The sequence below is a fragment of the Opisthocomus hoazin genome, chromosome Z (genome assembly GCF_030867145.1).
Source record: "Opisthocomus hoazin isolate bOpiHoa1 chromosome Z, bOpiHoa1.hap1, whole genome shotgun sequence".
Taxonomy (NCBI): domain Eukaryota; kingdom Metazoa; phylum Chordata; class Aves; order Opisthocomiformes; family Opisthocomidae; genus Opisthocomus; species Opisthocomus hoazin.
The window spans coordinates 8,014,723-8,075,670 of record NC_134454.1 but is presented as its reverse complement, the minus strand read 5'-3'; the positions used below and the strand labels follow the sequence as shown (position 1 = coordinate 8,075,670).

Sequence of the window (60,948 nt, the reverse complement as noted above, 5' to 3'; positions counted from 1 at the left end):
TTATCTAGTTGTAGTCATAATGTTGATGTGTTGACAATATTTGCACAGAAGAATGCAAAAATCACAGTTTATGAAGAAAACTCAGTCATGTTGTCCTATATTCAGAACAGTTGCCATACAGCTATTGCCATAGAAATACGTTTCATTTTGTCCATATTTCATTAAATACAGATTATCTTGGGGAGAATTCAGCTGTTCCAGTTAAGATTTTCTTATTTTAACTTGCAAGAACTATTCCTTTTTTGAGCTTAAACTGTTGTGTAAACCGTCATTAGTCTGTTTATTTAAGATGTATAAAAGCAATACATAATACAATTGTTTTTAAGAAAACCAACTTTGTATTTTCTCAGTTATTCCAGGATCAATTACCTGTGAATACTAAGGCACCCTTACACTGCTTAGAACAATTTAAAAATCCCACAAAGATATTGTGAATTACGTCCATTAAGTTTTTTCCAGCTATACCAGTACAGAATTACGGGTTGCCAGTTTCATGATTTGGGTCTTTCTTTCTGTGATGAAGTGATACAGCAGTGCAGCTGAAACAGAGCAGATTCTTCCATGAATTTTCTACACATTGGCAAGCCTATTGAAAAGGAAAACAAAATAATAAGTTGCTTTTGAGTGATATTTTTCATCACTGCCTACTATACCAGTATCTTTGGATACGTGTTACCAGGGAGAACTGGGTTCAGTGCATTTTGCAGCAATCATCTACAGAATCTGACGAGGCGCTTGCACAGTGGGAGTTGCCAGTGATGCATTTTTCAGTACTTGTTCCATTTGATTGAATTAATCTCAACCTTTCTTTACAGGAATCAATTAATTACTTGATTTAACTGACCTTTCTTAATAAATACACACAGAAAGACTACAGTGTGCTTTTGCTAGCTCCAGTTCAACCTTCTAAATTGTGTCAGAAATGCATTCAACTCCTGTAACACCATTTTTACAGATCAGAACACAGAGAAATTGAATGATAAACACCTGAATCGATGTTACCATTCTCTGCCAAGCTGTTCACAGGTAACCTGGCTTTAATAGTGAAAGATCTCCCAGCATGCTTTCCAATGACAGAAATCACATCCTATGCTGTTCAATGCTAGGTTGTCTCCACATCCACTACCTACATATTTGAGTTCAGTCATTTCACTGTGTTTTGATGAGGCACTATACTTATACCTGCCCTCAGGTGTAAACAGCAAAGCAACATCACCCAGTGTAAACAGAACACACATGAATTATTTCTATTCCTTCTTTAACTCAAGTTTTGAACCTAGGCCATTGTCAAGGTTCTGTTTTTCTCTCTCTAATGCTTTTGTTACTGTTAATGTGGCCAGCTTTTTTTAAAGGAGGATTATAGAAAAGGATGTCTTAACATATTTTATTGTTTGTCAAGAGTTTGCATATCAGATCTAGGTTTCTGTTTTGTGGGAAATCTCCTCCGGAATGCCTTAGAGAATCTCTGAGCAGAGACAGTAAAAGGCACCAGATATAAAAAACTAATGCCATCTTATTATCCCATATTTTTGGCACTGATTTGTATAATCCACTTTATGGCTATTTTAGAATAAGTGTAAAAAAGAAACTGAGTCTCCTCGTTATACTTTGCCTTCCTGAAGACAACTTAATAAGCCTACCCTTTCTGTTAATTTACAGGAACATAAGTGACATTCATTGTCTTGATACTTAACCTGCAACATTGTAAAATTTGGTGGTTGTATTAATTTCCTGAGAAGTAAGCATCCTTGTGTTGCCACAGAAATGATCTCATTAGTAAGCAAAGGCCTGGCCAAAGCGATAAGCTCCGTGCAAGTAATCACTGGCAACTCCAGCTTCCTGGCAACCCTGATTGCTTAGATCAGAAGACAGAACACACCCTTGTGCCAAAATCCAGCTTTAATATTCATGCTTCACTCCAGCACAAGCTATGTCTTAAGGCTAAAACATACCTGTGTGCAAAGACCCAGCACAAGGTTCACAAGACACTTACGTCTTCAAAGTGACTTGAGAAGAGCCTTGGCCTTATGGAGACTCATCACTGCAGAGTGGAGTACGGTAAGCACCAAACAGTGTAGCGAAATGACAGTCTGAAAGTTACTTTGATGATTTCCCTTCTCACTTCTATCTTTCAAAGAAATTCACTCCATTTTCCTTTAATATTTATCTCCCTCCAGCAAACTGTTTTGAGATTACTAAAAATAGTGTTGTCACAATAGGATGCATATTCTATTGAATGATTGTGTGTAAAAATCACATTTCTTTATCACAGCATCAGGATGTAGTGGGGAACTAACAGAATGCTTCTTGGCAGAACAGAACTTTCACTTAACTGCCCAGTAACAGATTTTGGCTCGTCTTCCTAGACTTGAAGAACTCCTGTTGTTTGACAGTACAAATGCATCAGCACATACATTCCTCTATTCTCAGCCATGCCAAACTCATTCACTCTTCCCAAACCACCTCCTCCCAACATTAGAATTCCCTTTTCTCTGAGCTTTCTAGCTTCTCCTAACTCACTCTCTTCCTTCCCATTCGATTTTCTGTCCCCCAAGCTAACCCCTGTAGACATTCTGCTTCTCACAATCTCCTCTCCTTTTCCCATCTCTCTTGCTTACATCTATTATTCTCCCTATACAAGCTCCAGTCCCACCACTAATCTCTTCTTCCATCAGCACATCAGCTTGTTTCACTCCCTTCATCTTCCTGATACTCCATCACGCCAGCATGTGGTCCCCAAACCAAGGATCCCACTCACCATTTACACCTGTCAGCTTCAGGTTTCCTTTGCACGTCTGTAACATGCTCTGAGGATGTGCATGCAGCACAAAAACAAAGTCACAATTCTTCTTGATACCAGTTCATAGCCACATCTTCCAGCTGCCAGGAGAGAGCGCTAACAGGTTTGATCTACTAGGGAGGGAGAAGATGCCCCCAACATTTCCTGTTGTAACTAACTATGCCACTTGGTGTGTTATGAAAAAAAGTTATGACACTGGGAAAAAACCCTAGAACAAATGCATTGGTCCCTGACTTGCTGTGCAGGCTGTTAGGCCACCCAGTAAAGCTGAGTCCAACAGAGATGGGTAGGATTTCAAATACGCATGCATACCATGTCCTATTTGTTGTCTCTGTGCAGCTCTAAGCTGAGTATGCATCACTACTCATCAATATCCTGCTCAGGGATAGGGAGCACAGGCACCTTGCTCCTGGTCCCAGACTGCAGGACCTCAGACCAGTGCCAAGGTCCCTGGGACCCCAGTAGCAGAGTTTAGATCTGGTTGCCTCAATGACACAGATGTTCAAATGGGGGATGAAATTTAGAGAGCAACAAAGGCAGAGCCTAGCTGACCTCCACTAAAAATAGAAAAGCCTTCATCTTTTGACTGCTTTAAGTATGAGGCAGGGGAAAAAAAACTAACAATAAAAAGAGCTCAGAGGAAACAATCCTGCATAATGCTGACTAATTTAACTGAAAGTGGTATTCATTTTTAATCCACTAGGTAGCATGTCATTCCAGACCTTTTATGTTTGAGTAGGGTTCCTTCATGGCAGGAGACATGCTCCTTTGGAACTAACTGAAAAATAGGATGTTTTTTGCTTTTGGAAAAGCCCACTTACATTCCTGTAAGCCTTCCTCGAGTACCTCAAGAGCCCTTGAGATCACTTCAACTGGAGGAACGAAAGGAACATTCAAGGTTTACAATAATCCTTTTTATCAAGAGTAGGACAAAAAAACATCAGATGTGGCTGCAACTTTCAATGCATTATTAATACAAACCACTTGGCAGCATTTGTTTCTGTGAGATAAATTTGATCAGCGAACATAAAAGAAGAAGGAAGACAGCTGGTCAGACTGGTCACAGGAATACCTGCTGATCCAAATCAAAAGCTAATATTTTTGCACAGGGACCCATGAAATGTGGACATAAAACAAAGCGTAAAGAGTAGTAAACACTTGAAGAAAACGTATTCTGTTGCCAATCTCAAAGAATAAACGTAACACAAACTACAGCAGCAGTTCAGCAATAATGCAGACTAATTAAAGGTATTAAACCATGTAAACAATCCTCTTCTCAAATAAAGCAGGCACTAAAGAAGATCCTGAGGCATTTACTGCACCACTGGGTCTTCTGCAGGGGTTTTCAATCTGTGGTTGCCTAAATGCTTCCCAGGGAAGCTGGACATGTTGCACAGCAAGTTAGATCCTCCTGCCAGCAGGGCCTCTTTACTTAATTAACTTATGTGGACCTTGTGGGTATAATTTCTAGACTTACAGGACTGGGATACACAAAAAAGGGTGGGAAACCTCTGGTTTGGTGGCTCATGTCACCAAAATAGAGAATAACCACTCACACAAAAAGGGTGCAATGGCAGGCCTGCAATCTGCCCAATGCCATATCTCCATTAATTTGCTAGGGGATGGACTCAAGAGACTGGGAAATCCGAGGCATGACACGTAACAGCAGCTAGGCAGAATAGTAAAATGAACCAGATGAGAAGGTCACATAAAGCTCTTGTATTCAAAATGTGTGTTTTCATGTCATAAAGGTCCCTGCGCCAGCTTAGGACTGAGTTACTCCCAATCTCCTGCAGAGTGATTCGATGGAGAGACAAGGACTAAACGTGAGAACTGAGACATAACCAAGTGCCTAGTGCAGACACCCAAATCAAGCAGGTGACACAGGGGTTCTTGTTTGCCTTTTAAAAATGCATCACTATCAAAAGTAATACTCAAAAAAATTAACCAGGCTTCTCTGCGGCATTTAATGTGGGTTTGCCACAGAAAGATTGTAGAAGAACATCCATTCAGAGTATAAATTAAGATCATTAATCCTTCACCCTGTGTGAGGACTCCCATTCACTCCTGTACTGCTGTTCCTTGATCGCAGTAAATTATCCTTCCAGTGACTAAGACAAAGCTGCTGCAATCTAATAATGTTACACCTGAATGGGAGCTTCCACAGCAGTATAACACGGTTTAATCCAACACTTCGTCTTCACACCCTCCGTTGATTTGCCTTAGCTTTCCTGAAAAGAAAATACTCTAGGGAGTGAATTGGTTAATGCAGTAGCCTGCTTTAGCAGATAAAATAGGTGATGCCTATATCTGTGAAGGAAGAAAGATGATGGCTAGGAAAAGAAGTGGAACACAGAGTCTGGGAGCAGGTGTGCAGCTTTCCTCCAGCCTCATGGAGAGGCCCCACGAAAAGATATGAAAGTCTCAGGCTCTGCTATCTCATGGCAGAGCACCCTGTCTGGCCCCATGCTGGCTCAGGGAGCAGCACTGCTGGTACAATGATAGGGGGTTCTGTCTGGCTCACTAGGTCAGGGTGAACTGCATGAGGGCAGCTAGAGTATCTTCAAAGACCGAGGAGATCTGTGGCACTTTTTAGCATGCTTGTTCAAAAAACAGCTCTGTGGTCTCACAGGGAAGTAGGAGGGGAAGAAATCACCCAAAAACTCAGTACACTAGGACTCAGTCTGTATTTTCCTTTCCCTTACAGCAGGGGGAAAATACAAGTCAGTCTACTCTATACTGAGCATATTTTTAGGTAGCTGCAACTAAACTTACGTCACTCAGCTTATATGCTTGATCATTCAACTGTTCTTCAAGAGTAGTGATTTATTTTATACAACTGACGTCTTCCTTCACTTTCCCCTTCCCCCACTCTAGATTTCTGGGAGAAAGCATCACTCTGATATACCATTCTACTCACACACAACTTCTGTAAGCAACAGTTACATAATGACCAAATGACCTCTTCCTCCCTGATAGACCTAAGTCTTTCTTTAATCAAGTCTATAGTTCTTCCATCATGTCTTTCTTGTTAAGCAGGCCAGACTTTTTTTGAAAAGTCAAGCGCCACTGTATCTAATTATTCTACCTCATCAGTCATTTAAGAATGACTTCAAAAATCAGTGAAGATTCCACTTTGAAACCATATTGTCAACCAAGAAAGAAAAAAATTAGCACACAAAAGAATTGAAATAAGAAAACTTCTTATTCACTGCAGAAAGTTCACTTTCTGAAGAAACGGTGTCCAGCTTCACATACTTTACAGGGTTTTGCTCCAAAGAATCTTGCTTTGTTATTTGTGGTTATTTGTGGTTTGCCTACCTTGCCAAGCACAAATATAAACTTACATAAACACTCTGAACAGAGAACAACCTCATGAAGAACAACTGGAAAAGTTTCTTTCCCTCTGGAAGGTGGCATATTTTTCTGTATCTTTCCAAATCGTTTCCAGCTCTGTGTGGGTTTTTTCCACCTCCCCCCTTCCAGTTCACAAAGCATGCCATGTTCTTTGATCACCAGTCCAAAAACCCTTTTATAATCTCAGTGTTATTATGAGCAATCAGACTCTGAATGGGATAAAAATAACCAATGCACTTGTACACTTCTTTCTTTCCAAACTAGTCTAATTCACTAACACATTGGCTACATGCAAAAGCTGCATTTGTTCTACCATACTAAAGAAAGACAACCCATTCCTTGAGTTGCAACGGTGAAAAGGCCTATCTATGCCTGCCTCTGTCTCGAGGATTGAGCAAATGCAAAGACTGTCATGAATTGGGGTTTTAGCTATGCTTACTAATGTTTATCCAAGATTTCCAACAAAGAGTATCTTACGAAAGAATCAGCTGAAGAAAACAAACTGTCCCTGAACAGATCTCCAAAGGAGTCCAGCCAGCCCATGTTGTGCGTTGACACAGGTGCCCTACTGAGCATACTCCCAGCCATTCAAGATGCTTAAAATAAATGCCATAGCCTTTAACAGATGTTAGAGTATTTGCATTAACTTTCCTATTTCTTCGTTATCCATACAAAAAGTTATTTTGTATCGATTATCTTTTGTTGACTGGAAGGAGCACTGCTGTGTTAGGTATTATGGAGAATTAAAAATAACGTCCTCTACAAAATAAAGGAAGTGGAATTAAATGAATAATGTAAAAAACACTAACAGTTTGTTTGTTTGTCATATGTACCCATCTGTCATTCCAATTGTTTTATGATGCAATTATTTTCTTTTTTATGGAATATTTCTTATGAGGCATGCATTATCATCTATGCAGAGATATCCCATACAGTTTTTTTGGAATTTAACTGGAAAGATACTACCTAAAGTATACATGTGCACCCGCATATAGCATCAAAGGGAAAACACTTTGTCTAATTTTGTCCTCTCCTCCTCCCATCACTTTTAAGGTGACAATTGACCCTTGTTATTTTTTCCATATTTGCAAAATGCAAACCCCTGTTTTAGAACTCCGAGAGATTATTCTGCTGGAAAAGCACACTGCATACTTACGAATTTTTTTCTGCCTGCTATAGGAAGCACCTGTATGCAGATGAAAACAATACCCCTTTTCCAAGCATACTGGAACTGCACAAATCAATACACTGTGTTAAAATCATCAGATTTGTTTCATACCTTTAGTTCACTGTTGCAGATAGAAGAAGACAAACAAATGCCATGCTCTCAGCAAGAAGAATAGACAGTATTTCTTCAAAATATGCTGATTGGTTTATTTTTGAGAAGTTTGAGAAAGAATTTGATGTATTTAATTGAAAAAGCATTTCCCTTACTATACCAGTTTTCTGCATGAGATTATGGGAATTTTTTTGTGCAAACCTTTAGCAAGCCAGTTTTGTTACAGAAATAGCTTAATTTCTATGATCAAGCCTGTGTGTACCACCCTTTTCTTTGTGCAGCTGCTAAGGCTGGCTAATAAAGCTGTTATTGCTCAGAAATGAGGTAAGCCACCTCTGGCTCTGTGCTCCCAAACCCTCTACGGGAAAAAGGGAAGCAGTACATGACAGAACCGCTGTTTTCATTCCCAGAGCTTTTGTTAAGGACAGAAAATGGTGTCTCTCGGAGCAGAGGAAATGGCTGTCCAGTAAATACATGCTGAAAAACAACATGCTGTGATAGAAGTTCATAGCAATGAACACAATACACATTGTAACTGTAGCAGCGTATCAGTGGTCTGGATATACACAGGACTCCCCATGGACCTCCACAGGCTGACCGAGGAGAGCAGCTACCAGAGGACCAAAAGATGAATGGTGAATGACAAGAACTTATGACCAAAACTGTTTAGAGGAGTTGGGAGAGACTCTGTTCAGCCTTGGTGGTGTAGAAAATTATCTTGCAGCCTGTAATACAGGATTTACTAGTGGTTTTCCACAAGCTGTGTCAGGGTAGGAACAGAGATGCTCAGCCCCTGGAGCAACTGCAACAGGAGTGAATCAGGCATGAATAGCCTTAGCTCTCCTCCTTTACTCGGGGGAACATCACTTTGCTGCTGGCTGTGACTGTCTTCTCAGCTTTGTGCAGATGACCAACAGCTTGCCTGGGAACTTAACCCAGATTTTGAGCAGTGTTAACTGTCATGTAGGCAGATACTGTCCTTGTGCACAAAGACCAAAAGACGGGTCCCAGTGGGAGCACAGCCAGCATTGCTTCAGGCCTTTCAATAATGGAGCTCAACACGACCCATGGCTACTGCCAGCAAATACTAAAAGTCTGCTCACCACCAGCGATGTCCCTCAGGGCATCACATGTCTTCGAGGCGGATCTCAAGAGGAGCCAGTATGGCTGAGTTAGTGCTGATTAGGGAGCAGAAATCCTTTGAAGAACTAAGCGAACAACTGGCCTTATCCTCCATACAACATCTCTCTAACTGCATCAAGTTAAGCCCTCAGGATATTTGTACTAAGCCTGGAAGAAGGCATTTTATCACCTCCAGCTGAGCAGGAGCCATCCCTTCTGCCCAGATAAGCAACGGTCACAATGACCCAGGCATGATCACTTCTGAGCTGGATTACCCTAATTCACTCTGTCGAAGGCTGGATGCAGACTGTGCCAAACTTCTCCATTTCCCAGGCTGTGACGAGCAAATGGAGGCCCTGCTCCGTTTTATCCACTGAACCCCAGTCATTTTCATCAGACAGCGTACAGCTTTTCTCCCTGTACTCCACACAGCTAATGTGTGGACCAAACAATTTATGAACAGCCAATATGCCTAAGACACCAGTTTTCAGCCCACCGCCTGCCTACAGACTTGGGGCAATGCAGCTCCATGCAGGCACACGACAGCCAAACCCAAGAGATTCTCAAACAAGAGAACCCAGGTCCAGCACAAAACACTACAAAAACACAGTTCAAAGCAGAGTCTCACCGTTTTTAGAAAAGTTTTAGAAATTTGGAAAAAAGTTGTCTGCTCTGGTGGTGCCGCAAACATTTTGTATAAAAGAACAGCACCTTATTCTCAGAGATTTCATAGCCTTTTCCAAAGTTTGAGTGGATTTTCCCAAACAATGGCAGGCACCTCTGGACGCGGAATTATTTTGCACTAGTGACACAACAAGGATTGTTTTAAGAAAGAAAACCTTGCATTTTGAAAATCCAGGGCACAGATTTGCAGGTAGGAATGTAGCAGTCTGAAGCAGGGCCACAGCTCTTCTCCCACATAATCCAATGCCAGCCAATGGGTGCTGTGATCTGCAAGGCAAGGGCACTCAGCATCTGCCAGGACCTGCCCATGACTAGTCCTGAGATGTTGGCCCCATGCAACAGATTTGCTGGTTTCTTTGGAAAGAGCTCCAGGATCTCCGTTCGTTGTGCAGTTTATAACAGAGTCAGTTTATCCATAAAAATGATCTCCCTTGGCTTCTGTGCCTGGAGGACATCTTCTTGTTTGCAAGTGTCAAACAATGCATTATGAGGGCATGAAGCAGAGTACTACATGAGCTGAGAACATCGTCTTTAAAGGTGCTGTGGATGGTTTCCAAGCAGACAACCAATCTCTCTCCAAGTTCAGAAGACCAGTTTGGTTTCAAACCTCACCTTCTGCTAGAGATGAAATCAAGAAGTTGCAAAAGCATCTCTTACTGTGCCAAGTCCTTGTGCCTGCAAGATGTATCATTTACACAGGAAGGACTTAGGGTAGCACTTCCAACAGTATAGTGCTTGCTACCTGAATATATACGTTCCATTATGTCTTTTATTTTTTAAATTTACCTGAGTACATTCTCCTGTTGCCTTTAAAACTACCATTTATGTAAGCAACCTATGGCCTTTTCAGGTTTTCCTCTTCTTTCTCTTTCAGCATGTCAACTGTTTTAAATGTCTGTCCTGTGAATGTTCATTGCACATTTCAGAAGCAAGGTAAAAACCCTGCAACAAGTCAACAGCAAATACTACTAAATGGAGATACTTATTCCACACCATAATGATACACCACAAGCAAGCAGCAAAGCTTTTTTCTGTAACCAGGCTCTTACTTGGTCTATGTGGGGGATTTCAGTGAAGGGGCTGGAACTAAGGGGTGCAATGCCCTGTGACTGTGAAGACTGGAGTTGTGCTGATTTTGGGGAAAAAGATCAGAGAAGATTGTGGTTATGAGATGTTTTAAGTCTTAGAAGGTGTTATAAAAAGGTAATTGTCTTGCTGTGCTGCAACAAAAAGCCAGTTTTTACTACTGTTGTCACTACTGTTAAGCAAAGAAAGATGCCTCACTAGCCAGCTGCACTTTAAATACTTGGACTGAAGAGCTCTTGAGTGGCTAGTGGTCTCAGTGGTATAAACTAGTGGAGTGAGGACCCCAGCTTCTTGCAGTGCTGGAAACACCTCTTCCCTTTGCAGCACTACAGGAAGAAAAATTAAATCTAAGGACTGAAGTATTCACTGAGTAGCCTCTCCTATAAATACAGGCCTTGAAGACTGTCTTACTCAGATCCAGCAAAACTGCTGTCTCCAGAATTCCTTGGATCCCTAAGGTCTGTAGCTAGAGCATTGAACACGAAATCCTTCAAAAAGCAAAGAACCGGTAAGGTTCATCAATCATTCTCGATGGCATTCTCAGCTGCTTTTTAAGTATTCATTGAAGATACCTAGCAGGAAAAGCTGTATAGTGTAGGCACTAAGCCATGCTCTGGTTAATTAGAAGTGCCAGTACACAAGGCAAATGCAGACACTATGACCTGATCAGCACTAATTTGAACCACGTATTTTGGGAATACTCATAGGTCCATTTGTTCCAGAGAGGTACTTAATTACTGAATTAATTTTTCCTATTAGTTAGAATTATATTACAAGCTTTCTATGTAAAGTAAAACTTAAAAATTTGAAACTGAATAACTACATTTTGGATCACCCTAGTACTAATCATTGTCTGTAACTCCTTTAACAGTCTGGCCATCACAAAACAGAATGTATATCATAGTAAAAAAGCCCAAATAACCATTTGAAGATGCAGGGTGTCTTTTCCAATTATTTGAATAAACTTATTCACTGTCTGATTCTACTCTCATGTACACTAATCTGTTGCTCTGTAATTCAGCTGTTGGTACATTTAAGCAGAAAAGCCCCAGATGCAGCTGTGGTTTCCCTGGCATGCCCATGAGGGAAGTGGAGAAGCAGGATAAATTCCTTCCCCTGTTTTATTCCTTCTCCATCCAGGCTGCTGGTGAAGTTGTCCTCAGTTCTTGGCAAAGGTGAGAGAAGCCCTAATGCTTTTGCAGTTTCAGTAGCATCATCTGCCAGCTCTGTACCATCCAGATACACTCTTGTTCAAAGGTCTCCTGCTCTGACAATGCTGTTCCTTTTGAAATAGCTGGATCAAAACAGAAACCACAAAAAAGAAGCCAAGTCTGAGAAATTGACCCAAAAGGGTCTGATTGATGAACAGTGGGATAAAAGACACCTAAGAAACCAAGCTCTGCACAGGTCTCACAGCTTCTGCTAGTGGCCCGTTTAAGATCTATCTTGGCATTATCCTCTTCCACCACATATTTTGAATAATTTTTCCACAAGTTAATAATTTATAGCTCCTAATGCAGAAGGCTTGCAGTGCATCATCTGAGAAGATGAAAACTTTATAGCAAAATAAGGAGGATAAAGGTATTTTCATAATTAGTTCCTGATCAATTCTCTACAACCACGGCTAATAATAAAACCAAGGCATCTGTGGTGGGTTTAATTAATTTAGTACAGTCCAGTAGAGGGACTATAGAGTTGTAACAAAGCCTAAGGTTTTTGTTTTACACTGGTTTTAGACTCTGTTGTTAGCCCTGTGCTGTTCTTTAAGGGCTGTTTGGACAGAGTCCTCACTTCCTGTCAGCAGCTGTTAAGCATGAAAGCAATGGTTACTGTCCTGATTGTGGAGTCTCCTCTCGTCTTAGGTCAAGAAAGCCCAGGATCTGGTCTGAGAAGGTAGGTCTGGAGTTGCATGATGACACTGTTATTTTATAACTTACCACACTCGGAAATGCACAGGCTATATCTTATATCACCTAATGCATAGGTCAGATTTTCCTACAGTTCAAAAACAGCATGTGTGCCATTAGCATAAGTGAGTTACAGGCTTAGATTTGACTACTGCTTGTCAGAGAGTCTCCAATGTCAGTCCAGGTTACCTCTTCTATAAAACACGGAGGTAAGCCTTTGATTCTTGTTCTGCTACCATTGGCACCCTTAATAAGCGGTCCTTGAAAAAAGAGCATTTGGCATAACAATTTGAAATAAATGAAGCCTGCAGCATACTGCACATAACATCTGTCTCAAAATCCTCAAGAAAATAGCCATAAATAGCACATCTATATGATGGAGTTTTGCTTACAGTGATGGTGACGATGGTAGCAGTAACAACAACAACAGGAGCAGTCAGCATGGATTCACCAAGGGGAAATCATGCCTGACCAGTCTGATAGCTTTCTACGATGGCATGACCGGCTGGGTAGATGAGGGGAGAGTCGTAGATGTTGTCTACCTCGACTTCAGCAAGGCTTTCAACACTGTCTCCCATAACTTCCTCCTAGGGAAGCTCAGGAAGTGTGGGCTGGATGAGTGGTCAGTGAAGTGGATTGAGAACTGGCTGAATGGCAGAACTCAGAGGGTTGTCATCAGCGGCGCTGAGTCTAGTTGGAGGCCAGTAACTAGTGGTGTTCCCCAGGGGTCAGTACTGGGCCCAGTCTTGTTTTCTTCATCAACGACCTGGATGAAGAGTTAGAATGTACCCTCAGCAAGTTTGCTGATGACACAAAACTGGGAGGAGTGGTGGATACACTAGCAGGCTGTGCTGCCATTCAGCGAGACCTGGACAGGCTGGAGAGTTGGGCAGAGAGGAACCTGATGAAATTCAACAAGGGCAAGTGCAGGGTCCTGCACCTGGGGAGGAACAACCCCATGCACCAGCACAGGCTTGGGGTGGACCTGCTGGAGAGCAGCTCTGTGGAGAGGGACCTGGGTGTGTCCTGGTGGATGACAAGCTGATCATGAGCCAGCGGTGTGCCCTGGCTGCCAAGAAGGCCAATGGGATCCTGGGGTGCATTAAGAGGAGTGTGGCCAGTAGGTCGAGGAAGGTTCTCCTTCCCCTCTACTCTGCCCTAGTGAGGCCTCATCTGGAGTACTGCGTCCAGTTCTGGGCTTCCCAGTTCAAGAAAGATGAGGAACTACTGGAGAGTGGCCAGCGGAGGGCTACAAGGATGGTGAGGGGACTGGAGCATCTGTCCTCTGAGGAGAGGCTGAGGGAGCTGGGCTTGTTCAGCCTGAAGAAGAGAAGGCTGCGAGGGGACCTAATAAATGCTTATAAATATCTGAAGGGTGGGTGTCAGGAGGATGGGGCCAAACTCTTTTCAGTGGTGCCCAGCGACAGGACAAGGGGCAATGGGCACAAACTGAAGCAGAGGAAGTTCTGTCTGAACATGAGGAAGAACTTCTTCACTCTGAGGGTGACGGAGCACTGGACCAGGCTGCCCAGGGAGGCTGTGGAGTCTCCTTCTCTGGAGATATTCAGGACCCGCCTGAAGGACCCGCTATGCAGCCTGCTCTGGATGACCCTGCTTCGGCAGGGGGGGTGGACTAGATGACCCACAGAGGTCCCTTCCAACCCCGAACATACTGTGATTCTGTGAACAGTTTCCATGTGACAGGTAAGGTTTGAGCCAAGAGAAAAAGACTTTCTGAAAGTTCTGCCCTGGAAAGAAAGGTTGTGAAGTCAACTTATCTTTTTCAGTTGAGACTGGCAACATTAGACACATCATTAGACATTTATTGTAATGATGAATGTCTTTGAGGTTATGGGTTAAATAACATTTTTAGAATCTTGGCTTCCGCTTCCCTTGGAGATATTAGAGGTTACTAAAGTACATTACAGTCGTTTGCCAAATTTTATAAACTGTCACGAACAGGTTTCTGGAATTGCATGAGACAATATCCATAGCAGGACAAAGAGTGTTTTCGTCAGTGTTCTCTGTTTCAGACAAGAGCTCACTCACAAAAAACCTGCAGAAAACTCCTTCAAGAAGTATGCATATAGCTGGCTAATTAGTCCAGTCTGGTGGTCCCAAGACACCCTGTTCTCTATGGGTTGTCTGTAAGGGAAACTAGGATTTGAACTACCTGAGATCAGAATTTGATCCCCAGAATCCTAAGGAAAAAGAAGAATGGAGGCAACCTGTAATTTGGACTGTTTCACTGAGAACAAAATAATTTAATAACATCTAATACTATATTTGGTAATTTTAGCCAAAAGTCACCTTTTTAATCTAAGGTATGTTCTCACACAAAAGATTGGGACTGTAGTTGTAAACTTTGTCAAAACACCTTGCAGGGAAGAGGATTCAGACTCTGCAATCACTCAGACTACAGTCCCAGAAGGGATCCGTGTGAAAGGTTGCCTCACCTAGGTGTGTTCCCAGCCAGCAAAAGACTCCTCCAGTTAAGGAGTACAGCCTTTTCCTCAGCAGAGTAGTCCGAAGTCCACCCCCCTGTCCCTGCCTTCAGGATCTTCAGTTCACTCACCCCAAAAAGGATGATCCTTGTGGCACTGCTTGATTCAGTCCTTGTGCCTAAGGACCCATCTTTTCCTGCTCTGTTGTTCCCTGAAGCTGCTCCTTAGCTCATGGGCTGGATTCAGCCTTTCTTGCTGAGCTGAGATTTTAACTCCAACACAGCCTTTGAATGCGCCAGGGGAGAGGGGTCCTTCTGGCCATGAGACATCTGGGGACAGGAACGCACCCTCACAGAAAGGAGCGATAGATCACCTTGAAACAGTAGTTTGAGCCAAAGAATGCCAAAATTGCTAACCATCTGGGATGAAGAACTCTGCAGCAGCACAGTTAAAAAACTGCCACATGTACACAAATTAACACTTTGCATGTAGTGAACCATTTGGTGTGCACCAGTGGGAGCGGTCTTTGATATCGCAGTCCATGGATATTTGATCTAGAACTTGCCCTGCTTGGCATCCCCTGGACATTTCTTCCTGTAAAAAAAAATTATTGCAGGTACTTCACAATTCATTCAAAACAGGACAGTGGGAATGTCTCTGAGGTTATGTAAAACCAGAACAAACAGGATTATTTTTAGAGTTATCATGTTTTCTAGCTCTCTATATAAGAAAGAGGAGCATAATAAACATAAAATTGACCCCAACATTAAAAAATATACCGATGTACCTAGAAACAACACCCAGAAGCTTATTGTTACAATCAGTTACTCCAAAGGATGCAGCCTTTCTTCTTTCTTTTTACTGCCACCATGCAGTCTAGTCATCCATCTGCAAAATGCAGTATGTCAAAGATTTTGAAGTTCGGTATTATACAGTCTTTAGCAGGGCATGCTGACTGATAAAAGCAAATGGTGGAATTTCTTCATCCCTGAAAGGGCTGCTGTGCAATCCTTTTTTATGTAGTAGAATCAGGTAGAAATGGAAGCTACAGACAGAGTAGGAGTCCGAGGAGCTCAATATCAAGAAAAAGAAGGAAGAAATAGCCATTAAACAGAGAATGAACATGGAGAAGAAAGGACACTTGAGCAGCGCTAGAAGAAAACACATGAATCACTGGCAATTCAATGAAGTGAGAAGGTGTTGGAAACGGAGAAGCAGCAACCAACAGCACGCCCTCATAACCTAGGCAATTCATGTACCTTTCTCACTGATTTATTTTGGCTGATCCTCTTTTCCCTTGCAGAACAGAGGATGGAGGACATTGTAAATATGGGCTTACTGTACTGATCAACACTTCTTTTTCTTACCCTCCCAACTAATGGTGGGTTTCATAATCAGCATAAGCCAAAGCAATGTGGAATGCTCACTAATGTTGCAGAACATTTATCCCACAAAAAAGGAAAAGATTCATTTTCACAACACAGCCACATAGCTGCTAATACCAGCACAAAAGAGGCAGGAGGAATGTATAGTCTGGGAGTTAAGACTATTGTGAACTTGCACACTGCGTATGGACAGGGCCATTGTACTGTCACTCCAGGAATACTGTGCAAACAGAGAAATGCATGACTGGCTTTTGAGAAGCCATGATTCATAGTTTGCCAAACACTGCTTTGTTCTAATGTAATCTTCCTCCTTGCTGCCCCAAGAACACAGGAAAGTGACATAAGTCATAAGAAAAGAAGATGGGGCTCATTTCTGTATAAATCATTATTGGTTACATAAATGTCTTCCTTCACCAGTAGGATAGGACTTGGAGGAAATTCGTAATACAGATTTCAAGCATTTTGCAAATAAGGTGCTCTGCTCCATTCTTTCCGCTTGAATAAGTAAGAAGGTACAAGTGTTTAAACAATGCTTATGTCACAACGACAAAAGCTACCTATAAAAACATTTTATTTAGTAGATAATCTACCAAGAAGATGATTTTGATGCTCCTGCTCTGTCAATGTTAGAGATTATTAAATGGATCATATTGTCAGTACAGAAGCAGCCAAAAAACTAAGTTTATGACTATTTAAATGCTGTGGCAAAGATGATAAATTTGGTTAGATGCAAAAATGGACTTTTTCAGGTGCTGTTTAACCTGTTTTGTCTAAGATGTTCCAAAAGTATCAGAAAAATTTGATAAACAAGGTTTAGGATCGAGAAATTATGAGCTTCACTTCATTAAGCGTTCTGGTGAACTAAATACTTTTTACACAGAAATCATAAGCAAAGACTGCAATAGAAGTTGTCTTATAAGTTGGTTAAAAAACATAGATGTGTATATATCTATTTATATGTGTGTGTATAGGTACATATACACACATTTATGCCTAGAAAGAGAGAGAGTGAAACTAATCCAGTGCTCAAATCTGTGGTGATTACTGTAAAGTTATTCTCTTAGACAAAGACCAGAAATGAGACAGGAGGACTAAGGATTTGAGTTAGGTTGTGTTGCTAAAATATTTTTGATGAAGTGGCTGATAAAGGCATCATGTGCCATCTGTTTGTACCATATACTATAACCGCTATATAAGATTGTGCATTTCCCTAAGTTTTGTCACGTCCATATGACATCATGTCCTTGGATCATCACAGCTGAAGCAACACCACAACTAAATAATTTTGGAGATCTGTCTCCGCATTCCTAATGCAGGATAAGCAGAAAAAAAGCACAGCATCTTGGGCAGCTCTGCTGTCTGAAAGTCATGTAGGAAGGTGCATACATTCATGAACTATACTTACGCATGGTGTAACCCTAGACATAGTCAAGAATAGCTCCATTTGTGGATAAACTCTTAAAGTGGAGGCCTTTGCTTACTGTGTAGACTTGGAGGTCTGGCTTAAGGTGCAGGCTGTGTGCCACACTTCAAAATTTGAAAAAAATGTCTTCTTGAAGCTTAGCATATCAAGGCAGTGTGATACTTACATCTGGATTCAGAGATTGTTACAGGCTGTGGCAGAAAGCATCTGTTAGGCCATGCTTTTAGGCAGAACATTCTGTCCTTTTGCATATATAGCCTCAAGGGAAACAACTGCTAGCAACTGTCCTCAGTACTGTGTGAACTTCCTGTGCAAATAAAATTTGGGGAAAAAGAAAAGAAAACCTTTGAGACTGCATCTTAGACTTCAGGTTTGTATTGGGAAAAAAAAAAAGATACAATACAGTCCCAGAAATATTTTAACCAGATCTAGAGGCTGGCCATTTTTTCTCAGTCTGTCAGGAAATGTGTCATTGACTAAAAAACTGAAACTATATCTCTTGATATGACTTCATAAAAAGTAGCTTTGGTAGTTTTAAATTGGATTATTATTTTGGATTTTTTTTTTTTAAAGTGACTTAAAGATGTTGTGTTGCTTGCACCCTAGCTACAAAATCATTGTGAAAGATAGCTCAGAAGAACAAGAAAGTCTTGATAGATAGAAACAAACCTTCTTTTCTTCTCTATTAAGGCTCTTTTAAAAATTATTTTTGGCAACAGAAATAACACTATCACTGCAAGGAAAATTAGTGTTGTAATGAAAACTTCTCACTCATTCCACCTATAACATTTTTTATTCTTACAATGAATTCTTCTCAGGGAACTAATTAGGAACAGAAAGTTCTTTAATTGATGAGCATCTGACCATTAGGGCATTTTCAATTTCTCACAGCATCCCAGATGACACTGTTGCAGAAAGGCATAACTGAAAAGAAAGAGAGACTAACTGGAACAATTAATTGAAACAACACATAGTTAATTTCAATTATAAGAATTCTGGCTGCTCCCTTGTCCCTTGTTGTGCAGCCTGCTGCACTGAGGTGATGTTCCAACAGACTCCTCAGCAAAAGCTGTGTGAGGATCCCATCTGCTGCTGATTATTCCTGTATTTACTATTTGTATTATCATAACACACATTAGCTCTACTCCTGTACATGGTTCCCAGTGTAAGGTGCTCTGCAAAAGCAGAACAGGAAGAATCGTGACTGTAGACAAGAGCAGGGCTTTTCATGATTGAATTACCCATTCAGTGAGGAAAAAAGTTAAGCTTGCTTGCTTGAATGCTCGAACACAAATTTCCTCAAGCAATGTCAAAGAATGCTTCTTAGCAAGAAGACTGTTTCCAGCTAAATAACCAGCTCTGATACTTACCAGACTGCAAAAAAACCTCCAAAATGTGCTTTTTTCAGGCAAAGTTTTCAAGGTCCAATCTGGAGACTCACAAACATTGAGCTGCAAAATCTTTACACCTGTTTTTCGTAAAGCAGGAAGCTGCTTGCTGGCATTTTCACCCAAAGTAAATGCACATCACTGTGGCACCATGCAAAAGCTGGTTGGGTGTGTACTCACCCCCTATAGGCTGATCGCAAAGTGATCATGCTCCCTTGCCTCACCAGCTTCTGCTAGCACTAGTGATTAATAAAGTTATGATCCTGTTAAATGCATGGTAAGGCTTCCACTCATTTCTGTGAGGCTAGGATTTCATGCTGCATCTTTTGGCCAATGCAGTAGCTTTTGTACAGGGTGCACTGAAGCCGTATTCACCTGCAGAAATTATTTGAGTTGTAGCTTGAAACAGCATATAGCTCTTGCATCTACATACAGCTGGTGTTAGTCTCAAGACTTTAGCCGTGCTACAGCTTCTTATGGGAGAAACTGTTTGATTTTTTATACTAGCATTAATTTCCTATGCCATGACTCCTAAGTCTGATACAGGGATCTTATATAAACAGCCTATTCAGCAAGCCTGTGCTGAGTTTGGGACATGACTAATTACCATTTTATACGGTTGAGTGAATCAGGACTGTACTGTTCAGGAAAGGGCTGTCTGGAGAGTTGCATTTATTCATAACATCCACCAATATTTCACCTTGCTTTCTCACACATTGTCCTCCCTGCAACAAATGAGAAAAACTGTTCTTACCTTCAATCAATTTTTCCTGCTATATGGTTCTCCCTACCCTTCCCCTGTGGACTTTCACAGTTCCCTACTTCTAACCCTTCGCAGGAAAGACAATCTGAAGCTGAGTTTCATATTGACATAATCTCATCTGCTGGTAGTGGAGTGAGCAATCCTCCTGATTATCAACTGTGTTAACAGCTCCTGGGCCTTTGAGTCACTGTGAAGATATGACCTGTGGAAGAGAAAAATGGAAAGTTTGAATAATGGTACTGTCTTAAATGTATGTCAAATGCTTAATCTTTTATTTTGCAAACCATAGATCACCCTCTATCGAAAAAGCAGCATTTCTTTGTAAATGCATTCTATGCAGATGGGCTTCACATTGAGATAATCCTACTGCGGTACTGATTATCTGAATGAACAAAAGGTACCCTAATGCCTGAGCACCTACTTCAGGAGGATGGTCTAAACTTTGTACAACTAAGTGTTCCAAATATGCTCATTGACATTGACCAGGTTGGTCCCATCTTTTAAAAAAGTCTTACGTAAGACAATTGTGGTAGGTTGATCTCGACTGGCTGTCAGACACCCAAACAGCTGCTCTCTCACTCCTCCTCCTCAAGAGAAGAGAGGGCAAAAGTAAGATGCAAAGGCTTCTAGGTTGAGATAAAGGCAATTTAATAAGAAAAGCAAAAATTGTGCATGCAAGCAAAGCAAGAAGAGTCATTCACTCACTACTTCCCATCAGCAGGCTGCTGTCCAGGAACTTCCTGGAAAGCAGGGCGTCGGCACCTGTAATGATTGTTTGGGAAGACAAATGCCATAATGAGGAATGTCCTTGCATCCTCATCTTTTCCCTCAACTTTTATTGCTAAGCATGACATCATAGGGAATGTTGTTTTGGTCAGTTTGGGTCAGCTGTAGCGGCTGGGTTTCCCCCCAACCTACTCGCCTTGGGGGTGGACAGGTGTTTTGGAGAGAACCCTTGACACTGTGCAAGCGCTGCTCAGCAATAGCCAAAACACTGGATTGTTATCACTGGTGTGTTATCAATCCCGCCCAGCCACAAATGCAAAGCACACCACTATGTGGCTGCTAGGAGCTCCATCCCAGACCCAGCACAGCAATACACCAATTTATCAGCTACTGAAGTGACAATACATGTGGTTAATGTTGCTAGATCCACAGAAATTATATGACTGCCATGAGAACATATACCCTAGATCCTACAGTACAGCAGAGAAGTCCCGCACTTGATGACAAACAGGATCCTGTGAAGCTTCTTTGTGACTTTTTATGGGAACCTGAACCAGGAGGGTAAACACTTTTCCCTCCTCTGAAACACGTGGGGTTTTTGGAGATTGTCATCACTTTGCATCTAGCAGAGGAGTCACGTCAGCCCTGGACGCTGAGAGAGCAGGCAGAATGTTCTTCACTGGCACAGTTCACAGCAAGACAACAACAAACTCTGTGGGAAAAGGGACAACCTACATTGTGGCGAACTCTGCAAAATTCCACCTGCCAGAACTTCGCAAAACTAAAAATCACAGAGAATTGAAATATGGGACACAGGAGATGGAAGCATTTCAAAGTTTAATTAAGATAAGCCATCTAATAACAGGCTACAAGCTGCCAAGCAGGTAGCACATTGAGTCTTCAAACGCAAAGGAGAGTTTCCATTCCCTTGTTTTCATCACTACTTTTCCACATTTTTTTCCTAATCTACTACATTTGCATGGTTAGAGAACCCAACTGGAATGTCCTGTAAAACTGCCCTATAGATGAACTTTGTTAAAATATCCACAGCTTCTGCGCTGTTAAAAGTCACTAGGAAATTAACTACAGCAAAGGAAACGGTAGTTTTAGTTTCGTACTGTGTCCAGTTTTAGTTTAGTACTGTGTCCAGTTCTGGGCTCCCCAGTTCAAGAAAGATGAAGAGCTACTGGAGAGAGTCCAGCGGAGGGCTACGAGGATGGTGAGGAGACTGGAACATCTCCCCTACGAGGAGAGGTTGAGGGAACTGGGCTTGTTCAGCCTGAAGAAGAGAAGGCTGCGAAGGGACCTTATAAATGCCTACAAATATCTGAAGGGTGGGTGTCAGGAGGATGGGGCCAAGCTCTTTTCAGTGGTACCCAGTGACAGGACAAGGGGCAATGGGCACAAACTGAGGCACAGGAAGTTCCATCTGAACATGAGGAAGAACTTCTTCCCTCTGAGGGTGACGGAGCACTGGAACAGGCTGCCCAGGGACGTTGTGGAGTCTCCTTCTCTGGAGATATTCAAGACCCGCCTGGACAAGATCCTGTGCAGCCTACTGTAGGTGACCCTGCTTCGGCAGGGGGGTTGGACTAGATGACCCACAGAGGTCCCTTCCAACCCCTACTATTCTGTGATTCTGTGATTCTGTGAAACACAAGAGAACTGTAAACTTCAATATCTAAACAAGAAAATATTTTCTATTCTCATGTTCATCCGTGCTTACGAGGGTTGGGGAGAGGATAAGGGTTCTGTTAAACTCTTGGCTCTTCTGTTCAATACAGCCTAACACTGGGTGGGAGATACCATGCATTGATGAAAAATCTTCCAGTGGCATTAGACAGAACAAAAATAGGCCCCGCATATTTGTCAGGAGGTGTTTCTAATCATATCTAGATATTAAACAACAGCACTCAAGACAGGTTGGTTTACATTTAACTTATTTGTCTCCTATCAATGTATTTCAGTAAGCATGTCTCTGCTATTCAGAAGTGATAAAAGAAAACTGAAAACTTCAATTCAAAACTGCAAGCAGCAAGATAAGCAGAATAAAATCTCATTTATTGGCAAAAATGGATCAGTCACTCATGGAAGGAAATTGCTCTTTGATGTACCTCTGTTGCACAGTTGGTTAGATGCAGACAACAGCAACTGTCTTTAAAAATAAAATATTGATTACAACTGCTACTGATGACTGGAATCAATAATCTGATCTGGAATGCCAAGCCATATGGTCTTATATCTCCAAGGCAACAATACTTTTTAATACCACTCACGTCATTATATTATATCCTAGGTACTAATTCAGAAATAACAATTTTTCTGAGGCAAATATTTACCTAAAATTTTAGGTATATATCATTTTAATAATAAATAGCCCTTTTCTACCAAGCTATCACAGCCATCACACCTGTATGTGAGCACCAGAACTGGGTAAATTTAAAAAATTCTATAGGAACTAGAATATTTTTCATATTTCATAATAGGCTTTCACGACTTCCAATAGCCTTAACCAAAATTGAACATTCTTAGTCAGCGGAGAATATGTCATTGTTTCAGACCTTAACCCTTTTTTTTTAATTTGTAGGCTGTAGTACAAGAAATAGAACCTGTGCTTCTGGTTGTAACATGTAATATTTATTGATGATTCATTGATCCAGATGTAATGATAAAAAGTCACCTAACTGAGGAGCAAAGCTGGACTCTGTGCAGAACTGGGTATTTGATTTTGCACTATAAAAGATGCCTCAGCCAGAGTGCAGCACATGGAAAATGCTGGAAGCCTGGCTCACAGTCAGATAGACTTTGCCTGGATTTGACGTGTGTCAACCTAATATCTGGCTTTTTGTTTATTCACTTAGTTATGGCCGTCAGCTCCTAATCCTGTTCCTTCTCCACTGATGCAGGTGTAGGCATGAGTCCTCCATCTCTCCATGGCCCTTTTACACTGCACTGGCAACATAAAGGACCTTGATAACGTAAAATCTGTAACTGTGATGTGACAGGGCTTAAACTCATCTTTTGCAACCTTTATTGCGCTGCAGTGATATAAGGTAACCTTCTTGTCAGTGAGAGTTGGTTACTATGCAACTTCTATGCTTGTGGGTAAGACATAAATAATAAGAGCTGAAAAAAGTTTCCCACAGAGACAAGACAATATCCAGAACACAAGGCTAATCATGCCTTTTTTTTTGAAACATATTACAAATACGAACACTATTAGAACAAGAGTCACTGCAGGAACTCAAATCTATGTGGAAATAGAACAGTACAAAAGCAGATGGAGAATCTGGGGCATTGTGCTGGCACTGCCATGCATAATATTTCATTATTTTTTGAGTTTCTATGCAGACCTGTGACCCACTTCTGTTCCCACTGAAATCCATGGTAGATTTAATAGGTGCTCTATTTTTTCATTTTAATAGGCACTGTATTTATAGAAAAATGTGTAACTTAAAACTATGTGAATTCTAGTCTTGTTTCACCTTCTACTCCTCAAGGGATACTTCTTACTGGAGAACTAAATGCTATTCCACAGTAGTAACTGTGAAAGTAAGCATACATTGCTCCTAAAATGCCTGTCATAGCATGTTAGCAGATTGTCCTACATCGGAGAACAGACTTTTTTTCTAGCTGCTAAGACACCATAATGACAGTTCGTCATTAAGACCATGCCTAGTTTTTACAGACCATCCCTCAAAACAAAATCAAATTATTTTACACTTTCTCATTTTTGACTTCCACCTATCAGTATTCATCAAAGTTTAAGGCTATCATCAGAAGAGGCACTGATGAAGCATGAAAGCTTGAAAATGTGGAGGTGCTTCCCATTAGTCAGTCCTCCATCCTCTTCTGCAATATCCTATGTCAAAAGTCAATTCTTTGATACACTCCTTTTTTTAATTTTTTTAAGGTGACCTGAGAAAAAACCTTACCTGCTAACACATCTGGGAAGTATCAAGGTCTTTCCATTCCAAAGATTTCACTCTCTCATACCATGTTACTTGAGGTTCTGTTTCTATGATGGGCCTAACACACCTTTCAGGACTTCAGCACAGCAAAAGTAACATGAAGCAGAAAAAATATGTCTGCTTCATAAAATTAAGCATATATATATATTTATAAAACCCATGATGTTTTCAACACAGATGTTTTCAAGATAAATTGTGGTGGTACTTAAGCTTAGATTTCAGTTACTCCTGTTTGCTGCAAATTAATGCCAGGATCCAGCATGAGCCAGACTGGGGCTCAGAAGCAGTGCCCATGACACCTCAGCTATAATGTGCCTCAGGAGGGGCTTAATAACTTGATGTTGAGCCATAAAGGCACACCCGAGAGTGGCAGGCAGTGTGTGGGGATGGCTGTAGAGGCAGCATGGTGAAAATCGGTGTTGTGCTGAGAGCTGCGGTCTCGCCCCCTTCTCCCTGCCCACAGCCATCTGCCCTCACCCCTGTGACCACGCAGCGGGCTGAATCCAGGAAACTGCTCGGCTGAAAGCCAGCAGCAGTGAAGTGGCTGGGTTTTAGTCAGGCTGGTCCACCAGCCCAGTTCTCCACGTGGCTGCACAAAACCCATAATTGCAATGGGAAGCCATGGGGGATGAGTGGCCAAGCACAGAGGCAGGCACAGTGCCATCCCTTCTGGAGCAGCCTGGACTGCAGCCCATTACGCAGCCGGAGAGATGCAGGTGGGTAAAACTGTCCTGCAGGTCACGTGTGCCTGCAAGCCCTATGCCGGACAAGGCTGCCGTAGCAGTACCTTAACTATATGTTAACCTTCTTTTAAGTAAAAGCCTTTAACCTTCCATTTCATGGCCTTTAAACTTACTTGAATGACCCAGCCCACAAGTAATTTACAACCTTGCTTAATTAAGGCAATTTTGTTTAAAACAAATCCAGAGCATGCTGTTCCCTTTTCTTCACCTAGATATTACCATGGATGCTTATCCAGTCCTGGGACCCTGGTAAGCTCTTACAGGATGCACGTAAACGAGCTACGACAAGCAGATATGAGGTCCCTTTGCCTGCACACCAATCTAATGGGCCTTCAGCCAGCTGCAAACGGAAAACCCTTGTGACCTTGTTAGGGTGACACTGTGCCCGAGCTAATAAGCTGTGTTCAGAGGCAGAGCGATCTGGGCTGGGCTTCACAAACATGCTTTTGAACTGGAGCTGGCTTGTGTCCAGGCAGCTGAACGCACATGCAGAGGGAATTCATGCATGAGTGCAGCCAACCATGTAGACATATCCACAGTATCATCAAGTCTGAAGGCTACAGTTTCTCTCCAGAAGATCTGAATATCTCCAAAGCCTCTGTTCTAGATTTCAACATACACTGCTGCGCTGTATTTCACTTAACGCCTCCTGAGCCAGTGGAAACCTTTCACATTATACAAGCTATCCTGTCATTTTCTGGCATCATTCATTCCTAATAAATCCTAGGATCGCTTTGGGTGTCCCTTGTTGCAAGAACAACCCATTTCCATATGGTTTGAGGAATATTCCTGTAATTACTTTGGTTTTGCAAGGCATAAGAGACACCATTATGAGTCTTCCAGTTTTGTAACTGACATGTCTCACAAAGCTGAAGTCTGGCCATGTTTCTTGTTCAAGAAACCTATGGAGATAGAAGCTTGTCTTTTTAAGACGTCAATAAATCTTGAAGTATTTTGACCACATAACATAGTTAATAAATGTTTTCGCTCACAGTATTTTAATCACAGTTCAGCACAAATAAAGGCTAATCTATTTTCTAACTTCGCCATTATTGGTTTTACCCAGTTCTTACTGGGTACTTCAGCTGGACTGTTGTGAGATTATTTACCACACCATCACTGACACAAAAGCAAGTATTTTTATTACTTGTGTTGTTTTATGTATACAGTTGGAACTTAGTTGCGCTCTTTCACTGTCTCTCACCATCTTCTTCTCATTCCTCTAAGACTATTGACAAAGCTGGATGCCCTAATGCTCCATATCTCTGAAAACATGTAAGGCTATGTGAGCAGAAAGCAAAGCAAGTGTAGAATCACAGAAAACAGATTGAAAAGCAAGACCATGCTCTGTCTATACATAAGAATAACAGACTATACAAAGAGCAGAGCAGAAAATGACCGCTGCCATTAGATGTTAGAGAATACTTATAGCAGGGGAGAGAAATCTAAAAATCAGCACAGGAGAGGGGAGAGAGAATTAGGCCCACTAGTGTGTGAGTTAGGTAGAAGTCGAACTGCGGTATTTCAAGTGGGGTATAGGCACACCGTGTACATTAGGCAGGTATTCTGACAACTTAGGTGTGTCTGGCAAATACCTGCATGCTAGATGAATGTTGAATTTTCCTTTGAGAAGTGAGCGTGTACAATCAACACAAGTAATATCTCAAAAAGAAATTCAAAGAATTTTCTGACTAAATTTTTAAATAATCCTATGTCTTTACTGAGTAACTTCTATGTAATCTTAAGAGAGGCCAGCTTTAATATATGATGCTAGGACCTATTTAATTTCATACATACTTCATCACAAGCAGTCATTTCTTTTAAAAAGAAATTGCCTTGTATTATTTGTCATTACACATCTTGCAGCCTTCTCAGTATTCATAACAGCTTATTTAAAATTGAGTTAGGAAGTGTGATTCATAAGCTGGACATTGTGAAAGCAAAACTCTATTAAAAGGAACCAGTATTGATGTGTCTTTAAAGAGCTGGAAAAACTCTGTTGGCACAAAAAAATGTATTTATCAGCTGGCACAATGAAATTAAAAACTTTCAAGTTATTTAATTAAGCAACACAACATTAACGGCTGAACGCAGTCTGCCTGTAGTAAAGGAAACAGCTCAGTTACCCAAAATCCAATAGCAAAAAAAGAAAGAATATTTTCCCCCTCTGGGAATTCAGGGCTACAAGGATGGTGAGGGGACTGGAGCATCTCCCCTACGAGGAGAGGTTGAGGGAACTGGGCTTGTTCAGCCTGAAGAAGAGAAGGCTGCGAGGGGACCTTATAAATGCCTACAAATATCTGAAGGGTGGGTGTCAGGAGGATGGGGCCAAGCTCTTTTCAGTGGTGCCCAGTGACAGGACAAGGGGCAATGGGCACAAACTGAGGCACAGGAAGTTCCGTCTGAACATGAGGAGGAACTTCTTCCCTCTGAGGGTGACGGAGCACTGGAACAGGCTGCCCAGGGAAGTTGTGGAGTCTCCTTCTCTGGAGATATTCAAGACCCGCCTGGACAAGATCCTGTGCAGCCTACTGTAGGTGACCCTGCTTCGGCAGGGGGGTTGGACTAGATGACCCACAGAGGTCCCTTCCAACCCCGAACATTCTGTGATTCTGTGATTCTGTGATTCTGTGAATTGAAGCAAGTACCAGCTGCCACTCTGTATATATAACAGAGATCTGTCTCAAGGACCAGTATTCAGATTTTCATTGGAATAAGCAAGGCATGTTTTTAAACTGCCTATGTGACTCAGGAATATAAGTGCTTGTAGTGAGAGTTAAACAAGCAACCTGAACTCGATCTGTTAAACTCCCCCTGGGTACCTTCACCCTTACTCACTTCAGTATGCCCATAGGAGATGTTTTCAACAGGAGCAGAGTCAAATCTGAGAACAATGAAGAGCTCACTATATAAATGGAGGGATTCCCACCACCTCCAAGTAGGGCAAGAGCTGGGCCTAAATGTATCCATAAGCCACCTTTATTGTTCTTGCAAGATTTGCACAGTTTTTCTGCATTTGATGGTATGAAATTCATGCTAATGTAACTTCGGTTATACCAGTGCAGCATACTGCATTAGCAAAAACTAGCTTGTGGCCATGGTTTTAACATGCAGTACAGCTAATCTGGTCCCTACGGGAATATGCACCAGCTCTTTTTAGGTTTCAAGCCATATCAATTGGAGACAAAGGGTCTTAACTGCTGGTACCCAAAGTCTTTGCTCAGTCACAGAGCACAGGTCCTGCCATGACATTGGGAAGGTTGTTTAATCTCCTGTGCCTTGAGATCACTCAGCCTGTAAAGCTGAGGTAACAAAACACTCCACCTCCCATCTCTGCCCTGATGGGAAAAACGTTAGAGACTGTGAGCTCCTCAGCTTGTGATACAGGACATGACAGATCACTGCAGCTACACCACTATCCTTAGCTTAGGCCATTATGACTAAATTAAAGCTCTTCTGTGTCTTCAGTATTTCAAGAACCAGGAGTGGGGAACTATTCCTTAATTAGCAAGCTGTTTACAAGATTGTATGCTTTTCAAACTTTTTAACATTTAAACAACAACAAGAAAAACAAGCCAAACTCTGCTTTTTTTGGTTAAGTAGTACAGGTGAGAAACTTTAATTCAACTGAAACACTTTACCAGTTAGAAATGGAAATCTAAATAACACTGAAACATTCCTTTAAAAACTGTCACACATCGCTGTTTCTGTAGTATAAAAATGCATTCAGCTATCCTACTGTGCTGTATGTTAATATGTAGGTCTTTTTTTAAGCTCAAATTAGATTACAATGTTAGTAGGTCATAATGGAGGTGTTGTTCTCCTACCATGTACCTTTCTATGTAATTCTGCTGCTGACAACAATTCAAATCGGGGAATTCAGGTGGAAAGATAATGCTATACCTTTATGTCAAGCCATCTAATGATGTGAGTGTAAAGAAATGATACACTTTAAAACAGCAAGTGCTCAGATAAATATTTCCTTCTTACATCAACACTACAGACAACAAGCTCCAGCATCCTGCTGGTGAGGCAAACTCTGTAAAAACCTACCCAGTTTGGCCTTACAAATCAGATGTGTGAGGCTCACCACTGGAAAACAAAACATCAGAGACTTTTACGCAGAAGTGAATTTGGCTGTGAATGCAGTATTACCACATTGCCCCTGTATAAAGTTTGGGATGCTCAGGTTTCAATGACAGAAATCTTACCTTCCTACATGAACTTGCTGGAGCTGCTACCTGGAAAAGGTGGGACTGAGAAGGAAAAGAGATGTTCATATACTGTGCCAGCTCTCTGCCCCATGACCCAGCGCAGTGGGGAATTGCAGTGGAGAACTGCAGTACAGGACTGTATCTCCTAGATAGATCACATAGATCAACCACTTGAAAATAATCATCTGTCTCTCACAGAGGTCTCTAGTACAGGGGTAGCTGTCATTTGACCTTGTTATTGCTCTTTAATCCGCAAGTGCAAAAGTCTCATTTCATGGAAAAATCTGCCTTGGAAACACACACAGGACACAGGCAGGAGCATGGGAGGGGTCCAGCTCATTCCCCTGTAGCAGGGCCAGAGGCTGGAGTGGGGCAAGCATGGAAACCAGCCTCACCGGCTGAGCACAGGGGAACGGGAGCGAGCTGCTGGCTGACGTCCCGTGCTCTGCCTTCTGACCTCTGGCTAGCAGAGGGTAGATTTCATCACCCACCTGCACCGTGACTTTTACGTGCAAGGAGCCCAGTCGGCTGGCCCAATGTACATTGGGCTTTTTATTCACAGGACTCGGATCCTTTGACCTCTGTTGTGATGTTTTTCCCTAGTCACATTCGGATCAATTCATAAGGTGAATATGTGCATAATTCTAGGACTGCTTCTGCCTCACAGAACAGCTATAACTAAAGTTTCCACCTCTGCTAAGTGTCCTTGAAAATTTCTTCATACATTAGATAAGCATGCTCTAAGCATCTGGCTTGTTTAAGCAAGAATAAAACTATGTAATTTCAATTTGCAAAGATATGCCCACAGCCTTTCGTTCTTGTCCAAATCGTAAGAAAAAGGTAACATCCTTAGCATACTGTTAACTTCCTTCCAGTAAAGTTTAATGCATCTTAAATATCAGGAGGAAAACCATAAATAGCAAACTGAAGAGTCAACAATGTCTTGCTGTTGCAGAAAAAGGCCTGGAGTCTCCATTGTTAGAGGGCTTTAAAAGCATGTTAGACGGACATCTGTCAAGAGCAGCATAGGAATGAGCCTTCCCTAAAGGCAGGAGCTGGATCAGATGACTCTGGAGGGGCCTTTCTAGCCCAGTTTTTCTGTAGGTCTGCCTTAAACTACTTCACTCCAGCTGCACTTAGCCAGATGCCAATTTACAAAGGCGAATGCTAAAGTCAGTCTTTGCTCACCCCCAAGCCCCATAAAAGTCTCACTGGAACCCATAAAAAAACATACGTGAAGACTTCATGGTTTTATTTACTACTGTCATCAGTATTAATAATTAATAATAATTAACAATTATGAAAACAGCTATAAAATAATAACAAAGAATAAAAGTTAACTCTGTCATAGTGGTAAGATATTTCTCTGCCCATTTGAATCATTTTACTTTGGGTTTCTAAGGAACAGCTACACTGTACCTTTACAAATATTTCTTTTTTTGGGCTTTTGCTTCACTTGGAATGATCCATCTCCAGATTATACAACACACACAGAGTGTTATATACTTCCCCTACACAACCAGATATATAGTTACTTACCAACATATGTTCTTAACACTGACAAAATGTTTCAGTTCATGGATATTATAAACGCTTGTTGTTAAAGTAATGGACTGAAATATTAGTAAACTCTTCAAGAATAAGAGTGAAACTAATCAGCAAAGTGACCATACAAGTACTTCCCCAGCTGCTAATGCAAAGCTAAATAATACAATACCCTTGGCCAAAACTGAATCCTGGGAAGAAAGTCTGCTGCTTCATTTACATCTGTACTAAAAGCAGCACCACAGCAGCTAGCTATACCCAGGCAGCTGCCAGGTATGCCTTTGGCAGGATGCTGCTCTGAGAATTGCTACCATTCACAGTTACACAGGGGTGGAAAACAAAAACCAGTCACATTTACTGAACCAGAGGCCTGCAGTTAGACACGTGAAACTCATTCACCTTCAGAGTGAGAGGCAAGATGCTTCTACTTAATGTCCAAATATAGAATCTGGACACTAGTGTTAAGCACTGATGTATAAAAATATTGACTTCATCGAAGAATTTGGATTCAAATCGAACTAATGGGTAAAAGCACACGAGAAACTGCATAGGCAATACTCATATTGACATTTTCTTAAAAAGGCTGAAACTCAGATCCAGGCAAAGCTTAGATAGGAGCTCAGTTAGAAAGTATCACGCAAGTTGGCACAGGAGAAATTCACCACTCTACCCTTCACTGCCCACGGTGGGGCTTGATCCCAGAAACAGAGATGCTCCAGTTTCACAAGCCTCAGGGTGTCTGGGAAGATTTGGGTGTTTACACTAAAGCCCACTCCACTTTTAGCCACAAGGCTTTATCCCTCAGATGCACAGCTCCTGGGGACCACTTATCCAGAACCAACTTCTGAGACAGTACCTGCATTCATAAGTGGGAACAAATAAAACAGCGCTAGAGACTTCATGGTGCAGTGAGGCAGCAAGAAGTGGGTAAACAGCCAGGACGGCTTAACGTTGCAATTGCCTTCGTGCTGAACCAGTCCTGTGGCTGTCCCTCAGGCTCATCTGCACAGATATTCTTCCACAGAACTGCCGCAAAGCTTGAATTATTGATATCTGTGGAGCACAGCATGTCAGTAGGTACCAAAGAACTCTCTCCCTGCAAAATAAATAAGAAACAGAGCAGATCCCACAGCCACTGCCTGCTGACAAAGGGCTGAATCTTGCTCCGACCTTAACCCTGGAGATGGGCCTTCCAGTCCCAGCATGCAGCACCAAGGCCGGTCACGTTCCCTCTTTGTGGTTAAACAGTCATGTTACCAGGTTGTACTGGGGCTGCTTATTTGGACACCACCTCCGAGCTAACTTTCAGGTTAAAAGCAAGGAGTCTCACTGCTTACTACTTGTAGAGCAGTGCAACAACCACAAAGAACAAGGGCAAACTATCAAGTACCAGTCTCTTGGTGACGCCCGCGGACAGCATGGACACCAGTGCAGGATGTGCAAGACCCTGGGAACTCACACACATCGAAACATGGATTTCCTGGCTTTTTCCCATTACAGGAATGACAACCTAGAAGAACACCAAAGATAAAACTGGGGTAGTTGTTTTTGGTTATTTGCACTAATAAGGACCTAGAAACGCTGTTATACTTCTTTAAATTCTAACATGAGCCGACAAAGGATACAAGAATTTTCCCATGTGGTTTTTTTGTGTTTTTCCCTGGAACATTATAACATCACAAGGGCTTCTGCCATATCCAAGCCAAACGCAAGCAGGCCATGGCCTTCATTTTTTTCTCCTCTGAATAACCCAAGTAAAGCCTAGATAAACACCATAGCTGCATACACCTGCTGGAATTAGCCAGAAAATGCTGGTGTGAGTAACAGCAACAGTGACATGCACACAAAGAAGAAACAGTATAGGATTACACTGGACCTTTTTTTGCACACTGGTTTCAACCACTGCCTACAGCTGAAATATCAGAACAAGACATATGTTTAACTTTATCTCTTTCTTAACTGAAGGGGGTCTTTTGGCAACTTGCCACCAGCAGCAGTGATGTTTATGTGTAAGATAAGCATTGCACTTCAACACAATAAAGATGATAATGAGAACCTACTCGCAAATGGCCGAGTTAATAGCAGTCAGAGAGAGATGGGACATGCTGGGAAAAACCAGAGCAGAAAACACACTTAACGTCAATGGAAAATGCAATGAGGCTGACCCTCATCTCACTGCAGCCACCGGGACTCACGATCCTGGCTGCAAAGATGAATTTCAGTATGATATCCCATTGGAAAAACGTGACTGGCAGCTGCAGAAGGATGTGGGATTTTATGAAGATGATGTAGAGAAATAGACTGACTTTTGTAAGCTCTTGAAATGATTAGCAGCTGAAGCTCATCTACATCACCTAATCTGTCCAGCTCCACTTTGCAGGAATGCCCACAGCCTTGGTAGCCCATCTGCAGTGACGCTGCACTGCCCTCTCGTTCACCGACCAATTACTGTTATTGTAAGACACACTTTCTTAACGACTTGAGATTTTTCCGGTTTCAGCTTCAGGCCATTGCACGTCGTCTTTCCTTCTTCTGAGAATGTGGATAATTCCCTTCTTTCATTTGTACTATTATCTCTGCAATTATTTATAGTCTGTAACTGTAAATCTCCTGAGTCCTCCATTTAATACAGTTCTTTCAGTGTCTTTCTCTGCAGTATGTCTTACTTTTCTATCATCATCTATTACTGACTTTGTAACTTCTCTATATTTAAAACAGTTTTTACATTATGGGGACTCAATTGCATTCACCATCCAAATCATAGCTAAATCACAGCTATAGGAACCACAGTCTCATTATTTTAATACTATCACCTGGGAAAAGGTGCCTGTGTTTTATGTGACAGCGAAAGATAGATTCAAAGGGCACAGGCAACCTCATTTTCAAATGTCAAATCACACATCCTAAACTTGGAAGTGTAGAAGCAAAGCTCCAAGTATTCTCAGCATGTTTGCAGTTTTCTTCAAACACACACTAAGAAACACAAGAGCAAGCAATCCTTTTTATATTAATAAACAATGAGAGCATCAGTCTGAAAGCAGGATCTCATATTAGAAACTATTAACAAAACCTTTACTCTAGGTGATAGTGATTCCTTTTTACATAAATCAATACAAATTTAAAATTTAAAGAATACAGCATATTTCCCTGAAAAAAAGGCCAAAAGCTCCAACAATAATCATAGAATCACACAGAATCACAGAATGGTAGGGGCTGGAAAGGACCTCTGGAGAGCATCTGTTCCAACCCCCCTGCCGAAGCAGGGTCACCTACAGCAGGCTGCACAGGACCTTGTCCAGGCGGGTCTTGAATATCTCTGGAGGAGACTCCACAGCCTCCCTGGGCATCCTGTTCCAGGGCTCCGTCACCCTCAGAGGGAAGAAGTTCTTCCTCATGTACAGACAGAACTTCCTCTGCTTCAGTTTGTGCCCGTTGCCCTGTGTCCTGTCACTGGGAACCGCTGAAAAGAGTCTGGCCCCATCCTCCTGACACCCACCCTTAAGACATTTATAAGTATTTATAACATCCCCTCTCAGCCTTCTCTTCCTCAGGCTAAACAAGCCCAGCTCCCTCAGCCTTTCCTTGTAGGAGAGATGCTCCAGTCCCCTGATCATGTTTGTAGCCCTCCTCTGGACTCTCTCCAGTAGTTCCTCATCTTTCTTGAACTAGGGAGCCCGGAACTGGACACAAACAATAATGATAAGTATTAGGAAATGTGTGGATAAGAGTTTATGGTACAAAATTGTTGGTGTGTTTAAAAATTTTCCAATATTTTCATTTTTTAAAAAATCTGTCAGTCTATTAACTGCTATTCCAAAGATTCAACCATCCAGTCACTCGCATGATGTATTGCAGGCCATATACTGTCTCTATTTCCATGATATTTATGATGAAATTACTTAAGCACTTGTCAATCATTAATTGGTATACCCCCTAGAAATGCCTTCTGACACATGGCAACATTTTTATCTGTATTTTACTAGGCAAACAGGCATAGAAAAACTGAGCTGCACATGAACATTTGAAAAAAGTTCGAGAGTCAAGCCATAAATTGAACCTAGATCTCCTGAGCTGCTGTTCACTATCTTCACAGCAATATTCTTAAGAAAAAACAGACAAGGTAGCTGCAGCTGAAAAGCCTAAGGAATCACTCATTATATCCAAATAAGATCTATCTTCTTTTATCAGGAGATGACATGCTGTACTGGCGCAGAAATGACTAATACTAACTACAGAGATCATGATAAAATGGATCTCAAAGGAATAACAGAGACATGATTTAACAGCAATCATGAGAAAAAAACAGTTTTGAGAGGGTACGTGCCCATTTTTTAAAGCATTCAGGTAAAATGAAATAATGGTTATGATAGCGCAGTCGTTTTGCATATTAATAACGTGACAGACTTCAGGAAAAAAAAGAGATCAAAATCAGCCTGGAAACGGAGGGCTCTAACTGGATAGAGTTGGAGTCTGCTATGGGCCACCAGATATGGTGACAGACAGGCACAGCTCTACAGTGTTACAAGGAAGAAAGATATGTCAGGACAGTGTATTACTAGGGAAGACCTGAACTTCCCATACACAGAGAACAAATACTACCAATAGCTGTCAATTCTGGCTACTTCTAGACATGAGTGATGGGTGTATCTTCACCAAGTAGCCAACAAACCCATTCTGCTGGGGTTGAGTTTTAAGTTTTTTTCTCACAGTTTTCCACATCAGATCTGGTAAGACCTCATCCGAACGATCACGGGCTGACTCACTTTAAATCTAATGAAATGGTACACAGAATTAAGTTCTCTATTGTAAAAGATCACATTTTTTAAAAATTCAGAGAACTAGAGAGTTTAAGAGTTTCAAATTCCTTCAAATGCTCATCAAAGGTATTAATAAAGAAAACAGAAAGTGCCTTGCATACATATTGCATATGATACTAAAATTAAAGATTCTCTAAGTATAAATCCATAACTAAATTAATACTTGATTCACTTTTCAACAGAAACAATGACTACACAGTCAAGTGTAGGATAGTTAAAGGATAAAAGGGTACAGAACAGGAATTATCAAAATGAAATAGCAGTGAAACTCCAAAGATCTTGCAGTGGAGTAGACAGTCTCTATCCTAGGACACATACTACAGGAGAACAGAATGAACATTGTTTATATCTAAGGAAGAAAAGGGGAGAAGTTTCTGAAACTCCTCAGCCAGTCAGACCTCTAGTCTGTCTTCAATAATGTACAAAGTTCTAGGACAACTACAGAAGAGAAGACACGATAAACTTCAATGTGCTTGCGAAATGGAAGAAAACACAATGTGGATTTACCAGAATTACATTGTGCCCAGCTAACTTGAGTCCTTCATTCCCTAAGTCATCTGAGTTTTTTGACAAACTGTCTAGACCAAGTCCACATGGAACTCAGTAAAGTATCTGACTGAGTCCAGCACTGAAAAGTATTAGTTAAGCAGCAAATGCTGGCAATTTGTGCAAGACTTGCCAGACAGGTAATAGATACCTTAAAGCAAACATGAGGAGCAATGCTGAACAGAAAACATTAGGATAAAGGAGGTTATTAAGAGAGTTCATCTATGATCAGCCATGGGACCAATCTTCTTCAATATCACCACCAATCTTATTTAACATCACCAAGAATCTATCCACAGAAATTAGGAAGGGAATAACAAAATTAAAGACATGAAGTTGGACAGCACACTTAATAGACAACTAACATATTGAACTAAGCAATTGAAATTGCCTAAATGTCTGTGAATGGCCATGCAGAAACGTCCATCTGTCCCCTTTGATCATACAGGTAATCTTGCACCTCAAGTCAAATACTTAGGGTAGGTGGATACTTACAAGAGAGATCAGAACACCATCTGATGTAGCTGTAAAAAGGGCACACAGGGTCTCATTCAAGGTATTTCATAGAATCATAGAATAGTTTGGGTTGGAAAGGACATTTAAAGGTCATCTGATCCAATCCCCTGCAATAAGCAGGGACATCTACCACTAGGTGAGGTTGCTCAGAGCCCCGTCCAACCTGACCCCAAATGTTCCCAGGGATGAGGCATCTACCACCTCTCGGGGCCACCTAGTCCAGTGTTTCACCACTCTCACTGTAGAAAACGTCTTCCTTATATCTAATCTAAACCTACCCTCTTTCAGTTTAAAACCACTACCCCTTGTCCTACTGCAACAGGCGCAGCTAAAAAGTTTGTCTCCACCTTGCTTATAAGCCCCCTTTAAGAACTGCAAGGCTGCAATAAGGTCTCCCCGGAGCCTTCTCTTCTCCAGGATGAGCAACCTCAACTCTTCTCAGCCTTTCCTCGCAGGAGAGGTGCTCCAGCCCTTGTATCATTTTTGTGGCCCTCCTCTGGACTGCTCCAACAGGTCCATATCTTTCCTGTGCTGAGGGCTCCAGAGCTGGACGCAGCACTCCTGGTGGGGTCTCATGAGAGCAGAGTAGAGGGGCAGAATCCCCTCCCTTGACCGGCTGGCCATGCTGCTTTCGATTGCAGCCCAGGATACGGTTGGCTTTCTGGGCTGTGAGTGTACACTGTCAGCTTATGTCCAGCTTTTCATCCATCAGTACCCACAAGTTCTTCTCCGCAGGGCTGCTCTCAATCCTTTCACCCCACAGCTTGTACTGATACTGGGATTTGTCCCGACCCCAGTGCAGGACCCTGCCCTTGGCCTTGTTGAACCTGCTGAGGTTCACATGGGCCCACATCCTGAGCTTGTCCATTTCTAGCAAGGAAAGTACTAATGTCAGCTTAACATCAGCATAGGAGGCTGAGATAAGACCTCCTGTGGAGCTCTTTCCACCCTGGAGAACCACTTACCTTTCTGTTCAGTCAAGCCCAGAAAAGGTGGATTCATGCTGGAAGAGGTGCTGATGATCCCAAGCACAATGTTTACAGGGATGGTCTATCACCAGCGAAGTGCCCAAAAGAGTTTGGCTAGTTTAGCTTGGAAAAAAGGGGTTTAAGAGAAGACAGGGAAGAATGTCAGGCACAGTCACTGAAAGTGAATGTCAGTGTCAGAAGAAATAGAAACAAAATCAGCAGAAATAAATTATGTGTGCAAGTTAGAAGATAACTAGGTATCCCAGGAACAAGACACCAGGGTACTCTTGATAAGGTTTGCAGCAGATGTCTTTGCAAAAAAAATATAGAAAAAAAAAAAAAAATCAAGAAAACCTCCACAAACAAATCACCCTTTAAAGGGTTGCAAAATGATGCATAATCAACTTATGGTTTACTTACAACATAGCTTTCCACAGCACGAGACTAGACTAGACTTAGCCTTCCCTTCCAGTCTTCCGCTCATTACTATAAGAAGATATTTTTCTTTTTGAAAACAGTTGTAACAAGCAAATAACTGACCTTGCAAGAATAAAACATATTTATATCTATCCTTTCCAGGTATGTCCTAAGGTAGCCCAGGCCTAATCAGCAATCAGCAGAATGAATGTTAGTCTATGTATTGCTATAGACAGACACATTTATATTATATTCTTGAAATAGATACAGAAACTGTATTTCATGGCGTCATTTCATTTCACAGAAACAATTTCCTTGTAAGCAAAATCTAACAAAATTTCAGCATGCAGAACAATATTATCTTGCATATAAATGCAAAGACATCAGTACTGATCAATTTCAATGTGATTTAAAATACAGAGGAAGTGCTGTTATACTGCACTTCCTCAGTTTGTAAATCTACCACTTCTTGCAAAACACCACCTGCACCAGAGCAGAGCTTGACCATTTGCCTGTCAAATATTCCACCTCCTCCCAAGCTTCAGTATCCAGAAAAAGACTGTGGAACTCAAACATATGGGAAAGAGGAAGGGCTAGTTAATGAAAATGGCAAGAGTTTACAACACCCTTAAGGATGAAAAATGAGATTTGCATTGAAAACATGAGTAGGCCATGCAGAGTGTGACAACAGAGCGTTTTTGCAGCAACCATGGGACACGGAAAACACAACCCACTGTTACTTCGAATAACCGATGCGCCCAGGGCAGCTCTCTCACCATGTCCTTAGTCTTTTTTTGGCCACCAAGTGCCACAGCCTCTCTGCTCAGAACAGGGAGAACTCCCCCAGCACGATTCTCTACTGCTTACCCTTCTACAGAGCTACGCTTTTCTGCCACGCTTGTTACCTTTCTTGCAAATCAAGAACATATTCAGAAATTTCTGTACTCGGGCTCATACAGTGTATTCTGTTTCCATTATTATCCTCCAAATCTGAATATTCCCATGATGTTTCAGATCATCTGCTCAGATTTTCTTATTTACACGCATCTGCACTGACACCCTCATCCTTTCAATATGTGATTAAAACCTCCACTAGGATGCAAGAGTATAATGGCCTACTCCAAGCTTTCCAGTAACATTTCGTTTTGTTCCACATCCTATTTCCTGTGCTCTACAGGCACAGCACAACATCACAATCCGAAGTTTTAACCTGTTCAATTAACCATATTCCTTATTTTTAACACACACCACCATTTTTCATCCTTTGCCAAGAAGAACACAAATATTAATATCCTCCTCCACTTAATATAGAGAGTTTTTGGAACACAAATGTCAGATTTCCCAATATGCATGTGTACTTCCACGGAGGTGAATATGTACTCTGCTAATAATGACTGTAAATTAAAAAAAAAGCAAACAAACTTCAAACTGCTCTTTTTACACTGGAAAACTTTACAAACCTGTACTTCTGGAGGAATTTTAATAAATGTTTGTATTAACAGATGTAAGTCTCACAGGAACAACTCACCAGAATATACTCTCTAGTCTATGTATACTGAAAATAAACCTTGCACTATCAGCAAGATCAATTTATATTTGGTTGATTACTAAGCATATAGAATTGATGTCACATGGGTATGATATTCTAAAGAGTATCTCATTTCTAAAGATAAACATAAAAGAGTGGAAGTAGCCACACAGTTGCAGAATGGGCAAGGCTGTATTTTGAAGCCACAATCTGTCCATTCTGTCCTACATCTGACAGAAACGGAAGCTGCTTTTCCACAACTAAAGTTTTATCATGTATTACTGAAAAAAACAGCATAGTGGAAGTTTTGGTTCCAATGCATCACTTACAACTCTCTCATTTCCAAGTTTATGCACTGCATGCACAGCACAATACCCACCAATCAAACACGGATTTGGGTTTTGAAAACAAATTAAATACTTCCAGTTTCTATCCTAACATGACTTTAACTACTGCGGTGTCTTCCAATACTATAACACTGAATAAAATGCATTAGTGCTCATATCACACATGCTAGATCCTCACAAACAGGGGAAATAATTAGTAAGTAACTATACAAAGAAAATTGCCTAATTTGTAGCATAGAAGAGGAAATTCTGTCCTCAGAGAAAGCAGTGGCAATCTTCAATTGATGTTGGCAGGTCAAGAATTGTGTCCAATGTCTTTTCCATTGTGAAGGATACATATGAAACAGACAAGTATTTTCTAACCTCCTTCAGAGATGAACTATGCTTGTTTCTTGTTCCACTAATGATAAAAAAAATCGTAAAAATTTGTATTAAAATTACCAGCGAGACACCAGTTTTCTCTGCCTCATTTTTATGACTCAGATGATGATGATGGGAAAGGTAAGCGGGACATTTTTTTTTGAGTCTTAATTTGCTATTTGCTAAGTATCCCAAGAACAACACAGGAAAGCTGCTTTATTAGTGCAAAGTTGGTTGGCTGGTTGGTTGTTCTCCTTTTTTTCCCTAAAGCTGCAGACAAAACGCTGAACATGCATGCGAGCAGCACTTTTAACAACAGTATAAACCTTCACAGTTTGCAGAGAAGCCTTGCAAAAAAAAAAGGCCAATTTGTCCCTTAGATACAGCCACACAATCACATGGATCAGAAGGATTCATGCATATACCTATTTGAAATTATTCCCAAAGGATATATTCTGTTTCTCTCATGCTCTGCACAACTCATATGAAGTCAGGAACACAGATCACGGCTCTGCACTTCCAAAATACAGCCATGAACACACCTTCTGTGACTACTCCCAGTTCAAGCATGCAATAATCTTATGAGCAGTTAATGTCTTTGATGACAGCACACAATGAAGAAAATATTTTCGCAAATGATCCTAAGGCAGGATGCTATCCCATGATATGCAGCTGCTGCTTTTTCTACCCATGAGGTTTTCCTTTTCTTGATTAGATTAGGTTGCATACAGTAGACATGTCCTCACTTCATGTCCTTAACCAGAGGAGCTGGAGGCAGAAGGCCCATCGATTTAAGACCTGAAGGTGAATGAGTAATCCCAGTGCTCCAGGAACTCCTTTAGAAATGCAGGCCATAGGGTTGTTACGGCAAAAAGAGAAAGGAACACAAAACACACTGATTTCATATTACCTGTACTCCAGAAGGTCTTTTCTGTTCTTTATTTTCTCTTCTAAGTTGACTTTACACTCTACAACCAACAGGGTAAATTCATTATCCCAAAGGATCCAAACCTATTATAAGTCCAAATGCGTTATCAGGTGAATTGATTTTGGAAAGATGTTTGCCCAAATATCCCCCACAATTCCCGAAAGGAAAGCTAATACGATGCCATTTCACGTTACTTGGGTCATTTTGTAAGGCAAAGGCAATGCCTAACTGGTTCACTTAGCTTCTTGGCAATCTTATCCACCTTTTTTCACGGGAACATCACTAGACGTTCAAGAATATTCACCAGTTATGGGTCAGAAAATATGATGGAGACTTGCACACTTCTCTAAAAACAATTAGCAGTAATGAAACCATTATGCATAATATTTAATACCATATACCACTTGACATTTCACAGCCCTTTGTGTACACACAAACAGGCTGTTCTGTAGAATATCCCCACAGAGATGGCATGTCCTATTATCACAAACGAGACATACGCAACAAACCTTTATATCCAGTGAAACTGCACTGAATTTGAGGGTCTGCTCAGTGCAATAGCAGAAGTCACTGTTGTAAGCATGGTGTAGGAATGCTCTTCTCTGGTGTCTCAGCTGGTCTGGTTAGTTAGAAACTACTCCTGCATAATCCCCAAGAGGTTTTGGAAACATTAGCCCTGTACTTTGCACATCATACATATTTATAGTACATATTTAATAACATTACTACAAATATATATTAATGCAAATAATAACCGAAGATGGATCTAGACCAGTTCTGAGAGCAGCAGAGGAGTGGAGCACCCCTTGAGATGTTCGTGACTACGGGAACTTGCTTAATCAGGTGGCAATGCCAGCTTTTCCTTCACACCCCATCTCTGCATTCCCTGAGGTTGCACACTTTCTCATCCACTTTCTGTCTGCAGCTTCCTGACATCCCAACAGCTGAAGTTCAACTCAAACAGACATGGCAAAAGCCAAAGGAGACTGAGGATCATACACGGAAGCAAAGCAAATGTTAATGCCTTTCCCAGACTGATGACCAAAGGACTTAAGAGTTAGAAAAGCCATCTCACATTCCCTACAAAATTCAGCACTCTTCCTAAACCTTAGACCCTCCTGGGTGCTTTGCTCCTACGTCATCGCTAGCATAGTGGGACTGCTGTTCTCCTGAGTGTGCATATTTCCAACAAAAACTCACAATTCTATTCCAGTTCCCCTGTATGGATCAATTCTGGCTGGTCACCTTGTGTGTATGAACCAAGTGACACAATTCATTGCACACACTGCAGATCCTCCCCAGACACCTTCCCATTCCCACACCAAGCAACCCTTTGCAAGACTACAGCTGCTGCAAAGACACGAAACCTCAGTGCAGGCAGCTCCTGGCTCCCATGGACCTCACAGATCTCCTCGTAGGGGCTGGCCGGCTACTTGCCCTTTTCTTAAATAGAGTTCCTGTAAGGATGGTGCTAAGAAAGTAGAAGACCTTTTCTGCCCTAGATTCTTTTCTGGAGATTCCACCAGCGCCTGCAGATGATCATACTCATGCACTTATTTACTCCTGCATTTTAACTTTGTTGAAACACCAAAAATTATTTTACAGCAAGTTCTGCTTTGGAGTCCAAACCCTCAGGTGTGCAAAGAGCTAGGTACGTACAAGGCAGAAAGCTCCTTCTCCATCACAAAGCCAGGTACAGGTGCTCATGAACCAGCGATAACGCAGGGGACAAAGACTGCTTTTCCTCCCTCCAGTAAATCTGTATCTTCCATAGACTAACAAGGAAGACTAGCATATAATAAGTTGTGTCCAGCCCTGTATTTCTGCATGACTGGAGTCTTCTTGGATATTGCTGCAGTCAGCATAGGATTTATAAAATATTTCTGTAATGATAACAGGACATTTGTGAAAACGCTGTTCAGCCCAAAGCACAGCAGACCGTGCAACAGCGAGCACCCGACTGAAGGCAGTATGTCATGCTGAGGGTCTGCAGGGAGAATGATGTTTTCAGTGTACCACTTACACTAAGCCGTTTTCCTGAGGACCCCAGCCAACGCCCTTGCACACAAAAGATTTTTTTCTTTCTTGAAGCAGCATATGTTTGCAAGAACAATGCTGTAGCATCTAACGCCACATACCAGGCAGGCTGGGAAAGCAGAGTCTTCCTCCCGTTGCCCCTGAGGTAGAGGGGCTGTAGGGAGGCAAATACTAGGAACTGCCCTCCTCACACTTACACACATACCAGAAATATCATTCCCAGATGTATTTCAGCTACACAAAAATCAACTCTTAGGCTTCTTCAACAAGTCTCTGGTACATCAGCTGCTTGCCCATTCAGATGACCTGGACACTCGTTCGTTACACAAACTGCAAGAGATAATCCGCTCCGAGGTTATTCATGCAGGAGTATGATGCATCTTTGGTGGCGTCATGATGCGACTGGATGCGATTTAGAAAGGACTTCACCCTGAAAACAACATATAAAGAAACATGGCATTTAGGAAATACAGAGTCTCAAAGATACTTGCTTCATTGGAGGAATCATCCGCATTACGGAAAAAGGCTTAAAATACCAGGCTAATAACTCAAGACTTCATTCCTAAGGAAAGAAACTGCAATCGGCTTTCTCATCATTCTTGGATGGAGCAGCTTGCTAAGGTTTATGTCTCCACTACAATATTAACAGCACAGCACACGACGCTACCATAAAACACCAAGTCTATGAAAACGAACGAAAAACAGCAGAGGATCGCTAAACCTCAACTACAAATTGTCAGAGCGCCGCGAGCAACACCAAATTTGCATTTCGCCAACGCTTCTGTTGTTTTCTTTATTTCACCAAGACATCACCGGACGTTCATGGAATAAAGCTGCCGGTTCTCCCCCTTAAAATTGAAAGGCTAAGCTTGCAGTGACACGACTTTTGGCGTACCGTTTTGTGCAATTAGTAATTAACCACGACCCCCGACCTGAGAACGCAGCAGTGATTCTCCTCCTCAAGAGCTGCGCCTGGTCGTGGTCGGTTCTGCCACGGGGGGGGGGGGGGGGGGGGGAACACGACCCACAGGCACGCGAGCACGTGCGCGTGGGGAGAGTGGGACACACACACACACACACACACCCCCCAACCGGGAGAAACACGCCCTCCCGCGACGGCGGATTTCGGAACCGGGAACAGAACCGCCGAATTCGGCACGGTCGCTGAACCCCCCCCACCCCCCCACGCCGGGGCTGCCCCGCACTGCCGGCACGGTTGCGGGCGCTGGCGGCGGGGCCGCGCCGCCCCGCGGAAGGAAGGCCGGGAAGGGGGGGAGGGAAGGGGGGGGGAAGCTCTGCCCGCGGCACCGCGTCGCGTCGCCCCGCCGCAGCCCCACTCACCGCACCGCGCCGAGCCGAGCCGGTGTGCGGTCGCGCCGCGGCGGCCGCAGGTGCGGCGGAGGAGGAAGCGGGGGCGGGCGGCGCCGGAGAGCCAACCGGGGCCCGGCGCGGCGCCGTGAGTCACCAGCGGCCGCGCGGGGCGGCCGGGCGCCCGGTATAAGAGCGCCGCGGGGACGCCCTCCCCCCCCGTGCGCGTCTCCGGCTGCCTGCTCGCCGCTCCGACCGCGGCGCCTGCCTGTGCGCCCGGCCTCCCTCCCTCCCTTCTCCCCCTCCCTCCATCCCTCCCTCCATCCGGCGCGGCGATGCGGTCGGACCGGCAGCGCGGAGACCCGAGCGGCGGCGGCGGCGGGCGCGGTGCGGGTCGGCGGGCGGTGCCGTGCTGCTGGTGGCTGTGCCTGCTGGTCGCCCTCAGCTGCCTGCTCGCCGCCGCCGACGGTGAGTGCGGGGCTGGGGGGTGGGGGCTGGGACGCGCACCGCCGGGGCTGCTCCCGCCGTCGCCCCCCGCAATGAGTCCTTCTCCCGCCACCCTTTCCTTTTTTCTTATTTTTGTTGTCTCAGGGGGAGCGCGGCGGGCTCCCGGTGGACGCCGCCGCCGGGGTCTGCCCCGCCGCCCCTTTTGCGGCGCGCAGGGCCGGTGAGGGTGGGCCTGAGCCCGGCCCGCTCCGGGCGCCGCGGGAGGGCTGGGTGTGCGGCGCGATGCCTGGTGCCGGGGGGTGTCGGGGAGGACCGGGGCTGTGTGGCGGAGGGAGGAAGGGGAGCCCCGGGAAAGCCTGCGGCGTTGAGGGCGCTGTCAAACTGCCGCGCAACTTTGTCTTTGTGGCATCCAGCGGCGCTGCGGCGGCCGCGGTTCCAGGCCGGCGGTGAGCGCCATGAGGGATCTCCACCTGGCGGCAAGGCCGAGCCCTGCCGGCGCCGGCACCCTCCCTGCGGGCCGGGCTCCCGCCGGCAGCGCTGCGCCTGGCCGGCTCCGGGCCGGCCGCCCCCGTGGCGGAGGGACCCGCGCGTTAAGCCGGGGGAGGATGGTCCGCGAAAAATATTTTCCTCTTGAGCGGAGGTAGCGATGCACTGACCGGCTCCGCTCTTCCCTCAGGAACCGGGGTCCGGGCTGCTCTTGTGGGTGGGAGATGGGCGGTTGATGTCTGCGTTGTTGCGTGGCTCTGAATCTCCTGACCAGTGCCCTGAAGTAGGCCCCCGTGTCACACCTCAGCTGTGTGTGGGTGAATTGCGCTTAAAGGTAGTCGGGCCGTGTAGTCCTAACCGTGCTCAGACACCCGGTCTGTCAGGTGGAGCTCAGCCGGGGGCTGCCGCACGCAGTCCTCCTGCAAGGAGGAAGATGGGACGTGTCTGCCGAGTCAGTCCGCAGCTCCCAGGCAGGTAGGCTGCTCACACGTCTGGTCTACAACAGACATGACTGAACAGCTGTAGCACGAAGGGCCAAGCTGGCTGGCACTGAGGCTGCTTGTGCAACGTAGTCAGGAATCGTAACAGGAGATGTGCAGTGGAGGCCAACTCTACTCCACCGAGTTAGTGTGATTCTTCCCGCAGTTTGAGTTAGTGGCCCCACCAGCACTCTCCTACCAGCAGTTGCAATTGCCAGGGTCTGGGGGGAGTCTAGGCTAGTTCCTGTATGAGCTCTGGCGAGGTTTCCCAATCACTGTTGCAAGCTTTTCTGGGACTTGGTGTCAGATGACAGCACACAAGTGTCACATGCTTGAGGCTGCCCAGGCAAGTAATCTGACAACTTGTTTAAGGGACTGAGACAAACAGTGACAGCAGAGGTATGGAGAAAGCTAGTTTAACTTGGGCAGTTGTTGTAACTGCACACACTGGCTCATGAGCCAACTCCTAGCGAGCGTTTACTTGGGGAACAGTAAAACAAGGTTGTGTTAGCAATCACAGGCTGTGAAGTTACAGGTTCTCTACATGTGATGCCTAAGCCTTATCTCAAGGAGGAGAAAAGGCGTGAAGGTACTTCTGGAGTATGAGTAGTACATGAAGAGAAGCTTTGAATTAGTGGCTAACTGGTGCTGATCTAAAAATCACTGTGTCTAGTGAACAAAGCCGCAGCTGAGGTATGACTGTGTTTCAAATAGCAGTGGATTAGATCAGTAGTGTCATGACTAAATGGTTACCTGGCATTGCAGAACTGTGCATGGTGTAAGACAGGGGGCCGCAGTTAGTTACCAGCTTGAACTAACCTTTATCTTAACTGGACCTCACTCCAAGTGACCTTTAGTTTTTGACAGACATCTTCAGAAGTAGCAACAGATGATGACCTTACCTTGGAGCACCTGCATGAGTGTTAGGTGCTGTCAGTTCTTTACTTGTTTGTGGGCTAACAAAAGTAGTTGCTCTGACATTTCACTTGATATCGGCTGCAGAAGCGATGATACCTTCTTGGAATGGCTTGTTCCAAGAGTTGAAACTGTGAAGTTATAGCTGTTACTCCAAGCTCAGTTACTGTTTTGTTTAGCCTTGGGTGTAGCTTTCCCTGTAGCATTTAGTCAAAGTGATGTTATGTTTGTAAGTCACAATGTACTAGGCAGTCGTAGCAAGCCTTTTCTGGTTATTCTCTCTTGAAATAGAGTAGCTGATGACTGTGGGGTTATTTTGGAATCTACTGAGTGGCAGGCCTAGTATAATATCTCTAGTATGCTATTTTGGGAAAGGTGGACTGTTCCCACTCTGAAAGCCCGGATGAGAATATCTCAAAACTAACAGGAGGCAGTTGTTGCATAATTTGGGTGGTAGTACGCTAAAAACTGGAAAAGTGGGTGACCAGGGTGTGCAAGCAGAAGGCTACCTCTGTTGGAGGTTACTGGATGGCAAGGTGCTGTCAGGCTTAGAGCAACCTGATAGCTGTGGCTTCTGCGCCCTCTCTAAGCTGGCTGGGCTGTGCCATCTAGCACAAGGCAAGCTACTTGTCTGACAGCTCTTGACCAAGTATTAGTAGCAGCTTTACAAAACTATACTATTAGAAAGTGCATGATGGTGTAACACCCATCCTGAAAAGAAAGGAAGGATGGAAATAGAGAGCACAAGAGCTGATGTTCAGTTTTTTGGCACTCTTTGAACACAGTTCCTTTGCAACAAGTTGTTATGGCTTTACTCTGTCTGACAAGGTAGTTAGTGTTTTACTCTACCAGTAAGACTGCTAAAACATTAGCAGAGCTCAATAAGCTGCTGTTTCAAACCTCTTACTTCTAGCATGAATTTACTTGAGACACTCAGCAGGTAAAATTGCCCATGTTGTCCTTGCTTATGCTCTGACCAGGGTTTGCCATTGTGCAGTGCCTGATGGCTAGCTGATACAATGTGAAATGCCTGAACAGCTTCCTTCCACTTGGAAACTGTCTTGCATTTTACATGGTGTATACAGAAGATATAAAATAACAGGTAATGCTCTACTAAAATTTGCTGCCCTTTGTGAGCCCTGGAATGCCAAGACAAAGCACCTCCACTAAATGATGCAATAAACCAAGGAGGAGCAGGAGTCTTGCATCATGCCATAGACATGTGCCACCAATACTAATGCATGAGCTTACACACTTGCCTGCATGCATTACATGGAACAGCTCTGGCTTAGCTGCTGAAGAAGCAGGATGATGCTTTTAGTGACCGTTATAACACTGCTTCAAGACAAAGTAGATTCCCTTGAGGGATGGGGTCATACAGTTTTAGAGCTGAAGATACTCTGCAAAAATGCACTGTAACTCTAAGCACCATGCAGAAAGCAGAGCCTTACTCAAGTGTGCTAAAAAAATCAAGGCTGTTATCAGTTGTTAGACAACAGACTTGATTCCAGAAGGAACTGATAAATGATCTTGCCCTTTTAGCATCACACTTGATCTAGCTTTAATAAGCGAGTTCCAGACAAGTAATCACACTTCTTCGTGTATACTGAGGAATGTCTCTGGGTGTGCTTGTTTGAGGAGTCATTTGAGTCATGAAAACTTCTTGTCCAGCTACAGAGCAGATATCTAAGCTATCTTTACAGATGTCTTGGGGATTCTGCTGTAATATTTTAGCAGCAGAGTACCAAAATGCTAATCCAGCTTGACATTAGTGAAGTTTAAACCCAGTTTGCTTAAAGTTTGAAGTTTTGAGAACACAGTGCTAGGCAGCAGAAGTCATTGAGTGCATGCATCCTTCTGCCTTGCAGACTTGACCCTGCCTTGAATAAGAAAACTCGGTAAGGACACTGAGGCTGGCTTACTGTTGTCTGGCAGGTGAACTGCCATGGTGCTTAAGCTTTGCACTTTTACTGTGAAGGAAAGCTTCTGGCTCTACTTTCCTGGTTGAATAAGGTGACTACAAAGATTTGGAGCTCAGATCTGGTTTCATTGTAATGTTACACTGTTTATTAAGCTGGATAGGTTCTCGATCAGCAGTGAGTAAAAGCAAGTAAGTATTGCTAAACAGAACCAGGGCTTAGGTTCCTTTTTTTATTCAAGGTGCAAGAGCAAAATGTGAGGAATCCCAATTCCCATGTAGTAATGGACGCTGTATTCCTTTACTCTGGAAATGTGATGGTGATGAAGACTGCTCAGATGGCAGTGATGAGAGTGCTTGTGGTAAGTAATCAAAATAATACCTCTGTAGTAGTACTTGCTAGTTGGTAATGGGGGCTTAATAGTGGATAGCTGGAGAGATGCTTATCCTGTCCAGCACTTCTGACAATCAGAATACAGAGTAGAGGACAGATTCCCTAGAACAACTGGGGGACTGTCTTGATGCCTTGTATCCATCTGAGGCAGCTGAATTTTCCTGAGTGCTGAGAAAGTCTCCTAGAATTGGTGACTGAGAATCTCGTGACCAAAACTCCTTATTTGTGAGGGTGGCAACTGTCAGGAACAGACAACTCTGCAACTCTGGTCTCAGTTGTTGCTTGAAGACATAGAAACTGTTTGCTATTAGCACTTAGCTGTTGGCTATTCCGTGGCTAAATGCCCTGTTTTGTATGTGAAAGTGATTCTGCTGAGTCTCCTATAAACACTAAGTCTAGCTTTGCCTGCCAGCTCTTGCTTTAAGCAGAGGCCAAGATGGATGACTAGATGTACTTAGAGACAAGGCAAAATGGACTTGATGTCCAACACTAGTGTGGCTGAACTGCCAGTCTGCTCAAGCAGACCTAAACTGTTACCTTCAGGTTACCTAGTACCATGCTTCTGTAACAACAAATCAGATGCCTTGATAATAAACTCAGAGTTCGAAATCTGAATATTAATATCAATAGGCCTTACTTTAATTCAAGTGTGTTCAAAGCAGCAGCTATTCTAGCAGCATAGTCTCCCTTAACAACAGCAGTCCTTCAGTGCCTGCTTACAGGAAGATGAATGTTTCTCTGTGCACAGTGTAACTCTCTAGGAAGTGTTAAACAGTGCTGTCATTAGACTGGTGGAGGATGACACCAGACATCCAAGAATTAAGCATATTGCATCACTTTCCTCGGGCAAGGCAGCTTATCTCTAGCTGTAACAAACAAGCTAAGCTCTGATCTCTAAACAAGTGTCTGTCCTTCTCCCTTGCAGTGAAGAAGACGTGTGCTGAATCTGATTTTGTATGCATCAGTGGTCAGTGTGTGCCTAACAGGTGGCAGTGTGATGGAGATCCGGACTGTGAGGATGGGTCTGACGAGAGTGCTGAACTGTGCCGTAAGTGAGCCTGGCTTGTTGGTGCAGGCAGGCCTGCAGGGAGTAGAGTTTTGACTTCTTGCCTGCTTGCAACCCAGCTCTCCTCCTAAAGGAAGGATGAACTTGTCTTGGAGAGCACCTTCCTAAGTGCTAGCTTGGCCTTGGCTACATCGGGGTCTTGACAAGGCTTTTTACTACTTTAAAAGTTGCAGAACTGAGTGGGGACTCTGCACTTGTAACAAATAGCAAGTACAAAGTTTTGCTGACAGTCAGAAGCAGCAAGCACAACACAGCAGGCCTGAGCTTTACTGTGGCTTGTTCACCAAGTGATTGCTGTCTTCAAAGACAACTGCATTGCAAGATAACCAGAGCTAGTGTAGTAACTGAATGACTACGTTGGGGGGTGGGAAGCAGAAGTGCAGAGGCTTGACTGTGAGGTCTTGCAATTAGCAACTCCGGTCTTAAATGCGGTAACTAATCAAGGAGTATAGATCCATGAAGCTTCATTTCTCTGTATCAATAGGATCCACACTGAGGAACGCTTCAGTCCCAAGTCCTGCTGCACTTTGGCATTCCTCCTGCATACTACTACATGTTATAGCTCAAGTTTCTACAGTGTAACTGATGTACAATCACAAAACTACCACTACAAAGATACTCTTTTAAAATACTAATCTATTAGGAGCTGGAAGCACTTGTTTTACTGAATGCTACAAACTAGTGTAACCTCTTCCGTGACGGAGCCATCAACTTAGATGGATGCTGGCATCTAATTCACTGCAACTTTGTCCAGACTTGAAGCCTTTTAGTCTCAACTTTCAGGACAACTGCTAAAACCCAAGAGCAGTAGCTCTTAAATTTCAGAACTCTTAAATTGAACTTAAACTTTTTTCAATAGATATGAGAACATGCCGGGTAAATGAAATCAGCTGTGGTCCTCAGTCAACCCAGTGTATCCCGGTGTCCTGGAAATGTGATGGTGAAAAAGACTGTGACAGTGGAGAAGATGAAGAGAATTGTGGTAAGGGAAGAAACAGTGGCTGCATAACTATATTTGAAATTGACTTGTTTGGAAAGGAGCTAGCTGAGCAGTATACTTGGGAAGATAAATTTCTCATAGTATTGATACCTCCTTAAACCTACACTGATTGTGTATTGCAGCCCGCTTAACAAAGCAGACTTGTTCTAACACTCCTCTATCCTGCTAAGTTAAGAACAACAGCAATAGAAGCTATTCAACATCTATCTTTGGACTCTACCTAATTTTGGCAATAGCCATAGTCTTAGTCATGTGTCAGGCAAACAATCAGAACTTGTTTCTCAACAGGTAATTCTAGTTGCTACTTATATTAACAAATGGTCTCCTAAAAATGTAGTAGTGACTTGTAGCCAAGGGCACAGCTGATCTCTATAGCCCTGGAGTATTCTGTGCACTTGTCTGAAAGCACAGTCTAGGGAAGCTAGGCTTCAGGTGTTGGGGGCAACTTCAGGCCTGTACACAAGTGAAGCTGCCACTGCCAGTGTTAGAGTGCAGCACTCCTGGCTTGTTCTAATGAACTTGCCTAGGAGTCGTCTGAGGTGTCCTGAGACAAATTTGCTGTAACCAAAACCACAGGGCTGGTTTCTATTAGAGCCACCTTACCTGGATGGGCTAATGAGACATAGATCTCCAGACTTCTGCTATGTGTCTGTGGCATTGCTGCCTTACTCAGCAATTAAATGCCTCAATCTGACAAGTAAATCTACAGACAGCATTTCTAATGAAGCTGATAAAAACTATCAGCCTAGACATACTGAGCTGCTAGCTACACTGCTATTAAACCAGCATAATTTGTACTGGTGTAAATTGTGTGGGTGTGTTTAATACCCCAGGATCAACTGGTGCAAAGTGTTAATCTGTTATCCCCAGTGGTCCAGGAAAATGGGCCACTGCTGTCCTGGGGACCAGCACAAAACACTTCAATTTCAAACTACAGTGCATGCTGACCATCTGGCTAACTTAATCTTAGTCTGTACTTTAGAGTTAGCGATTCTCTTACCTTCTGTCTCTGGTTCACAGGGTTTGAGCCTGTTTTCTGAAAGGCTCACACTGAAGCAGAACAGCATAACTGCTTCAGAAGAAGGTTATCTTCACTCAGTAGCTCAAAACTGATGACTTTCACTCATAACATCCAAAGACAAGCAGGACAGGCTGCGTGGGGCCCAAGTGTCCTGTAGGTGGTCAGTTAGGTTCTCCTAGAGCCTTACTGAGGATGCTGATCTTCTGTCAGCTAACAGCTGATGAAGAACCTGCAAAGCAAAACACCTTCATGTGGAAGTCTGCCTTCTTGTGATAATCTGCTAATCTTTCTTATTCCTGTTACTCCAGGCAATGTGACCTGTAGTCCAGCAGAGTTCACATGCAGCAGTGGGCAGTGCATTTCGAAGAGCTTTGTCTGCAATGGTCAAGATGACTGCAGCGATGGCAGTGATGAGCTGGAGTGTGCACCTCCTACCTGTGGAGTTCATGAGTTCCAGTGCAAGAGCTCCACTTGCATCCCTGTCAGCTGGGTGTGTGATGATGATGCGGACTGCTCTGACCACTCGGATGAATCTCTCGAGCAGTGTGGCCGCCAGCCTGCACCTCCTGTGAAGTGCTCTGCTAGTGAGGTGCAATGTGGCTCAGGTGAATGTATCCACAAAAAGTGGCGCTGTGATGGAGACCCTGACTGCAAGGATGGAAGTGATGAAATCAACTGCCGTAAGTTAACTTGGTGCTTCTCTAGGTGGTGCTGGTTGGCTCCTGTTTTATTTTCTTTCCTTCAGCAGACCTCAGAAGTTTAAGTCTGTAATGGCTGTGTCCTCAGCTTCTCGGACCTGCAGACCAGACCAGTTCAGGTGTGAAGATGGGAACTGCATCCATGGGAGTAGGCAGTGCAATGGTGTGAGAGACTGTCTGGATGGCACTGATGAAGCAAGTTGTAACAATGGTAAGTGTGGAACTAAGCAAAAATAGTGTCTTTACAGAATATCTGTTGAAGCTGGTAGTTGCCCTCACAATTTTCATTGTCTCAGTTATTCAGTGCTCTGGACCTGGCAAATTCAAGTGCAGAAGTGGAGAATGTATAGATGTCAGTAAAGTGTGTAACCAGCAGAGAGACTGCAAGGACTGGAGTGATGAGCCCCTCAAGGAGTGTAGTAAGTGAACAAACTCTTTTAAGCAGTGCTGACCACTAGATGTACTTGGATACAGCATCTGAGTTGTCAGATGTCAGTCTGGAATGTCCCTCTGTACTTCCTTGGTGGCAAACAACCAAGCAAGAACAACCAAGTCAATAGGCTAGTTTCATCCTAGCCAAACTGGCTGTTGGGGTGACTTCATGGCCAGAAGGCACTTGAAGGCACTAGAAACTCTGAAACGTACAGCAGCTGAGCAAACTTGAATTTGAGGAGGGTCTCTTGCATGTGACTTGAAGTGCCAGAGTGGTTAATCAGATATTGCAGGTGTCACTAGAAAATGGATGGGAATCTGGTAACGCACTCTGTGACAAAGACTTCAAGACTAAATATGTTTGCTGTCTCAGAATTGGCCAATTCTTCTCTTGTAGACATAAATGAATGTCTGGTGAACAATGGTGGATGCTCTCATATCTGCAGAGATCTCGTTATTGGCTACGAATGTGACTGTCCAGCTGGGTTTGAGCTTATAGACAGAAGAACCTGTGGAGGCAAGTATTAAGTACGTTGACATGGACCCTGCTGATGGTACTGGAAATGAGAACAAATTTAACTGTTGTCTTTACAGATATTGATGAATGCCAGAACCCTGGTATCTGTAGTCAAATCTGTATCAACCTAAAAGGGGGCTACAAATGTGAATGTAGCCGTGGCTATCAGATGGATCTTGCTACTGGGGTGTGTAAGGCAGTGGGTGAGTATTGACGTAAGACTTCTATATTCCCACTTCAAAATGAGATAGCAAGTGATGTACTGTTTATGCTGTTGTGGTTTTGACACTAGTTGTTGTGCTGTTAACAATATGACTTGTACAGACCTGAACACTCCTACCACTTTGTATGATGCAAGTACTTGCAGCTGCCTGACATTAAACTTGCTTGTGTCTGCTCCCTGCGCAGGAGAACCCTCCCCATCAAGTTGTGGGGGGAGAAAAGAGTCAGGTATGGTGCAGCCAAGACCTCTTGTCAGCAGCCACTAGCAAGTGTGGAATGGCAAATACTAAATATGATGACTTTTTTAAAACTTTTCACAAAAGAACTGTGTGTGGCTGCATGCCTAGAAGTAGAGGTAACACTTACACTCTTTTCACAGGGAAAGAACCATGTCTAATTTTCACCAACCGCCGGGATATCAGGAAGATTGGCCTTGAGAGGAAAGAATACATTCAGCTGGTAGAGCAGCTGAGAAACACTGTAGCTCTAGATGCTGATATTGCTGAGCAAAAGCTTTACTGGGCTGACTTCAGCCAAAAAGCAATCTTCAGGTAAATGGACTCAGCTGCTGAACCTTAGTGTCCTCCCCTAAACCATCCCACATTTTACTCAAAATACTTCTCTAGGCTGTGGTGATGAGAACTAGATTTCTGATGTCCTAAAGACAAAGTATGGTAGATGCAAGTTCCCACAACTAGCAATGTGTGCGCCTATTGCACTTCCTAGTAACTGCTCCTACAGTGTCACAAAAGGCACTCTGGAAAGTCACAAGTGCATCTTCTACATTGTCTGCCTGAGATCTGTGTGCAGTATTTGCTGAGGCATGCCAAGTGGTAGTACCTGGAGGAAGGGGTTGAAAACAAGTAATTCTTGTCTTCCAGTGCCTCTATTGATACCCGTGATAAAGTTGGAAGACACATCAGAATCCTGGACAACGTACACAGCCCTGCAGGAATTGCTGTTGACTGGGTTTATAAGAACATCTACTGGTCTGACTCAACTGCAAAGACTATTTCAGTGGCTAGCCTAGATGGCACAAAAAGAAAGGTTTTGTTTCTCTCTGAGTTGAGAGAGCCAGCTTCTCTTGCTGTAGATCCTCTCTCTGGGTGAGTATTTGTCCTGGTTCTCTTAAAAGAGCAGACCTACCACCTACTCGTGTGTCCTGATAACTGACTTAGGTAGCCTTTGTTAGTTATTGGTCATAATTAAGAGTGATACTACACAGTACTATAGTGCATCACACAACATAAATTCTGCTTCACAGCTTTATGTACTGGTCAGACTGGGGTGAGCCAGCAAAAATTGAAAAAGCAGGAATGAATGGATTTGACAGACAGCAGCTTGTGACAACAGAAATCCAATGGCCTAATGGAATTGCTCTAGGTATGTTGAACTTGTCTCTGTGCCAGAGGTATTCTAGAGCTTTAGCAACTTGTTTGCTACAAAAGCCAAGGTCATCCTTCAGAGAACTATTTTCAGCTTCTGAGAATGGGAGGTTCGTGTGTGCCTGGAGACACTGCAACAGGCACCGATAGCGCTTCTCAGATACTGAAGTGGTAACTTTTGCTTGCACTGCTCTGTGTTATACTTGAGGCACAGGCCACTTAGGCAGCACTGCAGCAGCCTTCTGTATCCCAGTATGGTAAGAAACTAGGGCAGCACGGCAATTATTCTCGAATCTGTGGGTGTTTCAACTTTTGCAGGAGGCTTTGGAGGTTTTCTCTGTATAGACAGTAAATGCATTTGGTTTCTTCCTCCTAGATCTTGTGAAAAGCCGTCTGTACTGGCTTGATTCTAAACTACATATGCTATCAAGTGTGGACTTGAATGGTCAGGACCGTAGAATTGTGCTGAAGTCTCATATGTTCCTACCTCACCCTCTTGCTCTAACAATATTTGAGGTAAGAATTACTTCCTGTAGTAATTGTTGAAGACTATTGCTAGTACATGGCTAGCAACTATGGTGCTGATAGCAGCATGGAGGTAATGGAATGCAATGACTCTGTCTTCTAGGACCGTGTGTACTGGATTGATGGAGAGAATGAGGCAGTCTATGGTGCCAACAAATTTACTGGATCTGAATTGGTTACCCTAGTGAACAACCTCAATGATGCACAGGACATCATTGTGTATCACGAACTCGTTCAGCCTTCAGGTAGTTCTAATAGTTTATAGTCATGTTAGCATATACTTGTAAGAAGCCTGCCGTGTTTGGGTGGTGGCAAACAGTATCCATCCCCTGTATAGCTGTCTGCTTCACTTCTACTTGGAGTGCTTGGAGCTTCTAACATAGACATCCCCACTGGGGTTGACGGAAGGTCTAGTTGCAATTGCTCTCTTAGGCAGAGCCGGTACAAACCTATAACCTGCAGAGACAAGTAACTCTACTAGAGCAGCTATCAAGTGAGCAATTATGCTATACACCTGGAATATGAGAGCTCACTCCTGTCAATTGCTGTGCAAACAGGCAGGAACTGGTGTGAAGAGAACATGGCAAATGGAGGTTGTAGCTACCTGTGCCTGCCTGCTCCTCAGATAAATGAACACTCTCCAAAGTACACCTGTGCATGTCCTATTGGATACTTCTTGCAGGAGGATGGTCTGAGATGTGCAGGTATGGTAACATCACTGAAATATTTTCCAGGGTGGATGGGGAAGGAGTAGGGATGCTGAACGTGTTGTAGGCAAATATGGCAGTATAGGCTGACAGCTTTGCATGAGTTAATCTAACTTAATTAATCTTGGAGGGAGTGGTCTTCTAGCATGCACTAAGCTGGCCCTCAAAGTCTGCAGGTGCTGTTCAAATTCCATGCTTGGCTTCTGCGTCATCGTCATTTGCAACAGGACCTTATACCTCCATGGCTTTCTGCAGACGGCAAACACATGTACAAAACATACCAAGCCCCTTTCTTATAAAACAAAGGGTGTAAACTAACACAGCTTTACAGTGTGTAAATACAGTGTTGAAAAGCTGACAGGCTAATCTTGCTGGCCAAGAAAGTTTTGTTTGGACTTCCTTTCGTGGTTCAAACAAACATGCTACTGCTATTACCCTGAGTACTGACTATAGGGCAGGCTTGTTTGTCCAGCAGAGTGGAACTAGAAACTCCAAGGTGCCACTTAGTATATTGCATGTTGATTCTGACTGCCTCAGAGCACTGAATGCAAGTATGCTGTCCTCAGTTGGCTGCTCTAAAGAGCTGCTATAGGTATCGAAGACTACCTAACCAGTAAACTTCTGGAACTAGAACCCCATTCGGAAAATCTGAAGTGAGAGACGGGCTGGCTTACTGTTGTCATGACTCTGAACACCTGTAATTCATGCCTGATTAACTGTCTAGCCTTGTTTATGGAATCATTTTTGATCAAAAGCCTTCAACTGAGGGTGTGCTAGTGAAATAACTAATGTCAGTGTTTGCAATAAAGCTAACAAGCTGCATGATCATTCTGCCATTGCTAAACATTCACTACCATGGCTCTCATAGCTAAGCCATTGCAGAACTTCAGGATTAACTGGGTTCTTGATCTATAATTAGTTTCAGGTACTGGAACAACTGTGGCTTACACTGAGGCTAAAGATACCAGCACAACAGAAAAATCTCCAACTGTTGGACTAGTTCCTGGAGGTACTGGTCCCAATAACTCAGACTGCTAAACATTAGAGAAATTAAATGCAAACTGACCCACTAGCCTACTTGAAGTTTTCTCCTTTGCATGCCAAGTAGAGAACACAGGCCAGGTCATGTGTGTAGCACAACAGCTGGAGCATAGAAGAAACAGAATTAGTTCACTTATGACAGTGTGGAACCTGTAGGTTCCATGAAATCCCGCAAGTGGTTAGAGCAGACAAGCAATAAAAAAAGCTTTTTGCTAATATAGAATGGAGCCTGTTAGGCTGTTCTTGCAGTGTGTTACTGAGAAGCTAATATATGTTAGTAGCTTCTGGGCTTGGGAAGTGCTTGCATCGGACAAAGTCTGCCAGTCAGCAAGCTCACTACTTCAAATTCTCATGCAGCATTCAACATGAGTGGTACGACACCTGAAGTTGCTGCAGCTGGAGGAGCATCAGTGGCTTGGACTGTTCTTCCTGTCTGTGAGTACAGCATTCAGCAGCCTTTAGGACCCTTTGTGGTGGGACGAGCCATTCTTAGAAGCTTGACTTGACCCTACTGCATACTTGCAATCTGTTTCTCTCCCTAAAGTATTGCTGGTGATGGCTGCAGTGGCTGGCTACTTCATGTGGCGTAACTGGCAGCACAAGAACATGAAGAGCATGAATTTTGATAATCCTGTCTACCTGAAAACTACAGAAGAAGACCTCACAATTGATATTGGAAGACACAGTGGTTCAGTGGGACACACCTACCCTGCAGTAAGTAAACCTATTGACATGTCTGAGGCTCCAGGTTAATCCTCAGAGTAGGCATAAAGACTGCCAAATGATACCTGACCCGAGTTTAGGGGAGGTCTCTGCTCTCGAAAGCTGCTGGTTACAGCCAAACCACTGGGCTGAATCAGCTCAGGATTTGTCTTTTTAATCACGGTTAAAGTTGTAGTAGGCAACTACTGTCCTTTACCTGGGATGGACTAATCAGTGCTGAATGTGGTCACTAGCCTGCAGAACTAGACCCTGTTTCAAACTGCTGTGTAGTGATGATATGCATTGGTTTGTATCTTTTATTAGTACAACTGTAGCTAACCTGTACTTATTTTGTACAGATATCTGTTGTAAGCACAGATGATGATATGGCGTGAGCAGTGGATCAGCAATCACTTCCGATTTACTTGTGTTTTACACTCTTTGGGGATAGTAACCAGGTTTGTGGCTGAAAGACTTCCTCCATTCTTGGAAGAAAGAAGATAATTTCTGTATGTATGGGACACTTATGTAAATAGCTATTTTATACGTCTTAACAGCAAACTCTGTAAATACCTGTCCACAACAATTCAGCTTTTAGTGGTTACTGTTTTATCAGTAACCCTTGGATTGGTCAGTCAGTAACACCACTGACCAAATATAAAGCACTTTCCATAGAAAGCCATATTCCAGCCACAACTTGTAACACCTGTACATATGTGTATAGGCCACTTGTAAATATTATTCTTGGAAAATCACTGTCAAGCACTTTGAAATACTTCAAATGTAAATTATTGTACACTGTCTTTTTCAATGATTGGGGCAATGGCAATAGGAAAAAACGGGTTACTATGATTGCCAAAAATTTGTAAACATAAGTAATTTTGTATGTATGATTGAAACAATCTTCTCTGTGACCTCTTAGAGGTGTACAGGTATGAATGCTCTTTAAGAAACAATTGTAAGTCTTAAATGTGGAATAAAAAAAAATAAATCAAGCAGTTAAAGTATTGGTCTTCATTATTATGTTAGCACTGAAGTAAAACAGAGTATCTCCTAAGTTGCAAGCTTTAGTGGGCTACACTGCTACTGCCAGCTAGAACGTGAAGTATTTCTTAAGTTATTTCAGCAGTACCCAAGACTGCCAAGACAGTACTGTCCTGCCAGGTGACTGAGGTTTGTACTTGAGTCTAGTACTCTGCAGGGCACTGGACTGAATGTACTTCGTACTTTGTACTTAGTTGCAGATGTTGTTTGGCTCTTAATCTCACTGAGTTCATTCTTCCTTGACCCTCTTCATTTTTGTATTATGAAATCGTTGTTTACTTCCACAGCAGGCTTGGAGAGTAGTCAGGGATTCCTTCTGTAAAAACAGATCCAACTTACATAGACAAATGCCTTCCTATCTTTGAACTATTTTTTCCCTTGCCATCTGCAAGTGTTTGACTCTGTCACATGACAGAGCAATAAAACACTTTTGGCATCTAATGAAGGTGGTATAGCTGTACTGAGAGCTCCTGCAACTGCAGCCTGTGACTGTGCTTGTGGCCACTAGACAAATCGTCTCTATCACCCTTGTGTTTAGTTTCTCTGCTGCAGTCTCATGGGCTCCCAGAGCAATGGAACACTAATAACCTGTTTCGTCAGGTTTCACTGTTCAGTTGGCTTTGTATTCCTCTTGAAGAACTTGCTGCTGCTAGATACATAAACGTGGCTGTAGTTGGTTACTGAAGTAGTATTAAAGGTAATGGTATCATTTTTGTTTCCCAACTGAATGAAAAGCCCTCTGGTTCTAAACACTGCCTATTTCTGTCCAGTGTCCGCTAGCCAGTGCGAGTGCGAAGCTGGTTTTGAAACAGGCTTTCTCTCTCCCTCATAAATACTCAAATTTCTTTTAATATTGTCCCTCTGCTCCCACATTTTTATTCTGCCTCCTATTTGGTCTACCTTTAAGCAATAATGTAGAATATCTACACTGCCAGCAAAAATAGAGGAAAATGAACTTAAAGGGAATTGAAGTTGCTCATGTGATTCACTTCTTCCCCTTTTGCAGCTCATTCCTCTACAGCTAGCTGCAGTGTGCCTTTTCGTAATCCAACTTGTATTTGCTTACATTTTTAATGGACACACCTTTTTTCTTCCCCATCAGATCTTTGCTTAAACAGTGAAGATCCATGTATCTATTTTTGTGTAAGTGCTGAATCTTGCTAGATTAGGGAAAAGGGACTGAGACAAAGACTCAGGCTGAAAAAAATAGGGTTGGAGACCCCAGATACAGGAAAAAAGCTTACAGCTACAGAAGCACTCTTCACTCCATAACTTGGATGCAAGTGAAGGCCTGTCAGTACTTTCTGTAGATACGCAACAGTACGTCTGTGTAGAAACAT

General features: G+C 43.0%; 1 protein-coding gene and 1 long non-coding RNA gene across 9 annotated transcripts; one reads left to right on the top strand and one right to left on the bottom strand.

Moving 5' to 3' along the window:
- Positions 1 to 276: 276 nt before the first annotated feature.
- On the bottom strand, positions 277 to 44,725 carry LOC142365742 (uncharacterized). 7 transcript variants are annotated; one of them, XR_012766604.1, is made up of 9 exons: positions 44,643 to 44,725; positions 43,507 to 43,731; positions 41,247 to 41,347; positions 37,682 to 37,807; positions 20,827 to 21,076; positions 20,154 to 20,225; positions 19,698 to 19,840; positions 19,483 to 19,600; positions 18,269 to 18,411 (listed from the first exon to the last, which is right to left on the bottom strand). It is a non-coding gene; the product is annotated as an uncharacterized LOC142365742 (long non-coding RNA). The 7 variants fall into 7 exon arrangements; XR_012766603.1 differs by lacking the exons at positions 18,269 to 18,411; positions 19,483 to 19,600 and adding an exon at positions 277 to 586 and having other exon boundaries at positions 19,630 to 19,840; XR_012766598.1 differs by lacking the exon at positions 19,483 to 19,600 and having other exon boundaries at positions 19,630 to 19,840.
- Positions 44,726 to 44,875: 150 nt separating this feature from the next.
- On the top strand, positions 44,876 to 59,568 carry VLDLR (very low density lipoprotein receptor). Of its 2 annotated transcripts, XM_075446908.1 has the most exons (19): positions 44,876 to 45,077; positions 49,097 to 49,216; positions 50,174 to 50,296; positions 51,174 to 51,296; positions 52,644 to 53,015; positions 53,122 to 53,244; positions 53,330 to 53,452; positions 53,863 to 53,982; positions 54,060 to 54,185; positions 54,584 to 54,755; positions 55,086 to 55,310; positions 55,469 to 55,587; positions 55,966 to 56,105; positions 56,218 to 56,359; positions 56,672 to 56,818; positions 57,741 to 57,830; positions 58,220 to 58,297; positions 58,407 to 58,576; positions 58,924 to 59,568. In XM_075446908.1, the coding sequence occupies exons 1-19, from the start codon at positions 44,945 to 44,947 to the stop codon at positions 58,957 to 58,959; spliced, it is 2,682 nt and encodes an 893-aa protein (XP_075303023.1). In that variant the 5' UTR covers positions 44,876 to 44,944; the 3' UTR covers positions 58,960 to 59,568. The 2 variants fall into 2 exon arrangements, with proteins under 2 accessions (XP_075303023.1, XP_075303024.1); XM_075446909.1 differs by lacking the exon at positions 57,741 to 57,830.
- The last annotated feature ends 1,380 nt before the right edge of the window (positions 59,569 to 60,948 follow it).

What these genes read in the sequence shown, in the direction of transcription:
- VLDLR (XM_075446908.1), top strand. Translation starts at nt 44,945, where the DNA reads ATGCGGTCGGACCGGCAGCGCGGAGACCCGAGCGGCGGCGGCGGCGGG. An exon ending in GGATGGTCTGAGATGTGCAG is followed by an intron (nt 56,819 to 57,740) that starts GTATGGTAACAT and finishes ATCTATAATTAG; the next exon opens with TTTCAGGTACTGGAACAACT. An exon ending in TGGGACACACCTACCCTGCA is followed by an intron (nt 58,577 to 58,923) that starts GTAAGTAAACCT and finishes TATTTTGTACAG; the next exon opens with ATATCTGTTGTAAGCACAGA.